The sequence below is a fragment of the Vicugna pacos genome, chromosome 20 (genome assembly GCF_048564905.1).
Source record: "Vicugna pacos chromosome 20, VicPac4, whole genome shotgun sequence".
Taxonomy (NCBI): Eukaryota; Metazoa; Chordata; class Mammalia; order Artiodactyla; family Camelidae; genus Vicugna; species Vicugna pacos.
Window position 1 is genome coordinate 2,453,269 of NC_133006.1, and position 72,089 is coordinate 2,525,357.

General features: G+C 42.4%; 1 protein-coding gene across 1 annotated transcript; it reads left to right on the top strand.

Annotated features, from left to right (window-relative positions):
- Positions 1 to 10,642: 10,642 nt before the first annotated feature.
- Positions 10,643 to 38,810, top strand: LOC140687536 (uncharacterized). Its single transcript, XM_072944652.1, has 8 exons — positions 10,643 to 10,703; positions 12,979 to 13,299; positions 13,774 to 14,054; positions 14,581 to 14,659; positions 14,900 to 14,968; positions 37,434 to 37,492; positions 38,379 to 38,502; positions 38,763 to 38,810. Exons 2-7 carry the CDS (start codon positions 13,107 to 13,109, stop codon positions 38,394 to 38,396), a joined length of 699 nt encoding a protein of 232 aa, XP_072800753.1. The 5' UTR covers positions 10,643 to 10,703; positions 12,979 to 13,106; the 3' UTR covers positions 38,397 to 38,502; positions 38,763 to 38,810.
- The last annotated feature ends 33,279 nt before the right edge of the window (positions 38,811 to 72,089 follow it).

Below are 72,089 nucleotides of genomic sequence, written 5' to 3' on the forward strand. Positions count from 1 at the left end.
GGGGTAGGGGCTGCCTTGGGGAGCTGGTGGATTGGCTCCCGTCTCCCCGATGGCCTGGTGTGGGAGTGGCCTCTCCTGCCCCAGGTCACCAGACGCACCTGTCCCACTCAGCCTGCTGGGGGAGGGGCGCCCTGGGCGGTGCCTTTAAGGTGCGGGGGTGGCGATGGCGGGGGTAGAAGACCTGCAGCGCGGAGCCTGTCAATTTGCTCTCCTCTTCCCCGTGACCAATCCTGGGGGCGTCCTCTGCTGCCCAAGAAGCCGGATGCCCGTCTCCAGGTCAGCTTGCTCCTGGGAGACGGGCCCGATGTGGTCGAGGGGCAGAGGCAGTTGCGACGGCCGGCTGCCCCGCCTAATGGGGCCACTTCTTCTCCTCTCCCCTGACCTGGCCTGGGGACGTCCTCTCTGGCGCAAGATTCGCCTGACACCCCACACCTGGTCTGACTGCTCCTGGAAGGTGGGCGCGGTGAGATCAGGAGGTGGAGAGGACAGGGGCTGCCCCTGGAGAGCTGGAGGATAAGCTCCAATCTCTCTGCAGGCCTGACGTGGGGGCGGCCTCTGCTGCCCCTCGTTCCCAGGTCACACTTCTTCGGGTCATATTTCCCCGGGGTTGCGGTAGGGTGCGGGGGCGTCAGGGTGTTGGCGGGGGTATGGAGCCTGCCGCTCGGGAGCTGGGGGTTTAGCTCCCATCTTTTCCGCAGATTGGCCTGAGGGCAGCCTCTGTTGCTCCAGGTCGCAAAGCAATTTCTCTGACAGCTTAGCCACCGGAGGTGGGCAGGATGGGCTGAGAGGGCTGAGGCAGCCGCCAAGGCAGCGACGGAGGGGGCTGTCCCTGGCCAGCTGGTCAATTTGTTCCCATCTCAACCTTTGCTGCCGCAGTTTCGCAGAACGCCCTTCTCCAGTTTATTCTTCTCCAGGGAGGTGGGCGCAGTGCATGCAGCCCGAGGTCTGGGCTCTCCCTTGGGAGGGGCAGAACTCTCTTGTTCTCCTTTGTCTTTATTCTTCAGCGAAGTGGTTACTGGACGCAATTCTTAATTCTGAGAAAGTGTAGCCTGTGTTATGGAAGAGCTGCTGGACAGTGAGGTTTCTGGGTGGATTTTCACATCAGCTGATGCCCCAGGCAGGCAGGAAAGCTATTACTCAGAGCTTCTTAGTCTGGGGTTGGGGATGGCCCCGCCATCCTCACCATGCTTTTTAAAAATGTGTTACTCCCCTCTTTTTCCTAGGTGACATTTTAGGTTATTGGGTCTCAGATTGCTGACACACTCATCCCTGTTCTCAGACATCTTTTAAACTTGGGTGAAGTGATAAGTAGGGGAAGATAATTTACTGAAAGGTAAGAATACTTAAATTCGCATTAAAGCTACATTCTGTCAATCTTTCTAAAATGATTTTCCTCTGATTCTAAATCCACGACCTAGTGAATGTTGTACTCCTGTGTAAATTATTGATCTTCACATCACATTTGTTGAGTGGTCAACGAGATTTATTAATTAGATTATTCCTGAAAGGAAAAGTTCAGGCTTTTCAGAATTCCTTGTCTGATGTCACCCAGGCAGTCACAGTAGAAGACAGAGCTGATATAAAAATCCCTCAGCTGCCTGAACTGCAAAGCTTCTGGGATTACTGATCCCTGAAATGCAGGTGACTCTTGATGATAATCTGGGGGATGGTTTAAATGATCAGATTCTTCCAGTCCTATAAATGGGTTCCGTGGCCCCAGCCCCGGGAGAACTGGACTTAAGGGCCATATCGTGTGTGGTGGGATGGGAAGGCAAGGTGTAAGAGCTGGAATCACTGAGATTCCACACTCGCTAAACACAGTCTCCAGAGCCTAATTGTTGTCAGGTTCTGTTCTGGATTTGAGAGTGTGTTCATACATGATTCTTGCCCTTCTGGAGTCACTGCCTGGGTGGAAGTAACCTTTACATAGATCTGTGGAGGATGACATTTAAGTAGATGGGCTGTTATGGTTCTCAATGTGCCCAGGCTTGCTCTTCCAGGCACTCGTGGGACTAACGCGAGTCATGTTATTCACTCATTCACTGATTTATTACCCTTGAATTGATCACTCGTCCCACAGTAAGTGAAACAAGGTAACAGGAAGCTGAGTTTTGTCCCCTCTCCTATCACTGATTGTTTTTCAGTCGGGCGCCCTGCGTATGCATTGTGAAACGGTGGTATTTCGTGCCCAATGGGGCAGCACTGTCAGTTCTGAGAATCAGGGGAGACACATGGGTAGGACAGCACCCTGACACACATGGCACCCCCCATCCCGTGAGACAGAATTGTCGATGCTCAGGTGACCCGATGTAGACTGCGGTGCTAAACCTGAGCATGTTTAGTTATCCTGGTGGCTATGAAAATACAGACTACCAGTCGCTAACTCTGGAGACTCTGAGGGTGTGCACCCCAGGATTCTGCATTTTAAGAAGCACTTTAACGAATCCTGATGAAGAGATCTGAGTGTCCCACGGAGAAACACTGGTGTGCGAGGCACCAATATTGAGGATTCTCAGGGAACGATGTCTTTTTAGGATGGTCCATGGGCCCTCACTTTAGACTTTTGCCTTGGGTTTAATTGTATGTGTTCAGAAGTGATGTCTTTCAATTCCAGTGTATGTCAGCATGCTCTGTGCAGGGATTTACTCTCAGTAGATGGCAAAAACTATGATTCTTCAGGTCACCGAGCTACACTGTGAACGATATTTTATTTTGGTTTTCTTTGTAGCAATGCAGAGTCTCCCGAGAAGAGATTTAGACTCAACAGCTTTGTGTCAGACTTTGGAAGACCGCTGCTGCCCAAGGTGTTCTCTGGCAGTGCAATGACGAATCTAGGTCCCTCTTTCACTGCTACATCAATGAAGTGGACCACTTGGACAAGGCCAAAGCTGGTATCCCTACCATAGCCCTTTACAGTGTTATTCGGCTCCAGGAAGCCATCAGATGCAGCAGGTGTCCAGAGGAGGAGCCGAACAGACTCATGAAATGTGACATCCCCAACTTTATCAACACGGACCAGAACTCTGCCTTTGTGGAAGATGATTTCCTGATTTTGTAACTACCGATTGTTCTAGAAAATAAGCCAGTTGCCCAGAACTCACACAAAGACTTGAATTGAGAAACGTGCTTTCTCAGGTATCTTTCTGAAGATGTGAAGTCTGTCTTTGTATGGAAGGAAGTCCCCTTTCACAAAACTGAATGTGTTTGTGTCTGAGAGAGGGAAATGGAGACAGAAAGACGAAGAAGCAGAAGAGAGCCCCCTCAGAAGAGATCTAGTTAAGGTGAGTTTTTGTGCCTTTAAAAAACATTTGGGGTTTTAGGGGGAACAAAGTATTTACACTGTCTTATTCTCCTCATTGGAAACCTTGGCCCCGTCGTCAGAGTCAGCGGCCTTGAACAGGGGTTGCACGCTGCGTTTCATCTGGCACTGCCACTTCCACGCTCTGCCTTTAGCACGTTGCTTTGCCTGTCAGGGTTGCCACCCTTTTAACTGTAAGGTGAGGAGTCTGGAGTAGATGATCCACCCCAGCTCTGCTGTTTTGCAAATTTCTGATTTCGTATTCGGATGAGTCTGGGATACACCCAGAGCAGTATAAACCAGGCCCTACCTCCTGCCTATTGCTGGGGCATCCCTCAGGTCTGTGCCTTCTACTCAACCCTTTACTGAGCCCAGCTTTGGTCAGGAGCCCAAGTGCCTACCGGGATGGCAGGGGACTTGTCTTTCGTGGTCACGGTGGCCAAGAATTCTATTGGTGTGCTGAAACAACTCTTCTGAGATCCTCCACCCACCCCTGCTCAAACCTAATGACAGCACTACGGTTCCTTTCCTAGGAGGAGAATCAATCCATGATGCATTTTATGACAATCCTGTCCCCAGGGATGCACGGAAGTTTATCAGCTGAGTGAGGGGAGGTGCCTCTGTGTCCCTGTATCTCTGTCTGCTGACAGTTCGCTGCCACCGGCTACGGAACAAGAAAAGTGCTATTCACCATGTTGTGTGTTTTCCAAATGTGTAGGTGATGGTCTTGTGGCTCGTGCGTGGGCTTTGATTTGGGATGGTGAAGGGCTTATAAATACCTCATCAACATGTATTCGAGGTGGCCTGGTGCCACACAGATTTGATTCATGAAGGCATCAAGCCTGCACACTGGTTTGGAAACAACTTGGTTTTGATCATTCACACTGCGTGCATGACTCGCTGCTAATCTCTGGGTGGTTTTTTCATTTCAGATTTATTCACCCCATGTCTTGCTTAAGCTGAAAAATACATTTATTTCACCAGAATATTCTCTGATTCTTTGTTTACACACATCCAGTTTTTTTAATTCCTTTAAAAATGATTCTGTGTTTATAATGCCTCCTAATTTCTATCATCTCTATGTTGCCAGTGGCCTGAGACATGCACCAGATTTGATGCCGGAACAGTTCCACCAAAAGAAATCCCTTTGCCGTAATATCTTTTGAGGAAAATATTATTCTTTAAGGCTCTAACAGTAAATCGTAGAAGAAAGCATGGAACATTTCTTGTAGTTAATACATGTTCATGCGAAAAGAAATGATATTTTCATTAAACAATGTTGATTTTAATAACTTTTACAAATGTGAACATTATTATTCATAATTTAAGTAACCAGATAAAACCACAGTTATTTATTATGAAGATTGAAAACTATTTACATGGTCTCTTAATTAGAAGTAGCTTTATTAGAAGACTGCAGGGTATTTACAAGATGGAAAAATACCCATGATGACACCATCATTTTTATTAACTAAATATCAAGAACTGTGCAGGGATAAGATATAACCCTCTGCAAACTGCCAAGTTAGCATGAGGTAGTTTGTGGATGCTGCCAGAGGACAGGACACTCCCCCAGGATCAGAGACAAAGGACTTCCTGCCAGCACAGCAGGCAGCCTGTGGTTCAAGTTCATATTGGTTCCTGAGTTCCTTTCCTATTGCTGTTGTAACAAAGGACCACAGACTCAGTGGCTTAAAGCAATACACATTCATCTTCTCACTGTTCTAGGGTGCAGTAGTGCAAAGTCAATGTCAGTGGGCTAAAACCAACGAGTGGCCAAGGCTAAGTTCCACACCGAGGCTCTAGGGAGGCATTCGTCATCCTACCTTTCCCAGCTTGCAGAGGTGCTCACACTCCTTGGCCCAGGGCCCTGTGTCACTGTGACCTCTGCTGCCACTTTACATCTCTGTCTCTGACTATATAGATATAGAGGAAGAGTCTTCTACATCTGGTATGGACCCTTTTTCTTACATGGACATTGTATCCCTATTTATGTGCAGATGAAAACCCCTTCCCTCCAGGGTGCGGTGGCATCAGCTCACAAGATGACCACTCTGGGCTTTAAGTGTCCTCTTTGTATTGTCATCAGGGAACTTCTCTCTCCATAGTTAGCTCTGTGTTAATTTGTTGTTATATTTTACCCAGAATTACTGAAAGTTTTACTTAAAAGGGATCCTAATTAGCTCTGTTTACCTGTTTCCAGAGCTGAAAGCTTCAGTTCTAGAGTATCAGTTTGACTTTTCCTAAAAATACATTCCAGTATATTTCTCTGGTGAAAGTCTCTACCCTGTTATCTATTGTCCCATCATTTCCTTATTTTCTTGAATATATTAAAAGTATTTTATAGCCTTTATTGGTAACTCTGATGCCTACATCACCTGGGGTTTGCATCCTTTGTCTAATGCTCCTTATTCTCATGTTATCTGTCATATAGTCTGGACATGTTGCATGTCTAGAAATTCTTTATTACATGGCAGACATTGCAAATGAAAAATCCATGTTATCTTCCATGAGAGCTTTTCTACCTTCCCGTTAGGCAGACAGTGTGAGGGACTGATCATGTCACTCCAATCAGGCGCTGAGGTGGATCAGGACTAAAGTGCCTTTTTTCTTAAAACAGCTTTGAGGTATACTTGGCAAAATAATTTTCACACGTTTAAAGTGTACAGCTTAATACGTTTTGACGTAAGTATATCCCCAAGGAACCATGACCACACTCAAGACAGTGAACATACCCATCACCCACAAAGCTTCTCTCCTGACTTTTGTTGTCCCTCCCTCCCTCCCCGTCTCTTCCCCTGGGAACCATTGATCTGCTTTCTATCACAACATAGTGGTTTGCATTTTCAAGATCCTTATATGAATGGATTCATGCAGTATCTACTCTATGTTGTCTGACTTCTTTCATTCAGTGTAATTATTTTGAGAATCATCTGTGTTGCTGTATTAATAGCTTGTTTGTCTTATAGTAGAGTATTGTTTAGTGCTGAGTTTTTACTGAAGAGTTTATTGTGAGCAGTGTTTGTATAGACCATCATTTCTTTCTGCATTTACTTCTTGATGGATGCATGGGTTATTTACAACTTGTGCTATTATAAATAAAATAGCAGTGAATGTTTGGTTACAAGTCTTTGTATGGACATATGCTTTTCCTTTCTAAAGCACAAGATGAGGAATGTCTGGATTATATGGTACACAGGTGTTTACCTTTTTAAAAGAATCTGTTAAAGACTTTTCCAAAATGGTTGTACTATTGTAAATTCCTCGTGGTGTGTATCAGTTCTGGTTGCTCTACTTCCTTGCCAGCACCTTGTAAGGTCAGTCTTTCTAACTGTATTCATTCTAGTATGTATGTGAACTAGTATCTCACTGTGGTTTTTAAAAGCATTTCTCTAATGACTAATGACACCTTTAATCAGCATCTTTTCATATGCTTATTATCCATCTGGATATCTTTACTGAAGTGTGTTTTCTGGCCTCATTCATTCAGGTGTTTGAATTATTATTGAATTTTGAGACCTCTTTATTCTGGATCAGATACAAAGAGAGACCTTTATCAGATATATGATCTGCAAATAGCTTCTGTCTATGGCTTGTCTTTTCATTTGCTTAGCAGTGTTTAGAAGAGCATTGAAGAGTCTTCATGTTCATAAAGTTCACTCTATCAGTTTCTTTTTAAAATAGATGATACTTTTGGTGTCATAGCAAAGAAAAATTTGCCAAACCCAAGGCCATAAACCTTAAGCCTATGCTTGTTCTCCTAGCTGTTTTATAGTTTTAGATTTCCTATTAAGATCTATGATCCATTTTGAGGTAAATTTTGTATATTTTGTGAGGTGTGGATCAAAGTTCATTTTTTTTTTTTGCGTATCACGATCTAATTGTTCCAGCACTACATGCTGAAAAGATCCTTTCTCCACAGCATCCTTTTTGAGAATCAATTGTCTGTATAAGTCTTGGTTTAGTTCTGAACATTCTATTGTGTTCCATTATTCTATTTTCCTGTTTTACACCAACACCCTAATTTCTGATTACTGTAGCTTTATAAAAAAAGTTTGAAAATCAGATAGTGCAAGTCTTCCAACTTTGTTTTTCTTGTTCAAAGTTGTTTTGGATTTTTGGGATCCTTTGAATTTGTATATGAATTATAGAATAAGCTTTTAAATTCCTTACATCCTGTTCTGCCAAAATTCCACCCATGTCTTTGGCCGTCTCCAAAGCCACATTTTCTGAAGAAGTCTCTCTAGATCCCAGGTGAAAGGAATTTCTCTTTCGTCTGTGCTCAAATCACATTTGATATTATTTGATTACATTTAATCATATTTGCCTGTATGTACTTGTCTGACCTTTCCAGCCATTTAGTAAATCTCAAAAGATTAGGAATCTTGACTTGGTTCCCTCTGTGTGCTGAGAAACTAGTTCTATGCTTTGCAGGAGTGAGCCCTGCAGTAAGAGGTATCTGCAGCACACATCTAGCTCATTGCTTGAATATTGTCAAGGAATTCTGCAGATTTAGAATTGTTTATTGATTGTTGTCTCCAAGACGGCTCAGTCTTTTTTATTTCTATTGCTACTGCTGCAGTTTCAAAGAACAATGGGCTAGTTATTTTCCAAATATCAAATCATACTCTAATTGTGTTGTCACGCAAATTATGTGCTGCTGTGTCTTAACAACCTGCTTAGTGTTCACAGGCTCCTTCACTCATGGAAAATTTGGGAGAATGTCATATCCTTAGAGATAGCAATGCTGTCTTTGGCGACCTGAGCAGCAGTATCTGAATTCACTCCTGCTGTTTTTCCAGTGTCCCCTCTAGACCTCCTCCAGCCCTCCATGGGGGGCCCTGCAGTTCTGCCCTAGAAAAGCCTGTTGCTTCTCAGGAAGTCTTCCCTATGAAACATAACCATGTCCTTCTTGTGGGGACATTCAGTCCAGAGACCTGAAAGCAGGGGAAAATATTTAGCCTGCTTTTGGTAGAACCTAAATTCTTCCATACTTGTTAGAAGCAATTTCAATGAGGAAACTGTTTTGGCATCTAACAAATCAGCATAAATGACTGATGAGGAAGATCAGCTTCCCCATCCCACTCAGTCGTCATGTTGATGTGACACAAACATTGGCAAACATTTTCTCCTGTGAGCAACATAAAGTTCAAGACGTTATGAATGGCTTTTTGTTTTTATTTCTTAGTCTTTCCACATTCACTGTGTCTCGTGAGATTATATGAATCCTGCTTATTTTCAGCCCAGCACTAAACTTTTTAAAAGGATCACGTGTTTAAAAGGCTAGTGGACAATTTTTTAGAAGACAGAAATCCTTAGATTTTGGTCCCAGAGTTGAATCTTGGTTAGTGGTGAATGAAAATTCCCGTTAAAATTTTAAATTCAGTGATATAAAGTCTTAAAAATAGTTAAATATTAGTCAATTTCATTAAACACTATAAGAGTTATTTACCTTTAAGCCTGTTTCTGGGGCAATTTTGCAATGATTCCCTCCCTTTATCGATTCCCTCTTTATCAGAATCCTTGAGAGGCCCCTGTCATCATTGTCAGTATCATCATCATCATCATGGAACTGAATCTTCTGGAAGATTCTAGGAAAATAAAGAGATGGACGGGATTATGTGTAGGTCAGTGTGTGCATATACAATAAGAACAGCTGTCAGACATTAGATGCAAGATACCCATTTCATTTAGGGGAGAATGTGGTCATGAAATCCTGATGTGGTGAATGAAGGAAGCGGTGGGAACAGGATAGTCAATGGAAAGGAGGAGGAAGTGAGTGAATTGGAGAGCATAGATCCTTGGTTAGTTGATCAGCACATTGGTGAGAATGAGGGGAGTGTGATGGCAGAATCATGTCCCTCCCCGGCCACAGGGTAGCCACCTGTGACATGTTACTGTACATGGCAAAAGGGATGACAGATATTTTAGGATTAAAAATCTTAGAGGATTTCTGTCTCCTAAATTGTCTATTAGTTAGCCTTTAAACCCATGATACATTATTATAGATTAGTGCAGGGGCACAAATAAAATGGATTCATATAATCTCACCAGACAAACTGAATGTAGAAAGGATAAGGAAGAAAAACAAAAAGTCACTTATAAGTGCCTTGAACCATAAATTGCTCATGAGGAAATGTTACACAAGGTGAATGTCACAGCCACATACATACTGCCTGAGTGGGATGGGACAAGGGGATCCTGAGATGAGACAATAGGGTGAGTAGTCTGGATTGTCCAGGTGGGCTGAATGTAATCACAGGGGTCCTTAAATTGGAGGATATTTCCCAGCTGAGTTTAAAATCAGAGGGAGGTGTAGCGATGGAGCAATGTTCAGAAAGGCTGCTGACCATGAAAATGGAGGAAGTTGAGGGGCACAAGCTAAGGAAGGTGGGTGACCTCTGTAAACTGGAAAAAAAAAGGAAACATTCTCTTCTAGACCCTCTAGAAGGAAGGAACCCTGCTGGTATCTTGAATTTATCCCAATGAGAACTGTGTTGGATCTCTGACATCCACAGCCATAAGCTAATAAGTCTGTGCTGGTTTAAGCTATTAAGCTTATGGGAATTTGTTACAGTGGTAATAGGAAAATAACATAGTGAGTGGTAGTGTAGGGGATTAAAGGTCTAGGGTGGGGTGTGGAGAGAATTCTGATATTTACACCTAAAAAACAACCAGGTGAAGTGGGAAGGTGTTTTAAGGAAGACCTACCTGGCAGGGCTGTCAAGCAGACTGGAGTGAGCGAATCCTTGGAGTTAGAGGAATCAATTAAACCTCACAAGGAAAATAAGAAATAAAATGTAGCAGGGCTTCAGTGTTAGTAGATGTAGGAATGGAAATGGGCAGAGAGATATAAACATTATTTTGAAATTACCTACAGGTTTGATGACTGCATGTTTGGGAGAGTTAGCCGATGTGTGGACTGAATGCATCCCCTCAAAATCCATATGTCGAAACCTCATTTCCCAGGGTGATGATATAGGGATGCGGGGCCTTTGGGAGGTGATTAGTAGGATAAAATGAGGTCATGAGAGTAGAGCCCTCATGAATGGTATTAGTGTTCTTATACAGGGCCCCAAAGTGCTTGCTTCTCTCTCCTCTCTGGGCCATGAAGATAGTGGGAAGACAGCCATCTTCGAGCTGGCAATCCTCTCCCAGATACATTGACCTTGAAAGCCTCAGCCTCCAAACCATAAGGAATATGCTGGTTGTTTAAGCCACCCGACACACGGTAATTTGTTACAGAATCCCAGACTGACGAAGACAGTGGAGAATGCCACTGCGTTTGGCAATGATTGCCTGGAGAATGCTGAAACCCAGGGAAGTGGGCAGCACAGACGTTTACTCATTTAATCCTGCCAACACTGTAGGGGATAGAGTCTACATTTTCCTCGCTATTTAAAAGGTAAGGAAAAAGAGGCACAAACAATAACAATGACAACGACAACAACAACAACAACAGCAACAATAATTTGTCCAAGATTCACACAGAACTCCCTGGAGGGAGAGTGAGAATTAATACTTATGCAGGCTGGCCCCAGAGCCCCTGCTCATAACTACTAAGTCAGATCACCTTGCTTATTTAATCAGTTTTTTTCAACTGTGATATGAGTGTACTGTGTCCAGTAACATAATTTCAAAATACCTCACTGTAAGGGAAACATTAGTCGCAGGCATTACAACCCACAGAAAGCTAGACATACAAAAATAACTTGTTAAGGCAAGATAACCAATAATGTTTTTAAATATTATACCTGCTGACCATTTGCAATAAAGTGTTTATTTATAATTCTGTCTGGCTACAGAATAACATCATAATCCTGCATGTGGCTGGTGGCTCCCGTGTTGGACAGCACGGGTCTAGAGAATTTAAATGACTTGCCCAGCCTTGCCCAGGAAGCTCGTGGTGGGATCAGAGCTATAGTCTGGGACTGTTCCTTCCTATCCAAGTCCCTCATGGAAGTTTAGAAGCTTCTCCTTTGGTGCCCAGCTGTCTATCCGTACTTATGACATCTTGTCAGGTGCCCCGGCCTGCTCCTGAACATCAGCCAGAACCCACTTCTGCTCTTTTTTGGCCAGGTAATACCTTCTAGCAACTTCCATTGCCTTCTTGGCATCAGTTTTTACATGGAAGGGTAGTGGCTAGAGAAGGAAATGTGTCCACATGACAGGTTTTTCATAAATATAGTAGGAGTGGTCAAGAGAAGAAAACCTCAGGAATACGAGTGGAAGCAGGTCATTTAATATACCAAATGCGTACTTTCAATGTATGTTTGTGTTTCCGAGTCCACGCTTGTTCTACTCGTGCATTATAGGCCAACACATCAGGAGACAAGGATTTGGGGCAAGAAATAGCGGCTTTAATTTGTAAAGCCAGTGGAGAAGATGGTAGACCAATGTCCTGGAGAACCATCATCCCAAGTCAGAATTCAGGCTCTTCTTATATTAAAAAGGGGAAGCGGGAATGCTTGGTTGATGCAAACTTGGTGTATGAATTCTTTGTTTTTAGAATCCTTTGTTCTTGCAGCTCTTCACCTGGGTCAGATCCGTGTAAACCTCCAACAAGCAAATGTTATTTTCTATTCTGTATCTTGTTATCTTTATACGAATGGAAAAGTGATAATATCCTTCAAAGTCAGAGCCTTGAGAATAGGGTCTCCTGTATATTTCAGGATCTAGGCAACATTGTTTCACAAAAGGTGCAGAAACAGCAAGACTAAGCCTAGGAAACAGGGCACAGGTTTAAAGTCAAAGGAACAGATCTAATATGGAGTCAGATTTGTTCTTTCCTATTTCAGTAGTGCCATGGAGAAGGCACTGTGGGCAGCTTTCTGTAGGGTCCTGGAGGCTTTCTCTCTCAGCCTCTGTGCGCCTCTATTGAAAACCCGTCATCGCTATCTGGCCTGCTGGAAAACCAGTCCGCCTGTTTTGCCCTGAAGTTGTGTTCTGTTTATAACTCATCTCTACTCCTTGGGAAACAACTCAATAAAAACTCAGTTGGTTTCCCACCAGCCCTGAGCAGGGGTGAGGGATAGCATGTTATTATTTTATAAAAAAAATATATAAAAATGTTTTAAAACAGCACTGGGCACATAGGAGAGAGACAATCAATGCTTCCTGGCTTAAATCGAAAATGATGACTCAGTGAGTCTATGGCTGCTGTATTTGCTGAACTAGTTACTCCTTTGCTCCATTACACATTTATTTTAACTGAAAAAGAAATATATGCATATGGTTAAAAAAATTCAAACAGAGCAAAAAATACTCAAGTGAAAGAAGTTTTCCCTCATCCTCTGTTCTTACACGCCTCCCTGGAGATGCCAATATTTACAATCCTTTGTGTGCTTTTCCAGATATGCTATGCAAATTCCCACCAATGTATGTAAATTCCTTTAAAGTTTTACTTATTTTTAACTTTAAGGGATTTAAATCCTCAAGTGGCTTCTGCCACAGTAATAGAAAAGAAGAAATCTGACTCCATATTAGATCTGTTCCTTTGACTTTAACCCTGTGCTCTGTCTCCTAGGCTTCTTCTTGCTTGTAAAACAATGTTGCCTAGAGCCTAAAATATACAGGAGAGCCTATTCTGAAGGCTCTGACCTTTAAGGGTATTTAACACTTTTCCAATCATATAAAGATAACACGTTGCAGAATAGAAAATAACGTTTGTTTTGTTGGAGGTTTACAGGGATCTGACCCAGGGAGATAGCTGCAAGAACAAAGGATTCTAACAAGAAGGAATTCCTACACCAAGAAGTTTGCAAAAACCAAGCACATAGGAAAGCAGCCTGAATTCTGACTTGGGGAGATGGTTTTCCAGGACATTAGTTTGCCATCTAGGTCTACAGAAACTTGCTATTCCATGCCCCAACACTTGGTCTCCCAACTTACTGGCCTGTCCTGCACTGAGGAGAATGAATTTGGACTCAATAACACTTCTACCTACCTAGCAAGTTGGACACTGGGACTGAGGGCAGCTCTCCCACACACAGGGGCCTACGGTGAGCCCTTGATTATTCCCCGAGGTTGGGGTGTGGTTTACCCAGGAGGGATGGGGACTCTACACCAACACTCAGGCAGTCTGCTCCTTCTGGGGCTCTGACATTTTACCTCCCGCTCCCTGCCAGCCCAACATTTGGGACAGTGGAGCTAAGGCAGAGATCGTGCCTGCCTGTTTCCCAGCGTGTAAAAGGGGAATATGTACTCTTCCCAAGGTAGTTCTGAGAAACAACACCTGCGGGTGCTTGGTTCCCTGAGCAACAGTAAACCTAGCTCCTTGTGGGGGCAACGGGTATGATACCCGTAGGGTTTCTGCAGAGACCTTAGCTGGAGGGCTGGGCCAGGGACGTAAAAGATGAGCTGTGGGCAATGACGGGTAAGAGAAGGGTGTATAGGCAGGACTGCTGCCTCCTTCGGGGTGCCACAAGAGGTAAAACGCTTTCTCCCCATCTCTGTTACTCCCCTCCCAATTCCAGATAACTGCCTTCCCTCTGCTCCTCCTGTCCATGTGTCTCCCTCCACTTTTCCCCGCCTCCCCTCCTGCTCCCCTATTCTCCCTCCCTCGGTTCCCCTTCTCTCTCAGGACCCAGAGCGGATCGCTGGCCCTCCTGCGCATGCGCAGTTGCTGCCAGCTGGACCGCGGGTTGGAAGCTCCAGCTCCGAGCCGGGGATCGGCCCCAATGGCTTCTCAGCTCTGTCGCCCTGTAGGCCTTTGGCTACTGCCTGGGGCCGGGGCCTCTGGCTGTGGAAGTGCAAGGTGAGGGGATATCGGGAAAGGGGTGAGGCGGCTGCGGGAGGGCGGTCGGCGTGTCACAGCCCCCCAGGGCGCCAGTCAGCGTGTGTTCAGCTGGATTGCTCGGGCCAGACCCCTCTGCCCGCGCCACCTGCCCCGGCGCACCGGCCACAGCTGCCCAGGGCCAGGTGTGCCCCTGCCGCCTCTTGACCCAGCCGGGCTCCCCTCAGTCCGCGGCTGGCATCCGCTTCCCCTCTCCCGCCGGCGAGTCCTCCCCTCCCGGTCTTCCTCTCCTTGGCCGCCGACCCGTCCCCACCACTGGGCGGGCTGTGTCCCGGGCGGGCGGGGTCTGCACACCCGGACGGGGCGGGCGGCTTGGGCTGGGGCTGGGGCTGGCCTCCGAGCGGGGCTGCAGCCCGCGTCCCCCACCCCGCTCTCCCTGCCCCGCGACCCCGGGGCTGCCTTCCTCTCCCTTTCCCGATCCCTGAGGTCCAGATTAGCGGCGTGGGCGCTGCTCCCCAGGCTGAGAGCCCGCGGCTGTAACTCCCAGCTTCTCCTGGTGGAGTCGGGAAAAGGGAGCGGCAGTGCTGAGGGAGCTTCTGTCTCCTTGATCAGGATTTCTGCCCCAGGTAAGTACCTTGAACACTTTCAGGTGTTATGATGGCGGTGCTTGTTGATGTCACATGTTTTTATACTGAGAGGGATTACAGTGGTGAAAGCAGGGCTTGGTTCAGTTAAAAATGAGCTGAAGGCATGAGGCTGTCTCATCCTCCATCATTCACTCTCCCAGGGTGAAACGTGAGACCGTCGATCTTAAAAAGATACTTATAGTCCGTAACTAGTCCAGCCCAGCTACTGTGTGTTAACAGGAACAGCACAACCTGAGGCGTTGGAGACCCAGGGACATTGCACTCCTAAAGAGCTCCTGGCAAAATCTGGTTTGTTTTGTTTTTTTTTGTTTGTTTGTTTTAATTAAATTGTGGGACAGACTAGTAGTATAGAGGGAAAAATAATTGGCAAGAAGGATTTTTTCATATAACAGCTTTATTGTGATATTGTTCACACACCATGAAGTCCACCCACTTGAATGTTACAATTCAGCAGCTTTTAGCATATTCACATTTGTGCAACCATTATTATTCCAGAACGTTTTCATCACATCAGAAAGACCAGTTGAAATGCATGACCTATCCACCCCTTCCCAGTGGTGGTTCTAAAGAAGTTTCTTGGCTGTTCCTGACCATAAATTAACTTGTTACATTCCATGAAATATCTGGGAGGAATTCTAATCAGAATTGCAATGAATCTGTCTATCAAAGCAGGAAGAATTAATGTCTTTATGGCATAAACTTCTTCTACACATGAATATATCTGGGACCGTATCTTTTCATCTGTCCAGAGCCAGGCCTATGGGAAATCTTGGGTTTGTGAATGATGAGATTCAATACATCATTAGATGCAACTGTAGCCTTTCACTGAAGAGAAAAGTAACCTCGTAGAAGCCAAGTGATTCTCTGATGGTTAGAATGAGTGACCGCCAGTGCTGGAGTATTCGAGTGGACTTGGTGCTTGCAGAGTTCTCCACCACCTACAGCTAAGGGGATTACCGTGTTCTTTTACTTTTTTTTTTTATGGCGTTGCTTTTATTTTTACTTATTATATAAAATTATTTTTTATTGAAGTGTTGTAAATTTACCATGTTAGCTTCAGATGTACAGCAGAGATTCAGTTATAAGCTTATGCATATGTATATAAATGTTTTTCAGATTGTTTTTAGTACAACTCATTACAAGAAATTGAAAATAGTACCCTGTGCTATATAGTAGGTCCTTGTCATTTATTTTATATTTATTAATGTGTATCTGTTAATCCTCCCTTTCCTGCCTGCTAACAACAGTTTGCTTTCTATGTCCATGAGTCTATTTCTAGCAGCACCGTTTTTGCTAGCAATATATGCTGGTTGGCTCTTTTCTGTTTCAGTAGTTCCATCTTATGTGTGGGCGTTTTTCTTCTGGTGGGCCTGTGTGTGGTTTGCACACGTGATAATAGAGATCTGTATTTGGGAGAACTCCAGGCCTCGTGTAGTCCCTCGTATGGAGCGCCCACTGAACTGATGCTTGAACTTGGAAAAAAACAGTAAATGTTGGAATTTCCACTATGGTTGAGACTTCCAGGTTTCTATAACCTCTTTAGCCCACCTAAATTTTGGCTGCACCCAATACTGGATAATTTGGTGGAACTTCATGGTATGGTGGTGTAGAGACAGGGCCTTGTATGCTTCTTCTCTTTCCTTTTTCTAACAATCATTTTCCTGGGCCTTCCAGGTACTCCCCCAGAAGGGCCCAGGGCTGGCTTGGTGTTGCACTGAGGCAATATTTGTTAATAAGTCCCTTTCCTCATCTCTTCTGAGCCTCCATTTCCTTCTCTGCACAATGAGGGCTTAGACTAGATAAGTGCTTTTCAGTTTCTTTTAAAGCCATGTTTCCTTTGAGAAACAGAAAATTCAAATCTCTCCTCCCATCACAACCCTTTAGATTTTGACACGTCCTCCAAGGAGTCACATAGCTCTTTGTGGTAAATTGACGTGATTGTGATTCCACGTGGCACAGAAAAGACTCTTCAGAGATTTATTGCAGGGAGAGGGCAGGAAAGGGGCAGTATGTCACACTTCCTTGTGTGAGCACTGGAGCAAAGGCTTGGGTTTAAATACAGTGTCTGATGTGGCATCTCTCTAATCTTGCACAATGTGATAAACCTCTATCCCTAGTTTCTTAATGTGTCAAGTTGGGGTGGTAATGTTTTAAGGCTTTTGTGAAACATTATACACATAAGCCATTTGTGTCTCGGTAGATACAAGACCTGCTAGAGAGTCGGAATTTCTTTAAAAATACATATATATTGTCCACATCACTCTGTCTGTGTGTATTTTGAAGTTCCTGGAGGGTGAGGGTTGAGTGTAATGTCCATCGTGGGACAGGTGGCCCATGGGTCTGTGTGCCTCAGATTGCCCCCTCCTCCCCAGTCCTCTTCCTCTCAGTCCAGGATGAAGTTCCCTAGTAGATTTACACACAGGTCTTGTGGAAATGGCTTTTCATTTTATTGTTTCACCAAGGAGGGTTGCCATCATGATCTCTGTGGTCAGGTTTTGGTGACCTGAAGGCTATGCAATTGGGGATTTCTATTTTATAAAAAGAAAAAAAATTACAAATACAAAATTAGACCTAGGTTGGTGGCAGGGGCTTTTGAAAGTGGGGACCATTAGCTTTTTTAGCTTCAGGTGCAGTGGCCTCTGGCCACGAGGACACATCCTCATGCTCTGAATTTGGAGGGACCAGTGGGTTCAGTGGGAATATTTACTGAGTGCATCTCATGGGCTGCGCATTCTCTTATTTGTACTGTGTGTTCCTTATTTGAGATGGTGAGCTGATTTAAACTCAATAGCCTCTTTAAAATAATAGACTTTTTATTTTTAGATGTAATGTAGATTCCCATGTAGTTGTAAGAGATAATATGGAGAGGGCCTATGGACTCTTTGCCCAATTTTCTTTAATAGTTCCATCTTGCAAAGTTGGGGTACTATTCATTCGTGACTCACTAACCCTTTTAGGTTTGTGTTATTGCCCTCATTTCTATTTATGAATAAACTGGTGTTGAGAGAAGCACACAGGTCTGCCCAGGTCACCCACGTGGTTACTGAAGATTTGGGTGGAACGTGGGCTTGGCATTTCCAAGCAGTACCATTATGATGGTCTGTGGCAGGGAGCAGCATTCACTTTGCTTGTTTATTCATTCATTCAACAAACATTTATTGAATAAACTCTGTGGGTCAGATGCTTTCATAGGGTTATCTGATTCTTCAGCAGTATGGAGAATCAGGTAATGTTTTCTTTATTTTTTTTTTAATATGAGAAAAATATCTCTGAGAGGTTATAATCTCCCCAAAGGAAAAATAGCTCATAAATGAGGGATAGTACATTTGTACAGTTCCTTCTTCTTATGCAGGTGGTACCCTAGGCATTTTACATTTGCAAACTTCCATAATCCAGATATATTCTTGTAAGGCAAGAAGTTTTTTTTTTAATTGAAGTATAGTCAAGTTTACAATGTTGTGTCAATTGCAAGGTGGTTTTTTTTTGAATTTTGAATGGAGAAAATATTTTTTGAGGGGGTTAATTAAGTTTATTTATTTGTTTCATTTTTCTAAAATGAGGTACTGAGGATTGAGCCTAGGTCCTTGAACATGCTAAGCACGTGCTCTACCACTGAACTGTACCCTCCTCCCCAAAGCAAGTTTTCTTACCCATTATTCTGCACCTTAGGAGTTCAAATAAATTGGCGTTGAAATCCAGATATTTTGATCCTACTATGGTTCTTTGCATTATATCCTGCTGAGGGGTGGGGAAGCAGTTCCTTTATTCATTCATTTATTCAGCAGTTTTGAGCACCGACTTTGCATCAGGGCCTGCCTAGGTGCTTGGAAACAGAAAACAAGAAATGATCCTTTTCTGCAGGGGATGGAAGCCTAGACCAAAAGCTGGGTAATGTGATCTGAGCTTCAGTAGCCATGTGCAGATGCTGAGGACAAAATTATCCCCGATTTGCTTGGACTTCCCTTGCCTTCTGGCTGGTGCACACCAGGTCGCCGCATCCCAGTGAGGCCCGCAGCCCACAGCACAGTATGTACATCGATTTACCCTCCCTTCTCGGCAGGGCCTGCAACATGAACACCCCTGACTACGTGCAGTGCGCTGAGGACCACCAGACTCTCCCGATTGTGGTCCAACCTGTGGGGATCATCTTAGAGAATTTCTTTTGCATCTATAATGGAATCTCCTTGGTGAGCCAGATCAGACCGTGCGGCTCCCAGTGGGCACTCTGTATCTACTATAGGTATCTCTATGCGCCCGAGAATGGATGGAGTGACTTCCAGACCCACCGCAATGTCATGGGCCTTGTCACCATTACTGACTGCCTCTTGGCCAAGACCTTCTAGAAGCTCCACGCACAGAGGAGCTGTATGGCACCACGCTCTACGACTCTCAGCTCTTTGTCTTTATGCTGTATGGGGAGGTGGCCGAGCAGCCGCACACCGACGTGGCCTTCAATCTACGAGGACTGCGGGTGGTGGAGAAGAGGATCGAAGACTTCACTGAGTCACTCTTCATCTTGCCCAAGTCCAAGTGGCTGGATGGGGACCCCGAAAATTCTGGGGAGAAGACCCCCCTCCTCTACATCCTATTTGAGAAGGAGGACTTCGTGGGACTGGACACAGACAGCAGGCAAGTCAACCTGAAGGCCGGGCCACCCTGGCTGTGTGACAGATTGCTTCCTTACATCCAGAATGGGATCATCAAGGAGGAGGGCTTTCTTGTAGCCAAGGCGGGAAGGAGGTGTAGCCCGCCGGTTTTCAGACGTTTAAAACTAAATCCGCCTTTGTTTCAGAGAGATCCTTTTAGGGTTAGTGTGGACACTTACTCCCCCTTTTCAGCCAGGACACTTGGGGGGACCCCTGGAGTTGCTGTCCAATAGAGTAGCCACAGCTACTGATGTTAGTAGTGCTGGGGAGGAGGCCGGTCTGAGCTGAGATGTGCTGTAAGTTAAATGCACATCAGACGCTGAAACTTGTCTAGTAAAAAGAATATAAACTATCTTGTTACTTTCTATATTGATTACACGTCAAAATGATAGTATTTTACATACAGTAGAATAAGTAAGGTCTGTTCTTAAAATCAGTTGCTTGGTTTTTTTTTTGTTACATTTTAAACGTGGCAACTGGGAAACGTTATTTACATGACTCTCATTTCATTCCTGTTGGACAGCCTGTCCTGGGACAGTTTCATCCCTTTGCTTATAAATGAGACTCTGAATCCCGAGACGCAGAATGAGGTGCTGGTTGAGCTCAGGGTGGAGCCGATGTCTCCTGCCTCCCAGGCCCAGCACCAGCACGGCTCAGGCCCTCTCCCCTGCCTGACAGCCACCATGCCAAGTTAGGACATCAGAAACACTGCCAGGGGCTTCCGAATTAGCTCCTTACGCAGGGAAAGGCGTGTCACGGTGTATGGGACACAGCAGGGAAAAATTCGTCCTCACTTTGTCCCTGTGATTAGGTCAAAGGCCCCACTCTGCCTTGGAAGTGCAGACGATCACTTCTGGGCTGCCTAACCCCTCACCCTCTACTATGTTTCCCTGTGTATCTTTCAAGCTGTCCCTCGGGCAGAAGAGGGTGAGACGTCTTTGCCGAGAGGTGGTCCCCCTTTACTGGGGAGAGTGAGGTGAGCTGTGTCCCCCCGGCCTACGGCCTCGGGCCTTGAGTCTGGAGAGCGCTCATGGCGGTCCCACAGGTGACGGTCGGAGGACATGGTACGTGCTGCCGGGCCCGCTGTGCAGGAGGGGCTCTGTGATTCTCTGTGATTCTAAGGTCAGATTCTACTTTCTTGTTGTTGGTAAGATGGAGGAGAAGATGCCAGAGAATTGATAAAAAGAAAATCCACACCAGTCCTGTGAATGACAGACACAGGGGATCCGTGTCCCACCTGCGTGTGGTGCCTGGCAGGCTCTGGAATAATTTTCACTTCCTCCCCGGACATTCCTCTATGGCTTAAGGAAGGGGAGAGGCATGTCGTGGCCATGATCTGTACTTGTGCTCACAGGGCCCTGTGATCTACATGCCCACACTACACTTCTGCTCCTTGGAGATGAGGTGTCAGGTTTAGGAAACTGGGCACTGCTGAGGGCATAGCTGACAGAACCGTGCTACACCAAGGCTGGCTCCGTTCACCTCACCTGTCACCTCCTGTTGAGTCCTAAGGCGTCATTCAAGGTAGGTGCATCGGTGCAATGAAAGCAGGAACCTCCTTCACCCCCTGGACAGACTGGTGGGTGATCAGTGGAAGCCTGGAGCCCTGCCCCAGCCCCACGCCAGTGCCTCCTATTTTGTCATAGGAGGCACTGGTGACATTTTTGCTCAGCAACTGCTTGGCTCTGATTCTGCAGAGCCAACAGAGAATGCCAGCTTGTTTTTGCCTTTTGAAGTCTGCCCTTGGGATTTGGCGGAGTAGCTGGATGTGTGCTTAGCCCATAGTGGTTGACACTGTCACCATTGTTTACCCAGAACCTTGTGTACCAGGCATGGCTGCCGGCATCAAAATACAGCAGCGCATTAAACCTCCCTCCTGGTGGGTCTGTCTGTTCTGGTACCATAAGGGCTCAGCCAGCATCTGAACGTCAGTGAGATAACGTGGCCAATGAGCTCGGGTCAAGCACGTTCTCCGCCAGTGACTTTTACTCCATTGTTGCTTTTACTATTACACAGTCATTAATTTTTTAAACAATGCTTTGGTTCAGGAGCAGAACCTAATTCTCCCCTGTTCCTCTTGGTGGGAGTGAGTAAAGTTGTCCAGCTTGAAATGCGACCACATTTTGTAGCTCAAAAGCTGTCTACACGCATCTAGGTGAAGTTTTGGTTTGGGGCGCTGACCACGTTGGGGTCCCCCGGCAGCATCGCTCCCCTCAGGCCCCTGCCTTCCCTGGATCAGGAGGTGAGGGTGGGTCTCACCGTCCCTGCGTCCCTGTCCTCATAACACTGACGTAATTTCTTGTAAATGCTGTCAAAGTCATTTTTGTTCTCGTGTGTTTCTAATTTTGGCTGTTCCTCTATTCCTTTTTCTATTTTCCTTTTTCCCTTATACCACCCCGTGAGCATGTTGTTGGGTCTGAAAATGTGGGCTGTGCACACCCTGCATTGGAATAGCCAGATCGCCCTCTGTGCCGTCTCCATCGCTATAAAAAGCAAAAACTTAACAGTTGCCATGATTCATATATTATCCTAGTCATCTTATTTTCTACTTTTTTGGAATTTTTGCTATGTTAGCACATCACCCACTGGAGTTTGATATCTGTTAAAGTCCTTGCTTTGAGGAACCTGTTAGTTCGTCCTTATATTTGGTAACAAATGCTCTCTTACTAATTTTGTTTATTTGTTTTGAAGAAGTGAGATGCGAATTGATTTAGGCGGCTGCTGAGGGATTTTTTTCATGGAGTATTTAAACTTGGAAAGTCAAATTCTGCAGCACCTTGCTTGATTCTGGCTTTTACACAAACGTGCTCGGCACGAGGTTCCTGGCTGTCGCTGTGTGACGTGCGTGACGGCGCTTCCTGGCCGGCGGTCACTGGTGAGGAAGTGGCCGGCTCGGGGGTGAGCAGCTGCAGGGGACGCTGTTGGAGGAAGCAGTCACCGGTTTTTTGTTTTTTGGTTTTTTTTTGCATTCACCTTCCCAGTGCCATTTACTTTACTTTGCATTCATAGAGGGGCAGGAGCGGGCCTAAAACCATGCCACTCTTTTGTTCCCTTTATGAGGCTGGTTTTTCTAAGTATCAGGAAAACATTGCCTTGTCCTAAGTAACTGGTTCACTTGGATCTGGTGGACACAGGGACCGCTAAAGGGGACCGTAGCTTCCTCTCTGCTTCAGCCAGTGGGCATTCAGAGCCAGGTCTGTGGTTTGCCTCAGCAGCCGTGCAGGCCTCCCTGCACCGGCCTTTATTTTTACCCCTTTTTGGCAGTAAATAGCTGACTCTGTGTCTGTTGCAGCTGATGTCCACCACTGACGGCCGTGTGGTTATTTTGCGGTAGTGAGTCTCCAACACCCCTGTCAGCCGTGAAGGGACCTTGCATTCTCACCCCGACCCTGGTTCATCTCACCCAGGGAAAGGGCTTGGCCACCACCGTCATGCTGGACATGAGGCCTTGTTTCTCCTTTCATGCTCTGGTCCAAATGTGGACACTTCATCCTTCACTGACTTGGTCTCGCTTGAGACAGTCCAGACTTTCTGAAAGAGTCCATCACATTCTGGGGGGGAACAGAACAGAAGTAAGAGTCGCAAGTAGGAGTCTAGGCTGTCTGGGTTGGCAAATGCAGGCTGGGATCTGTGATGGCCGGTCTGTGCCCTGGAAACTGGCCTTTCCCGTGGCTCCCGAGAGAAAAGGGGTCGGAGCGAGAACAGACTTGCCTGGGTTCCTACCATCCTCATCTGCTCACTGACAGGAGTGTCAGCTAACTAGGAGCTCCCCCAGACCTCGGGCCCTTCAAACCTCAGATCACGGGAGATCCTTGAGTCCTTTTTCTGGTCCTTCTTTGTGAGAATCCAGTGCCTTCTGAGGTGACTGGCAGCAGGAGATGCCTCCCCCTCCAGGGAACTCCCTTCGGAGGACTGTGACTCAGTGCACCTTGCTGTGAGCTTGTGGGTTTCCATCTGGTTCCTGCAGAACCAGACTTGAGACTGGCTTAGCGACAGAAATAACAAGACTGATTCCAGGGCAGGGCCAGGTGGAGGGAACAGTGGAAATTGAATGTGACCTCAAACACCTAGGTGGGTGCTGGGGCTGTTACTAAAATGGGGAGCCTGGGAGGTACCTGCCAGGAATCGAAGTCTAGAGTAAATGGTGGACATAAGGCCTTTTTTTTTGACATATGGCATTTTTAAGATGCCATTTGTCATCCAAGTTAGGACTTCCAAGAGGCACTCGTGTCTATGAGCCTGGGGCTCAGGTGAAGGAGCCGGACTAGAGATACACATTGGGATTCGTCATTCTTAGCTGGTGTTCACAGCCGTGCAAGTGGATCAGCTCATCTCAAGAGGTGCAGACTGTGTCTGAGGGGGGGCAGGGCTGTGCCTGGTTTGGAGGAAAGCCCGGACCATGCAGCTTTGGTGTGTCAGTCAGCGGCGTTTGTGATTTTCAGAGCAATGGCATTTATCCTTAAGGTTCTGGGGGGTGGGCAGGGCCACACAGGAAGAAATCTGAAGAGAGGGTTTTGGCCACGTGTGCGCGTCTTGGGACGATCCAGAAGCTGCAGGGTCCAGAAGGGGAAACTCCTCAGAAGCTGGAGTCGGAGTGGGGAGTTGGGAGAATGTAGTCACACTCTCCTGTGATGAAGGGAGGGAGGCCTAGGGAGTCCGCACCCTAGCGGACTCTCTTTCCCACGAACAAAAGGCAATCAGACAGAAGATTTGAGGTAAGAAGGGATGGGCGTTGGGAGAGGAGCCAACCTGGAGAACGGTGGTTGAACAATTCTTGAATAGTCTCCCTGAAACATAGAGTTAAAAAAACCCAGACTCTTAAGAATATTGATAGTGACTGGGGAGGAGGCAGTTGTTTTTCTGACCTCCTAAGGGTAAGGTATGTATCCGGGGATATACAGAAGAATCGGGCAGTCTGTTCCTGGGGCTTCACCCTTACCAGGGTGAACAGTGCAAGTTTAAAGGGGGAGAAGGGCAGCGGAGGGAAACTAGCCAGGCCCCGTGTCACGTACCAGTCGGCCGCCCTACTTGCGTGTTGCATTCACATCCATGCCTCCCAAGTGGGCGGTGGCAGCCCCGTTTTGAAGATTGGGAAGCCTCCTCAGAGGTTTAAGGAATTGGTTCATTTAGCAGCTAGTAAATGCTGTAGCAGGATTCCAGCAGGGCCTTGTCAGACTTCAAGGGCATGTTCTCTCTACTAATTCCGGTTGTACCTGAAATGGTGAAGTGAGTCAGTTTCGGAGCCTTTCAGAGAAAGTACGCTTTAAGTGCCTCAGGACTGTTGCACAAAGCTCAGTGTTCTTTCATGGTTCGGAACCACCGCAGTGCTTTTTGCCCCACAGATGTAAGGTCTTACTCCTTTGACGATGGCGTGGTTGTAAATGACATACAGGTGCAAAACCACACTTAGCAGCTTCTGAAGGGAAACTCTCCTGTTCTCCCTTGATCGGCTTTCTTCCACGGGATGTAACTGTGCTGCAGCTAAGGCCTGAGCTTTCCGTATGGAGTGAGGGTTTGATATCCAAATTTAGCATAAAACAGTCAGATGGAGAAAATCGAAGATGACAATATATTTTGGGGTTTCATTAGACAAGACATACTATCTGTTAATGGCTCATAAAGCTAATGAAATTGAGTACAGAACATTACATTTCTTACTTTCTACTGAGAGCTGTCTTCCAACATAAGGTTCTCTGCTTTGGAACTTCAGCTCAGCCACTAGGGCGCCTGTCATTGTGTTGGTGTGATTGCATTTACATAGTGCATGTAATCTGGGCTTCCTTAGCCCCAAACACTCCAGTGCAGAATCATAGGCTGTAGCCATCACTTAGTTATACAAATACTTCTAAAACTATATGATACCAAAAAAAAATAAATAAATAAAAATAAAGAGAGAGAGGGAGATTGCCTTTATCAAAGTTCCTTTGGATTTTAATTGCAAAGTGTTGTTGAGCAGCTCTGGTTTCCTTTGGATATGAATATATACATTTCTTTGCATGTAACTTGGATTTCAGGCTTGAACACCAAGCTCTTGTTTTCCATGAGCCACAAAAATCATAGCCAAATGACACATGTATGAAACAGTTTATTCTTTTTATCTGAGACAGAATCCTTGAATTTGGGACTTGAGCTGCGACTTTCCTGTTTGCTCTTCCCACCCCTCTTGTCACCTCACTCCTTTTTCCCACGTGGCCTCCAAGAGGTCATGGTCTCATAAGAGCAGGTGGACAAATACCAGTTGGTCGCCAAGCAGTGCTGCTGTAGATGGAGCCAGCCAAGAGCTAAAGGACATCATCAGGGAGGACTTCCTGGAAGAAATTGGCTCTACATTCAGTTCTGGGGACAGAGTAAGAGTCAGCCAGGGGAAGGAATCAAGAGGGTGACTCAGGTGGCAGGAGCAGCCCGGGTAGAGGCCTGGAGGCTTGTGGGGTGGGGACTCGGGGAGACTGCCCTGTGTGGTCCAGGGTGGTGGGTGACCCTGCTTTGAAGGACACTGGAGAGGGCCTAGGGGTGGAGGGCTTTGGAGGAGCTTGGTTTTTACTAGAACTGACACAGAAGAGGCAGTGAAGGGTGTCAGCAGGAAGTGACCCTTAGGAGAGCAGCTCTGCCTGTCCTTTTGAGTCCCACCCCTTCATTCTTTTATTCACAAAACACGCAATTCTGAGTGTCTAGGGGAGAGGGGGTGGACCCACAGTAGTAAGCAAAATCTACTTGCTTCTTGAGAGCTTAGCAGTGTCAGAAGTTGACTTAGATTAAAATGTTTTATTAACACAGCAGGGCACCTAATCCAAAGTGCGGAGGTTGGAGGGAAGGAAGACTTCCTTGACAAACAGTTAAAATGAGCCTGGAGGCTAGTGGGAAGTAGCAGCAGGTCACGGGGCCCCTGAGGTCACTGGGGACCTGGTACTGAGGTGAGGATGGACAAGCAGGGTCGGGGGTGGGGCTAGAACTCTACCAGGGAGCCTCTGATGGGTTTGAAGTGGGGGAGATGTAATCAAATTTGTGCTTTGGGAAGGCTGCCTTGGCTGTGTGTGTGTGTGTGTGTGTGTGTGTGTGTGTAGCGGGGAAGAGGGGGAGGGTGTCACCAACTGGGAGGGTCATTAGAAGACCATTCACAGGCTCGGAGGCCACCAGTGGGAGAGGGGCGTCGGGACTGCTTGGGGACCGCAGGGGCAGAGTGGATGCCGGGTTTCCTTGTGTGGAGGGCTTGTTAGCGGGGTCGCTCTAGCGACACCTTGTGGCTGGAAGTAAACAGATGGAGGCCGCCAGGTGGACTTACCTCTTCTCTCCTTCCCTGCCTTGTGTGATGATCTTAGCTCTGCCAACATATGGAACAGAAGAGCTAAGTTCCAGAGTAGCCCAGGACTTTGCTGGGCTCGTTCAAGTGAGAGCAGATAGGATTTAGGCTTGTGTTGAGATCTGTAAGTTAACTTAGCTAGAAACGTCCTGTCTTTTGGATTTTCATAGGGGTAGTAATTCTTGATAAAGATTGCTTTCTTGGTGAGAGGAAATTTAATACAACTGATGTCTTTCTCAAAAAATATCTTATCTTTTAAGAAATTTAATATTCAAAATAATAGGAATATTTTAAAATGATAAACTAAGGCTTTCGTGTAGTTTCTTTGGTTTCTGAGTTGATGTGTAGGTAGACCCTTTGCATTACATAATAGCACATCTTTGACAGTATTTAAAGAGCTGTTAGTGAGCGCCCCCAATTTGAAAGCATCATTAAAGCTTGCTCTGAAATAGTGAAGTCATATAGGTCTTGTTTGCAGAAGCCAGATATTTGGTTTATAATCTGCAGCATAGCTCCCTTTATAAAATAATAATAGATTCAAAATTAACAAAGTGGAAAATAATTGATTTTTTTTAAAAAATGAAACATAAACTTTCTTGTGCTATTGTTGCAACTGGAAATTTTGAAAAGAAAAATCCTATTGTAATATCATCTAAGTGAAATACATATATGTCTGTCACATTTGAATAGTAACTGCACAGTGGTTTTTGAAGTCAGGATCATTCCAGCTCAGATACTGGCAGTGATGGTGGCTGGTTTTCAATGGAAGAGCCTAAATTTGCTTTCTTAGCTTTATTCTTTTCTTTTCTTATATTTTCTTTTCTTTTCTTTTCTTCTGTTTTCTTTTCTTTTCTCTCTCTCTCTTTTTTTTTTTTTTTTTGGGGGGGTAGTGCGAGGGTTGAGTAGTGCTGTGCCAGCATGATTTGGGGGCAATTTGTGGGCAGATGTCGTGCAGCAGCAGTGAGATATTTCCATGCATTTTACTTTCCGGACATCACCAGGGAACATGTGTGGTTTGTGCCTGCAGGATGGGATGCTGCAGGACTCCCTGGTCCATCAATGTTATGTCTTGGAGCTGCTCCGGTCAGTGAATGATTTTCTGTGGCTTGGAGCTAATGTGGTCTGATGCAGATGATCAGATGTGTAACTAAAGTACTGTTACTTGAAATAAGAGAAAAGCTAGCAAAAATGTCTCTAAAATACAGGATGAGGGAGGAGAATTGGCTGAGCTGCTTGCAGTGGGGAATATTCTCAGGTGACTCCCTCACTGTGTCTCCTGTCACTATCCCCCACAGCCCTGCATGGCAGTCCTACTGAAGCAACCATGCACTTTCTCAGAAACGCGCTGAATTTCCTTGTGCCTCTGATTGTTCACTTTTTTTTTTGAAAGCACATCTTGCCCTTTGCTTAAATGCCATCCCTGCTAGCCACCACTTACACTCATTCTTCTGGACCTCGTCCATATATAGCTGCTGAATGAAAGAACAAAATGTAGTATCTCCATTTAGTGGAATATTATTCAGACATAAGAGTGAATAAAAAAGAAAAAATAAATAAAGGGGAATATGAAAAAAGCCATCTGCTCTGGGTAGTCCACCCTGACTGCTCAACCCGGCCTTTTCCCTTTGAAACCCCACCCCTTATACCCCACTCTACTATTTTTGATAGTATTTACCACCTTCTAATAAAGTTTAACATTTTCAAAAAAAAAGAGACATGCTGATACCACTTCAACATGGGAAAGCCTTGATAACAGCACGTTAACTGAAAGGAACCAGACACAAACAGCCACATATTGTTGATTTCAGTGATCTTAGAAATGCCCAGAATTGGCTCATGCAGTGGCAGAGAGCAGATGATGGTTGCAAGGGGCTGGGTGGAGGGGGGTTGTGGAGTGACTGCTAGTGACAGGGGTGTTCTATTGGGGTGATGAAGTGTTCTGGAAATAGATGGTGGTGAGGGCTGCACAACCGTGAGTGTGCAGAAGACTGCTGAGCGCTGTCTCTGGGAGTGCTTGTTGTTGGGGCGGCTTTATTTTGTTCTCATCCTGTAATGTGAAGGGTCATCTTGTGCTGAGACCATTCAACTCCTGTGAGTGGTAAGGCTAAGAGACTTTGCAGAGTCATGTTTCTTTTTTCCCCCTTGCTGAGTGTAGGCAAAAATGGTTTAAGCCTGAGAAAGTGCTCCATATGCAGAAATGTCTTTCAGTTTTGGCTGGTGTAAAAATCTTGTGAGCTTTTTAATCATTTAGGACAGTCTGTAGGGGGAAACAGCCTGTGAAGCCTGGGTGAGACTTGGAAGAGCCGCGCTACCCTCCCAGACACGGGTGGGGATTTCACCCCCATTCAGGCAGTGAAGGGCCAAGACCCGTGAGAGGAGTTGACAGTCATGAATATTTATGTGTATCCGCTGCTTCATCTTGGATATTAATTTCTAGCTGAGTCATTTTGTGGCAGCAGCCTCATCCTACATCAGGAATTTATAGTATCTGCTCTTTGAGGTGAAGAGCTGACAGACTTGATTATTTAACAGTCTATCTTGTATTGATATCTCAGATTCCTTTGTCAACCGCAAAACAGCAGAAATACAGACGTCCTTTAATGCCGATGTGACCTGGAGCAGGTTTAGTTTCTGTACCTCAGTGACCTTATCTGCATGTGGGGAAGATGATAACAGTGCTTCCCTCAGAGGGGCTGGTGAGAGGAGACTGAGAAGCACAAGTGGAAGACTTACACGAGATGCTCATGAATGACAAAATTTAGTGCTCTCAGGCTGGTGAGGCCTCAGGGGCAGAGATGTCAGAACAGAGCAGTCCTAGCCGGAGTTCGATCCGCATTGGCAGGTTTTATGATCACTATCACCACTGTGGGTTATCAGGTAGTTTTAAGACTTGGTAATATGAATTCATGAATAATGTTAAAGACTAGACAACTCAGATCCGGTTTACATAGTTCTCAAGATTTCCTGTGAGAAATGGATATTTTTTCCCCATCTTAAATCTGAGTGGATTCTCTAAAAAAATTCTGTAGTCCTCCATCTTTTTCCTTTAATTCTCCTTTTTTTTAAATAAAAGTTTTTAAATGGAGTTACTGGGGACTGAACTGAGGGCCTCATGCGTGCTGAGCACATACTCTCTCAACTGAGGTATACTCTCCCCCATAATTTTTTTAAACTTTACTTTCTTAGTATTCAGAGGTTAGAGGCCTCTAATTCTTTTTTTGGAGACTTGTCCATAAACCGGTAAATCTAAAATTAATGGACAAAATTTGGTTTATTAAAAAAATCATTAGAACTTTTATCAATCCATTCAAAAGGAAATGCTTATTGAGTTAAAATGTTTCTCCTTTATGGTGATTTCTAATTTTTGGTCTAGCTTAACTTATTAAAAGTAATCCTCATCATCATAATGACCAAGCTTGCTGTGAGTGGACACCTACCAAAGGCTAAACTGCTTTTCTCATGTTTTACTTCAAAGCAGGTGTTTGACGGTAGGTATCAATGTCTCCTTTTTGCAGCTGAGGGATTGAGAGGTGGGCAGCTTGTCCCAAATCAAACGCAGCTGGCGGTGCCTAGCTCGGTGCTGGAATCCAGGCTGCACAGGATGCATTCTCAATTTCTCCTCTGATCAGCCTCCCGTTGAGTGGTTTCCCGAACTCCTGTGAGTCCATAAATGACCGATTTTGGCGATCTCAGCCTGATGAGGCCTTCAAAGGAGAGACACCAGTGAGAATGTGAGACAGAGCGGCATAAATTAAAATTGTACATTTTCACAAATGTTGCATTCTCAGGTAATGACTTAAATAGTTTATGTTTTCTTTATATTAGTGCTATGTAAGCACTAAAAACAAAACATTAAAAATGATTATAGTGCAAAATAGGAGTGGGCTTTGAAAGTCCAATCATTGCTAATGATGTTGCTTGTTTTTCTCTAGTGGTGCTTATTGACAGAATAATTTACAATGACTGAATTTGTTTTATGTATGTAGTCTTAGTATGGAGGAAAAGTTTGTCAGTGCATATTGAAAGTAAAATCTTTACTCTTTTCTTTCCTGATGATAAATATGTACGTTGTTTCCATGGCTTAAGTATATTTCCTCATTTGTGAAATTTGAGTGATGCCGTTTACCATGTCTGACTGTGAGAGGTAGACGCCTTGTATACAAAGCATCCAAGAGCTGCTTAGTAAAAATGTGCTGTCACAATGACAGATAGTTTAGAAGGATCAACTGTGAATACTAAAGAGGGTGGCTTGTTTCTGATGCATATTCAATATGGATATATATGAATATGGCTTAAAGTAACAAGGATTCAGGGTTTTGTGTGTGTGTGTGCGTGCAGTATGAAGTTTTAATGAAATCTGTATCATTCTATTGAGACAGGGACTAGTTAAATTGACTTAAGCAGACGACCTTGAAGATTATTTACACGGAATGTGTATTGTTACAACTCAGTGTTCATGCTGCCGTGTAACTATACACTCAGACATTTAAATTCGTAGGACTCTGACCAGAAGCATTAAGTTTAGAAAAATCCACATTGATCATTTTCAGGGAATAAGCTTCTCTCTTTTGTGATTAAAGAAAATTTTGATTTATTTTTCTGCACTCTTAATAGGTTTTAAAATATCAAAACATTGATTTGACATGTCAGCTTTTTTAATAGAAAAAAGCTCATGCTGTTTTAATATGTAAATAAATGTTTTTGTATTTCAATACACTTCTATGATTTCCTGGCTCTTTGAGAAGTATTTTGCAAGATACTTAGATTACCTCCTGTTGGAAAAATACAGACATGACTTTTATGAATATAGGCCTAGTACAGGTCTGTTGGTTTTTGCTACAGTGCAAGACATGAGGACTAGGAGAGCAGTATGTGCTACATAAGCTTTTAGTTATCTGATTCTTGTTTCTGATCCACAGGCAATTTTTGTGTTGCACCTTTCCAGGCAACCAGGAAGGCCTTTTAAGCCATAGGTGGCGCTGTTACACCTTCTTACAGTCTTAACTTTCCTGTTTGTAAAGGAAGTCTTAAACAACGTTTTTTTTTTTTTTTTTTGATTCCTTTGCTTAATGCTTCAGGGTAGCACAATGTCCATTATGTCTGACTACCTGGAACTATTATTCTGCTTATGTCTTAGTTTTATTCTATCATCTCGCTGTGAACATTTCAGACTTCCTGTGCAAACAGTTGCAACATCGGACTTTTCTTGCAGTGTTAGAAACCAGTGAGCCGGGATTTTATAAAAGAGCTAGAAGCGGCCTCTGGAGCACCTTAAAGCTGAAAAGTGTACTGAGTTCCCTAAGTATTATCCCCACCGCTGTGTGTCAATGGGTGGTAGGAGATTTGGTACATATACAAAGGGGTGTGATGTTTTGACTTGGGTTTGCGTGCACGCGCTGCCACTGAGCTACGTGATCCTGAGTCAGTTCTTTCTGAGTTTTTCCCTCGTCTGTGAGATGGGGACACTCATTTCTGCTTTGTAGAATTGTGAGAATTAGAAATTATGTAAAGTGTTTAGCACAGTGTGTATGACAAGAGGGCTCATAATCTTAACTGCTGTTTGGTGTGAAGCCATCATTTGATAGTCTTTGGCAATTACTGAGAAACAGGAAAATAAGAAAAGCTGGTTTTATGATGAAAGATATTTGAGGAGGTTCCATAGTTCCTATACACATAATTTAGCATCAGCAGAGTTAGGACAGTTACACAGTCGCCCTGAACCAATGTTAAGCCACAGAATTTTTGTTACTTCATATATGTTGGGGCTTAAGGGGACCCAATACTTATACACATGTTGTGTCCAGCAGCCAACTGAGAGATGACAAAGAAGAACAGGCAGGCGATAAATGTCTCCTTTATTACTGATGAAGCCACGTTCTCCATGAAATTCAGGGCTGTGGGAGAGTGAGTGTCATGACACTATGTCCCAGAATTAGAGACTTACGCAGTCCCAGGTAACTCTGGTCCACAGCGAGCATTCCCTTGAGAGATTCTGACCCATAATGCACAGGACTGTCTTGCCATGGAACTGAGCATCCCGGCTGCTTCCTAAGGGTGGCCAACACTGGAGGGGAAGGAAAGCTTTCATATGCCCTGCTTGTCTCCCCGGACTCACACCTCAATCTGTTAGTGTGAGGAGGGCTAGCCGTGGGCAAGTGGTCAGGGGTGTGAAGGGAGAAGCAGTCTCCCATGGACCAGAGGAGTGGGGAGGAGGGAATCCCCCCTCAGATTAAACAGGTGGTGGCTTGAAACAGAAGGGTGCTCCTCAAGAGTTTATAAGAGGGGAAATAAGGATTTCCTTTGGGACTCAGAATAGTCATGAAACACAGAAGATGATTAGATGGGAGACTTGTAAATCACTTTCTTATTAAATTGAAATTTGTTGGGCACCAAAAATGTGCTACATTCTTTTCTGAGAGTTTTACAGAAATGAATCCTCCAATTTTCACAACAAGTGAGTAAGAAAGATTTGATTGTTATCCCAGGTTTACAGTGTGGAAATTGAGGCACACAGAGGGTAAGTAATTTGGCCAAGGTAACAGAGCTAGTAAGTGGCAGAGCTGGGATTTAAATCCTGGCTATCTGGTTTCCAGGCTCCCAGGGATGGGCTTTGGGTGTTTACAGGTATCTGCATCCCTGGATCTCTGTACCTCTGCATCAGTTAGACCAGAAAGGACAGGGAAAGTGGAGTTATACAGGTGCTCACAGTCGTGTCTCAGCCACTGTCCATGGAGTGTGCCCCGTGATTGGCATTAATTGTTTTCCAGGCAGTAGATCTGTTCTTATAACAGAAATTTAGTCCATTGAGTTAATCTAGAAACCCTTCCTGCTCTGCTTCTGTCCACGCTTGCCATGTGACTGCCTGCCCGAGATTGGGCCGTGGAGGAGAATCTGTACTCATGGTTGAACTCTGATATTTCAATCTGGTTTGTAGTTTCACATCTCCTGTTACATTAATAAATTAAATTTCTGGTTTTCTTGCATCAGTGTGTCATAAGTTTGCTTAATGTGAAACCAGTCCATGGGAGCCGAGGGGTGCTGACGGAATAATTTCTGAGCATGTGGCATTTCTACCCGTGCAGAAATGGCTGGAGGATGTCCACCTTCCTCACTGATTTCTCCCAGCAGCAGGGTCCTCTCCCACCCCCGGAAGTGAGGATGGGATCTCTCTGAGTAGGCCATTCAGAGGCCGAGTCCACCAATCAGATGAAGTACCTGGAAGTGGGTTTAATAGAAGAAAAGGGCTTCCAGGTAATCCGATGGGCTGTTTGAGTCCGTTTGGTGAAAAGATGTCCACTGTCTGTGGTTGAGCTGCTTCTTTGCTGTTTAAAAGTCTGTATTACATGAAGGGATTTTAAAAAGCAGAAAGGTGTGATTTCAGGTGGTACATCCGCACCGGTGAGTAGTGCTGGATGACCGCCTGTGTGAGGAATAGACAGAGTCTTACAAACTTCATAAAACAGCTTTTAAAGCTCTTCCATCTGAGTGCACTTCGTATGGGGTCCAGTTCATGACTGGTCGCGCTGAGAGGGCACGTAACTGATGATGGCAGAAAGGACACGGAGGCATCAAAAAGGTCCCAGACATGTTCTGTGTTTAGAGGATGGGGCACAGAGTAACATATTTGAGCTGGTTTTTCATTGAACACTTTTGAGTATTTTCTAGGACTCCCCAATCCCCCATGGTTCCATGCAGCTGGGTGTCCCCTCAGTGCAGCTCTGTCAGCGCTTGCCCTGGGCTGACGCGGTGTCACGGGGAGCAGGACGGTCAGTGTCCCCGGCTCCTCCGAGCTCCGTCTCCTCATCCGCAGAGCCGGGTTTCTCATCCGTGTCTACTTAGTAGGATTGCTGAGAATCACACGTGATGGTTGTCAGGTGTGACTTTTGGTTGTCTCTGTGATTGGCGTATAGTCAATATTTGATAGAAACACTTGTTTTTTATTATAATTGTGGCTCCTAGATTGCAGTGGTTTTTAGTCTGCATTTATTTTTTTATATAAATTTATTCTTATTTTTAAGTAAGCACTTGTATTTATTTATTTTCATGAAGGTACAGGGGATTGAAGCCAGGAACATGTGCGTGCACAAAAGGTGCTCTACAATGGAGTAATACCCACCCTCCTTGTCTGCACTTAAAAATAAATATTTCAATACACAAAATATTTCTTAAACACCATCATGGGTCCTATTTTCTGCATAGACAATTGAATACATATGCCATCTCAATAAGAATAAATGTCATGGGGACATACCTTTCTAAATCTGTTTACGTGTTTTAAAACGATCATAGCTAGTGAAAAACACGAGTCTTGGATCCACTACTTCTTAGGGTCTGCTTTGCCATCATGGGGAATTACATTCTACAGAGAAGGCTTATTGGATCTCATTGATATTTGGATGATTTTGCAATGTTCAAGGCTTTCAAAAGCTGACCGTTTTGTATTTTAAACTAACTACAAAGTTATCTTCTAGAAGTTGTAAGTCCTTAGCTTGTGAAGTGCCCAGTAATTCAGTTTGTATATGTCTGCGTCTCTGTGAACGTGTATGTGTGTGATTTCAGGAATATAGCAATAAGTTCCATATAGCCTTCTGAAATCTTTCTCCTCCAGTTCAAGGTGTAGGTATATATTTACACAAATAAATTGATACTCTTTTGTGATTTGGCATATTGGTGGGAATAAGAGGTTCTCATAATTGTTTCAGAAGGGTTGGGGAGCATGAGCTTAGAAAATGGGAGGAGATAGAGGCAGGGAGGTTCTTTAAACTTTGTGCAAGATGAGAAACAGTAGCTTTTCTTTTTTCTTCTAAAGCAAACTGGCACTGAATTGTAACATACTAATACTCAGAATTGCTTTTCTGATCAGAGACAAGTGCCTCAGATTTTTCAAGGCAACATGAATGATGAAATGTGTTTTAGCAGTTATCTTTAAAAGTAGTTTTATTTTTCAAGTATAAGTCTATAGACTGTTCTTTTTTTCCCAGCTGCACAAGAATTTCTCATTGACCCAGGTACGTGATCAATGTGTTTAGTTTCTTTGGGTTATTTATTTTTTTTAAGTGCTTGATTCATTCTGGTGTGAATGAATGTTTAAAATTTCTGGATTTTGATCTTTAAAACTTGCTGATTTATCAGAACTGCAAAAAACCTGATGTTTGTTCCTTGTTTGGTGGGGCAACCTATTGATTTATGTTGTCTGTTATAGAGGGAAATTCTTCCTCTAGCCTGTAGATAATTAAGTGAATGGTTTGCAGTGTGCCTTAAAAATTATTTGAATGCATTGAGCATGTTTGTCCAGTGAATTTTGGATTGAGTCATAATAATGACTTTGCTTTGATTCTGTGGCTTTTGTCCTCTCCACAAGAATTTGAATTCTGTTGCATTTTGTATTCGTGTTCTTAACAGGGGAAGGAATTTTGCATTTTTTACAGAGGTGGGTTTTCCTATCCCCTCTGAATTCCTTCTGTAATTGATACAGCGAAAATCTGTTATTGCAGTGCTTAATTATTTCATAAAAAATTTTTTGGCTTAATCAGAAACAATGACAAAGAATGATAATAAAAAATACGAAAACCTTCCTTCCTTTGAAGAATAGAAATGAGGTGGTCAGGCTCACGCATGCTTTGTACCTGACACACTTACTCTCATGTCATTGTGTATCATGAGTCGGAGATGGAGTTGCTTCAGGTTTATAGATTTTTGTTTTAACATTTGTGTTGAATTCATTCTCTAGGCCTGATGATTCCTGTTGCCTTTGTGGAAAGTGTAGATGAAGGGAAACAAATGCTTTGTTTTGTTTTCAGGAGGCCTGAGATGCTGATGAGAAAAGAGTAGAGGGTGGGCTGAGGAAAATAGTGATAGACCCTAACCTCCAGGCTGAAATTGATGAACAAAGAAATCAATTAAGTGTATCGGTATTTGACTAATAGAAGTCAGACAGCCCAGACTGTCTAGTTATGCCCAAAGGAAAGTACTGAATTCACCTGCAGAATTAGGTGCTTTACCATGTAGAAGCAGCTTAGAGCAATCAGAAAAATCAGTGATGAGATATAAAAAGAATATAATATCTTTTATTTCTGAAACTTTTCTACATTAAGTTGTGTAGAGCTAAAATTAAGTTTCAAGCACCAGGAGTTAAGAGTTTAGGTGGTTCTGTGGGATCGTTATTCAGGGATGTGTCTAGACCCTGCTGGAGTGGCCGAAGCTGGCAGGAAAAGATCCAGAGCCAGGATTTGTCATCCTAGGATGTCCTCCATAATGGTTCCATGTGGGAGCCCATGATTGAGTTAACAAGTTGTAACACATCCCAGCCGCCTGTCAACTTTAAGAAAAAAAATGTGCTTATTAACTGCTTTAAAGCAAACACCTGTGCATCCTCACTCCTGTCTCCTTGCCATAAAAAGCAGAGACAATGCCTTGCTTGCATATTTGAGGTTATAGATAGCACACTGCTTATTGCAGAGCAATGACCCAGGCCCTCAGCTATAAACGCCAGGCCTGCGTGGTGTTAGATAGTCTATTATCCCCAAAACAGGGACCAGGCTGGTCTGGTGGTCTGCTTTGTAATGAACATGTCTAAAAAATGTATCTTGTTCCCCTCAGCCCATGACTTCCCTAAAGGTAAACTAAGCCTTAGTACTCATGGTGGAATCTACAATCTCTGTCTCATCCCTTCTTTCCCCAAGTTCCTGCCTACTATCTCACAACTGTTATTGACTTTTTACTTTGATTATACACAATAAATATGGGAGCATTTGAGAGACTCGTGGATTTGGCTCCCTAATCCCTCTCGCTTTCTTTCCTTTTTCCGCAGTCTTGAGAAATTCATTCCGTGTCGGTAAGACTTCCGCCAGCCAGAACCCACAGTTCCAGGTGAGAAGGATGCAGGCTTTATCCCTCCTACCCGAGGGAGAGAGAGGAGATAATTGAGATATGCTCCCCTGTGGTCCCTTCCTGCCCCAGGGCCACTCCAGTTCACCTGCAGCCTTCTGGCCTCTGCTCACAGGGCCTCTGTCCCAGGATTGACCGCAGCCTTTTATTCCCTTGTCAACATTCCCTGTGCCTTTCAGAGGTTGCTCTCTTCTCTGCAATTCAACCCTGGCAGATGTGATGGTGGTCAGCGTGCTGATGGGCAGTTACTTGGGGACTCCCAGGAGCCATGCTGATTCTCCTGAGTCATTCGGGGTTACAGAACTGTCAAGCACTGCAGGAAGCCCATTCACGTGAGTTCAACACAGCATTACATCACTTTCATTTTATTTTTGAATTTTCAGTGGAGAAATTATTTGTAGCACACTGTTCCAGATTTTAGGCCGCCTGCTTTCCTCACCACCATTTCCTTGTTGGCTCTGGTGCTTGTTTTAAGAACCAGGTTTCTTCTCTGGTCATTTGTAGCAGCTGGGCTTGCCGAATCCTTGATTTGCATTTGAAGCAGAATGCTTCTTCGTGATGTCAAACTGATTTTCCTTGTCATGTCTGAATATTTCTTGTACACTCAGCAACAGTTTCAAGTGAAATGCTCTTGTCCAATTTCGGTTAACTAATATTTGCTGATCTCCTGCTTTCATGCTGAGGGCAGTTTCTTCTTCCTGTAATAAATGTTAGCAATTTGCATTTACTATGGAAGGTACTAATCCGAGGTGCTTTTGTTCTTAACAGTTTTAATACAAATCACCCATTAAAATGTACAGCGGATTTTACTCTATGCCCAGAAATGTGCACCCCAGTCAATCTTAGAATATTTTCTTCCCCCCAACAGGAAACCCAGTACGCATAAGCAGACATTATCAACTTCCCCATCCTCCCCAAGCCCCAGGGAGCCACTCTTCTGTCTCTGTGGATTTGCCTGTGCTGAACATTTCATGCAAATCGAGTCACTTCATGTAAGTGGAACCGTCTATTTTGACTGACTTCTTTCACACTGAGTAACGTTTTCAATGTTTGTCCACGTTGTGGCCTGGGTCAGTACTCTATGCTTTGCTATTGCTGAATAATATTTCACTGTATGGCTGGGCCCCTTTGTTTACCCATTCATCACGTGATAGACATTTGGGTTGTTTCTGTTTTTTGGCTCTGAAAATTAATGGTGAAAAGTAATGGTGAATATTCCTGTAGGAGTTTTTATGTTAACATTTGTTTTCAGTTCTCTTACTTGTGTGCCCAGGAAGCAGAATTGCTGGATCATTCAGAAGCCAAATGTTCAACTCTCTGAGGACGTGCCAGGATGTTTTCCAAAGTGGTCACGCTGTGTTACATCCTCACCAGCAATGGCTGCGGGCTCCGCTTCCTCTGTGTCCTCATTAGTGCTTGTTAATCTTTTTTTGATTTTAACCTATTGTAGTGAATGTGAAGTGGTTTCTCCTAGTTGTTTTGACTTGATTTCCTTTAGAGCTAATGTTATTGAACACCGTTTCATTGTGCTTATTGGCCATTTGTATATTTTCCTTGAAAAATATCTTTTCAGATTTTTTTTTCATTTTTTAATTGAGTTGCCTTTTTATTGTTGAGCTGTGGAATTTTTTTTTTGATACACAAATTCCTTATCAGATAAATGATTTGAAAAAATTTTCTCCTGAGTGTTGTTTTTTCACTTTCTGGATGGTGTTTTTTGAAGCAAAGTTTTAAAGTTTAATGAACTCCAATTAATCTCTGTTTTCATTTTTCCTTGTGCTTTTGGGGTAATATTTAATATCTGATGTATTTTATTAAAACTTGTATATATAAAATAACTTAATTCTTAGGACCGTTCTAGGAGATGGGTGCGGTTGTTGTCCCCAGTCTATGCATCGGAGACTGAGGTGCAGAGAATTTGACTGACATATTAGTGTCAAAGCTACCCAGTGCTGTGGGAATTCAGACCCTCATGTTTTTCCCTAGCATCTGAGCTCAACACCACCATGCTCCAATCTTTCCAGGAAACGTTAATGAAAAAATCTTTACTTTTTTGATTTCTTGTTAGATTTTTTTCTTATTGGGGACCTCAAATTCTCATTTTCTTTTCGGATATCAGTGTCGATTTATTTTAGGTCTCATGTAGGGAGAAGCATTGCTATCAGTTAACTTCTTTATTACTCACTCTCCAGTGATGATTGTTGCTAGTTGATCTAATCAAGTCATGCTTAAGTCTTTCCTGCTCATGACACTAACAGCAGAGTCATGACTTATAGAATGCTCAAAGAAGAAAGTACTTGATTGATTTTATTTTGCCAACCAATCAAACCAATCAAATAAAACCCTGGTGTTGACACAGACTATAAGCCCTCCAAAATAGGGTCACTGTCTTCATTGTGTTTCATTTGTTGGGTCACAGTGTCTGGATAGTGCCTTGCTGTCCAGCAGTTTTGTGAGGATACGGTGCTCGTGAATCATTGTAAGGACAGAATTTTGACAACAGACTGTGTTGTTCATTTCACGACGGGAAAGGTAATATAGAATTACTGTTCAGATCTGTTTTAAAATTAAGCTTTGAATTTTGAGAATAGTTCAAGAAGCCATACAAAGCTCTTTATCACTAATTTTAGATCTATCTTAGACACATTATGTTTACATAGCAGAGTAACTTATCAAGTAGATTTGACAAAGGAGTGTTATATTGATTATTTGTTTTAGTTGAAATATTCTACCAGGGATAAAGTCATAAGTGCCCATAAATGAACAAATATATTTGTATTTAAATGCAACTTGGGAGCAGACTACATATGTTTCTATATAATATATATGACTGTGTGTTTTAATCTTTCTGTCAGTGTTTTAATAGTTTTTCAGCAATTTTGTAACTTTAGAATTCTTCTAAAAAATTCACCCCCAATTCTAGTGCAGTTTGTACTGTGTATCCTGTCTTATGCATGGGATTCCACTGTCCCCTCAGTGAGGAATTTCCTCTCCTATTGTGTTAGGAGCAGAGTTAAAGGAACTGTGATTTCTAGGCCTTTGCTCTCCATGTGTTTGCAGTTGGCTCTCAGTCACGATTTTCCCTTTCCAGAGTTTTCATTGTTAAATTAGAATTTCTGAAAATAACTATTAATATGTTGCATTGGTCTCCCTAGAAACTTGACGTCTTTGTGCTTTTCAGTTTTCAATTTATGAAAAATGCAAATGCACTCTTGTTTTTAAGTTGTCCTTTTTCAATAGATATTTATCTCTTAATTGATAGAATAATTTTTCCCAATGAATGAATTGGTGTGCATGTTTTAAAGGATAACTTACTTTTTATTTTTCTTATTGTAACAGTAATATTCATTGTAGAGAATTTAGTAAATAAGGATTAACACAGTAATAACTTCACAATGGCCTCTAATCTCACCTGGAGATACAGTTGTAAGGTTTGAAATTGAGAATTATAAGTCCTCTCAAATTTTTCTTTTTCAAGTACGTATTGGTTACTGAGATCCTCGAATTCCCATATGAATTGTAGCAGCAGATAGTCAGTTTCTGCAGAGGAGCCCGCTGGGATTGTGATCGAGACCACGTTGAATATACGGATCGCTCTGGGGAGCACTGCCATTCCAAGAGCACTTTCTTTTGATAGGGGAATGTGTGTGGAGTGTCTGTCCTGGTATTTAGGTTTTCTTTAACTTTTTTTTTCAACAATGCTTTGAGTTTACAGAGTATTATTTTACTTTAATTATCTTTGCCTTTATATTGAGGACAAGTGTGCAAGGTACTGGGATCAGAAGTGTATTTGAGCCCCGCAACTTGCTGCCACCATGGACGCTGCACTCTTGCTTCACCCGCTGTACAATCTTGCACAGAATACGACCTCAGTAACTCTCTCTTGAATGAATGATTATATGATTGTTGGATGATGCTTGAGAGTCCTTGTGATGATTTTTTCCCCCAGCCTTTCCCCAGTTCTTAACTATGCCCTTTCTCTTCCTAAACTCCAGCCTGGGTTTCAGCCTGCCTGTGGCATTGATTTTCCTTGTCTGTGGACTCTTCCTTTCACTGGTTCCCGATAATGTTACATGTGGGCTGTGGAAACTTGCTAGATGTCAAGAAAGAGCTAATCCATTGTAGGCCAGTATTTTTAGAGTTTGTTATTGTTTTATTGATTGAAATTAAATGAGGCTGCCCCCTGAGCCCTCCCGTGAGCACTTTTGACCTTCCTACAGCTGATACTGCTCTAGTTGCTGCATGTGCCCTTTCCCCAGCCTTGATTTTGTAATTGAATAAGTCACCATCACTGGAGCCCTCTCTTTAAAAGATAAAGAGAACATTTGCTCCTTTTCCCTGTTTGGGGACTTCAATGAGATGAGATCCCAGATAAAGAATGGAGCCCCACCTCTTTCTGACCCCCGCTGTTTCCGTTCCTTTCTTCAGGGGAAAAGAGTACAATTCAACAGTATAAAGATTGATTGTGAGCTAATGAGATAGACAAGACAACCGATCATTTATTAAATAACCTTTCATGATAGAAACAAATGTATTATACACACAAACAGCACACAAAGCACTGTAGTACCATGGTTACAATCGTGGGTACGAGTTCATGTCCTGCTCTGGATAGACCAGTCCTGTGAGATGGAGAACTGGTAAGTCGGCTTAGCCTCTCCAGAACTGGTTTTCTGTCCTGCAGAGACGGGGCTCGCTAGGCGTCTCCCCCGTAGAGGTGCTGTGGGGTGTAAATGATGCGCATGGGCAGCCTGAGCACAGCTGCTCATTCCTCGTAAGTGCAGGGTAGCATAGCTTTTGCGGTGATGGCTTTATGACCGCCCCATGTAGACTGTCAGTGCTCTGAAGGGATGCCTTGTGGTTTGGAGATGGGATTCTCACTTCTGTAAATACCCAAGTGTAGTGTTATTGGGCCCTGCTGATTTCAGTCTATTCTTTAGAAAGTACATATTGTAGATATATTTTTCAAGCATGCGTGCTTTTTTTCTTTTACTATTAAAGTTCTACCCTCTCATCTCTTGGTGTTACTTTTCATGGAATCCAGGAAACAGTCCTAAGCTACCTGCCTCTTCACACTTTTCCGTGGTGGTTTCCTTCCCTGATTAGAAGAGGGTTTTGCATAGGAAATTTTATTTGTTCCCCTTTTCTTGGAGTCTCTCTCTCTGTCTGCCCATCTCTCACCTCTCAATCTGTCCATTTCTCAACCCACTGCTTCTTCTGACATGTTCCAAAACGCATTTCAGGTAGCTTACAGAAGAACAGATACCAAATAAACAGGTGAGAAAATGGGGCCCAGTTCAGACAGTGAGGCTAGGAGGCGAGCCTGTGTGAGGGTTGCAGGCGTGAGACACATGCCTCTGCCATGTGACTTATAAGATCGACAGCAGCAGTGTGTTTCAAGCTCCCAGCAGACACAGGGAAGCAGGATTTGAGGGAGATGCTTACTGGCTGTGAAATAAATAAGTGACTTAGGAGAAGCCCAGCCTTTCCAGCTACTAAGGCTTAGGAGAATATTTTGAGTGTCTTCCAAAATCAGAGTATGGCATCTTTTCTTTTTTCAGAGTTCTATGTATAGTTGGTTACATTCTATACCTGGAAATTTCTCCAAAACTGCTTCCCACGTGAGTCCCATGGCTCGGGGATTGGGTGGTTCTGCTCATTGATGGGGGTTGGCCAGAAACAGAAAATGAGAGCCTCAAAGCGGCCTGGGATTTGTCAGTTATGTTTTGTCAGTGCTGTAGGGTTCAAGAAATGCTTTCACCGTTTCTCTCCATCTGAGGCGGCAGCGTAATCTCTTACCAGCATCAGGAGCTCAGGGCCACGGGATGGTGGGGGCTGACTGCACTGCCGTCAAGACAGCTGAGCTAGTCACTGCAGGTGTGGTTCTTTTACATACTGCAGTTCATGCTCTTTACTAGAATGTTTCAACAGGGAGTTAATTAACTGAGTTAATTAACATTTAATAAATATGATCTTTGTTGAAAAGACAGTTATAGGCAGAATATAAGCTGTGAAGTCTTTAAAAACGGTTTCATTACTGAAATTTCATTTGGGGAGATACACGGTTTATCTTATATATGGCTCTCTTTTAAAGTAACAAAGAAACAAGACAGAAAAGGCAGAGGATGATTTCTGTTCTTCCTCTCGGCTTGCAGGTGCCTTCACCTCCAGTGGCATCCATCCAGACACCAGCACTGACACTGGCCGTGCTCAGAACTGCCTCAGCCCTGAAGACACTGCTGACAAATAGAAGGGGGCCACGCCCTGTTACAGCAGGTGCTCTCACTTTGTGGGTCCTTATGTAACTGCGTGGTGTTAATCAGGATCGCCCGTCCTACATTGTGTGACGCTGCTGCTTTGTCTCCTAGTTACTTGTTTCTCTAAGTATTCTTGTATTATTCTCCAATGCATAGTACTACACACCTAAAAATGCTTTTTTTCAGATGAAAAAGAATGTGCATTTAAAATAATAACTCTGAAAAAGGGGGCAAAAAAGGCTATCCTTGTCCCGCTATTCAAAGATAATAATTAACACGTTAACGTATATTTTCATCAGTGTGGATCACCTCTGTCATAAAAAACCAGAGAGCACTCTGTGACTGTTTACTGTGTGGACACCTCCATTTTCCATTCGGCTTTTTATATGTTTTTCTACAATATTCTATCTCCTCTGGCATGATTTTTGATGACCAGTATAGCATTCTGTCTTGTGGAGGCATTGTCCATTTTACTTCGGACTTAAATAAACTTTTAAATTCCAAGTATACTTAACTGAAATACTGAAAAGAGAACTGTGGTGGTAGAGGAAGGCCCTACCTCCCTTCCCCTTATTTCCGAAGAGTAAAAACTGTTGAAAATTTGATATATAAGTTTCATGACCTTTATGCCTATGACATACATATATACACACATATGAGAATTCCATGTATACGTGTGTGTATATATGCTTTATTTAAAAATGAGACCATACTATATGTTTTTCTGCAGCTCGCTTTAATCACTCAGGTGTATATCATAGACGTCCTCCCACTCCAGACTCACACGGTCCTTTCAGATAGAGTGGAGGGGTCTCCTGATTTGCGGGTGTGGTCTCTTTCCCACGCACACCTTTGGTGAGAGAATGCTGTGGACAAGGCCCTGGACCACGGCGAAATGCCGGCTCCCTCATTGCTCGCAGCTCGTCGTGATTTAACGCATCATTGTCTTGATGGTGGACAGTTAAGTTTTCTCCATTTTCCACTGTCAGAAAGGATATTTGACTGGCATCCTTCTTGTACAGACATTCCTGTGATCTTTTATGAGTATTCCTTTAGTTAAGGCTTCTGGAAATTTAGTCCCTGGATGTGACATTTACATTCATCACAGACTCCATTCAAGTAACTCTAGAAATTCCTTCCATAGGGGAATGAAAAGATGCACAATTACTTATGTAACCAATTCTCTATTGCTGGATATGATTTCACTTCAGTTTTTCTTCCCACCATTGTAAACAGTGCTGTGTAAATGCCCTGATGGGTACATCTTTTTGGACTAAATTTGTTTTTTCCTAGAGGAAACGATTCGTAGAAGTGGTGTTGAGTCAGTGTGTACGTACGTTTTTCAGAGTTTACATATCCATTGACATGTCGTCCTCTGAAAATGTCGCTCATGGTTTCTTCTCCCACAGATGGACACTAGATAGAATATCTTTTAAAAATATTTGCCAATATGATGAGCAAAAGTGCTTTTTCATTGTTTTAGTTTGCATTTGATGACCAGTGAGGTATTGAGCATTTTTCACTCATTAGCCATTTGACTTTTTTAAAATGAATGATTCCTTTTATCCTTTGCACACATTTAAGTGGGGGAGCTTCTTGTTGGTTTGTGACAGCTCTTTGTATGTTATGAACATTAACTTCTTGTCTTCAACAACATGTATCACAGAGCTTTTTCTTGTCATTTCTTGCCTTTCATTTTGTTTAGGAGGATTTTAATTTTGGTAGTGTCTCAAAATATTCTTATGATAATAAATGTATTCCTTATGTGTTTTATCTTTGAAATTATTCTTAAAAATAATTTCTTATACTGGAATAAATCTCCTCTGTAGGTTTCTTTTAATCTCTAAGATGGAGATGATAATAGTACTTGTTAATGTAAGGGTAAGTTGAGTTAATAAGAACAAAGTGTTGTATTTGCTGTTATTAGTACTTTTTTATATTTACATCACTATCTGTAAATTATCTTGTGGTCCTTATGAGAGGAATAGTATTTATTCTTTCTAGGTGATTGTCTGATTGTCTCAGGACAATTACTGAAGTCATACTTTTCTCTTTGATTTGAAATCCCACCTTTACAAAATACTTATGTACACTAGAGTCTCTTTTTGAGCTCATGGTTCCCTTCTGTCAATCTGCCTTTCTTACTCCAGCACCATAACTTACATATTGTAAAAATTTATTTAATAATTGGCAGTCTGAATTTTTTTTCATTCTTTTCTTCCATCCCAAATTTTCTTGTCTAGTATTATGATTTTATTATTCCTGAAGAATTCCAAAATATTTTGTTCAAGTTAAAAAAAAATCAGATTGGAGTTGTCATGGGAGTTTTCAGTAAGTTTTGAATTATTCTGATGAGAACTTACATCTTTACAAAACTGTTTTCCTCCATGCAATTTGTTGATGTCTCTACATTCTCACCTCTTACTTTACCCCTCAGTACAGCCCTGAAGTTTCTCCATTTAGAACATGGGCATTATTTTTTAACTTATTCCAGATTATTGTTTATGTTTTTGTCAATTTTGTAAGTGAAAATTTTTTGCTATTATATTTTTAAACGCTTAAAACTGAAATTTAGAAAGGAAGATTCGGTTTGTAAATACTCACTTTGTAATTTGTCATTTAAAATTGTAAGTATTAAGTAGTTGTTCCAGAATCCTTTCTTTTTTGTTTTTAAAAATTTGTGTCGAAGATTCTCAAAATGTTCATAGCTAAGTAGTATAGGTGGGGAGACAGATGGAGAGAGGTAGTGTGGCTCATGTACAAACTGTGAGCAGTTTCATGGCTGCCTTTAGGCTGGAGAAACCACAGAAGAGCCCAGGTTAGACAAGGAATGGCTTTGTATGCACTTGAAAGCCAGCTTTCCTGCCTGTATGGTGAAGCCTGGTGGGCGTGGCAGGTAGATGATCAAGGTCTGATCAAGGTCATTTGCTGCACAGAGCGCTGTGTCTGTGAGAAATGGTGACCATTGCCATGGCAAATGCTTGGTGCCAGGAACAATGCAGGGGAGCTGGGGAGCCTGTGTTAAGGATTTTCCAGTCCTGGGAGTGGGAAGATCAGACTCTGCATTCAGATCTGAGTTTGAATTAATCCTCTTTAGTTTACTGGACCTCTGACTTTTGTCAAGTTATGCATCCTGTTTGAACTCCTGCTTTGTTGTCTCTCAAAACAGAAGAATTACAGCCTGCTGCTAGAGTGTTTGATCAGGGTAAATGATTTGTGTCTATAAGATGCCACGTACAGTCACAAGCTCAGTGAGCAATGAGCTGTCCCCTCTTCTCCTGCAAATCAGTGCTCGATAAGTCATCAGCAGAAAGCGAGTCCCTAATTTGTATGTGGTGCAAGGAAGAACAAAACTAACGTCTTGCCTTTCCCTGGCAGTATTCTTAGTTCTTTGCTTCATGTACCTCTTTCCTCCTTCACTCTCCCCTTTCACCTCCTCCACCAAGAGCCCGAGACTCTCTCAGAACACTAGATTCAAATTATTTAAATGGTGGCTCATTCCCATGAAATGACAGTGACTTAAAAAAACTGTACACATCCCAGAATTCATTGTATTTGATTTACACACACACACATGTGCACACACACACACACACACATCAGGCTACCTCCCATTTGCTGAGGGAGAAGGGCCACTTTTTCTGAGTTTTCATTTACTCAGCGTGAGAGCAGTCTCTTAAGCAGAATTTCACCTGGCTTCGTGCATGGTTTTTTAAATTGGATTTCTGCTTTTTGTCCATAAAAATATTCTCCTATTAGAAGACAGGAAGTGGAGACATAGATATTCTGCTGAGATATTGGTGTTATCATATTTGAGTTTTAATGGACATAAGGCGGCATAGAGTCATACATTATTATGGATGAGAATCCATGATGATGTAACTTGGACAAGAATCTGGGTCTCCTGCCATCGTGTCCATGCGGGTGAAGAGGCAACTGGGTGGGGGATGGCAGGGAACCTTCTTGCTTGAGTTCCAGGTTCTTGTTAGTTTTCATTGCTCAGCTGCCTTTAGTTTATGTCCATGAGGCCTCTCATGGGAAAGTCACTATGTCCTGAGAGACTGAGTTACTAATCAGCAGAAAGCTCTGGACCCACTCATATTTTCCAGAGTTTTTCTGCTGACCTGCTGACACTTTATATAAATGAGACCTAACAAACTACTGGATATAAAATACTTATTGTTATCATTTGCCCTCAAGTTCCATAGGAATGGGGTGCTGTCTCAGGCTGTCTAAGGCTAGATCTGAACAAAGATAGGGTGATAGGCTCCGCTGCTGGACCCTCCCCAGTCGAATGGGATTTCCACCTTAGTTTTTAGAATCAGGCAGATGAGTTCAAATCTTGTCTTTACCAGTTATTAGCTTTGTGACCTTGGGGAAATAACTACTTTTTTGGTTCCAATTTTCTTTATCTGTAAATAAGTTCAGTATTTATTTTAGGGATTTTGTTTTAGAATTGAATGTGCTAATTCCCTAATTTATTCCTAAAATACTGATCACATGGTTCTATGCTGGTGCCTTAGTAGTTGATTGCTAAGGGACTCAACAGTGAGAATGGGGATGGGGCCCCCTGGATCATACAGTTTATATTCCAGGATATGCTTGTAAAAGACAAGATTGCAGTGGATTTTTAGTAAATGTCCATTCCTTTCCTAATCCCCATTGATTGTGTATATATCTTTATACTAATATATGAACAATTTTTTTTGCAGTTTAAATCTCTTTGTAGTATTTAAAGAATGTAACTATAACAAAAATACGTGAAATAAAATGACTTGACTTTTATTTTCCTTTCAATAAGCAAAACAAAAGAAAATAGAAAAGAAAAGAAAAAGTATTGAAGGAGTAGAAATAATTTTATTTCCGTGGAATCAACTCCCTATGTTAGGTTTTTCCATTGTGTTGTTCAACATCATATAAAATTGACAGGTTGTGACTTCAGTGTTGATAGCTAGGTGAGTATAGTTTCTTTTTGTGGTTGTCTTTGATGAATTATTTGCACTAGATCATAAATGATGTGCATGTTACATATTGGAAACGAGGAAACTTTGGAGACATACTACCTCCAATGCAGTCATTTTGTTACCGAGTCCAAACTCGTTCTGCTCGCCGCATGACAGGCCAATAAACCGGGAGATGAGGTGTTGGAGCAAGGAATAGTGACTTCACTTGCAATGCTGGCAGACCCAGAAGACGGCAGACTGATGTCCTGGAGAACTATCTTCCCCAAGTAAGAATTCAGTCTCCTTTTATACTAAAAAGGGGGGGGTTGTGGTTGGTTGTTGCATACTTCTTGCTTTATGAATTGTTTGTCCTTTGAATCCGCTGTTCTTGCAGCTGTCCATGTGGATCAAATCATGGTACCCCTGTAAAACCTCCAAAAAAACAAAGGCTATTCTCTATTATGCAACTTGCCATCTCTACAGAAGTGCAGATGAGCTAACATTTTTAAAGATCAGGGCCAGGAGAATAGGCTTTCCTGCAGATTTCAGGCTAAAGGCAACTTTCTTTTTCAAATGGTGCAGAGCTACCAAGTCTGAGCCTAGGAAACAGGGCACAGGTTTAAACTCAAAGGAACAGATTTAACATAGGGTAAAAACTGTACATTTTATTACAATTCCGTTTCCAGCTTCATAGATAATATTAGTAAGAAATACGAGCAATTTTGTATTTTTGCTTCTTAATAACCGATAAGTGTACCAACTATATTTTGTGAGCAGGGATGCTGTGCAGGCATTGGGGTGACAGCAAACTCTTGTAGGGGGTGGCCGACCCTGCAACATCTCTGATGCCCCGTGAGTGTTGGTGAGGGTCCCCGTAGCCAGGGGCTCTCTTCAGGAACCAGCATATGGGCATTGACCTCTGGAGACCTCTTTTTCGGCTGCAGGAATTTTTTCAGATATTGAGATTGAAAAATCACTCCAGCTGGGAATAATTAGGGAAAAAAAAGAAAAGGAAAAGGGTTTGGAGTAGAGTAGAAGAGTAGGACTTAAGATCACGGAGCCTGAGTGCTTGGCAGCGGGGCCTCGGGAGAGAGGGGAGCAGAGGTGGGGAGGGGCCTGGCTCCGGAACCAGCTCCTGTAATTGTCCCTGCACGCAAGCCACATAGCTTTAAATTGGCCTGGGCCACCTCTCTGGGCTGGATATCACCCTGGGCAGAACCGTGGTATCTGTAAAGTAAAATGACTTCACAACTATTGCACAGAGCTGCAGGTGTAAGAGAGCCTAAGCCTGTCTCAGAGTGCAGGGGACAAGCGGAAAGGAATGGCAAAATTTCCACTGACAATTGAAATTTTGTTAAATAGCCTGCTACAGTTGTTTGCATCACTTGAATGAATGCAGGCATATTTCTGTGGGCATTTATAGGTTCACTGAACCCCACCAGCCCCTCTTGCCCCCATCGGAGATGGGCTTTCTCAAGCACAGTGCCCCTCCTGCTTGGGTGGAAAACGCTGCTGGTCCTTGCCTGGGGCCGGGCTGCTGCAGGGCACTGAATCCCCGAGGCACGGCCTGTGAGACACGACAGGAACATCTCTGCTCTTGACTGGGTGCCTCCGTTTCCCCTGCAGTGTAAAAATGCCGATGACTGAGTTAGAAGCATGCTTCCAAGCTGTCCATGTCCTTGGCATCCAGAAGCGGAGCCTGGAAGCTTTCGAATTTATCCAGAATGCGGTTTACATTCACCTTCAGCAGGTGAGTGTATGTCCTTACACAAGTGGAGGAATTACTGCAGTTTTCCTGGAACTTTCTCACTACAAGTCCATTTGATTTTTCTGTGCTAGGATTCAGTATGGCCTGCTAAAAACTCTGGAGTGAGATCTTGAAACCCTGATGAAGAGCATTATTTATTTCATTTCTCTATATGATACTCTTTTACTTTTAAAATTCAGAATTTTTGGTTGTTTCAAAAATTTTTTGGGGGGGTTGGAGAATCATGTTTACTCTTACCATCTTTGCAACCTGTTGCTTTGTGCCTCTCACCTGTCTTCTGTCACTTGTGAGGCGGTTCCATTTGTGACCCTGTCCGGGTTGTTCATGTTATAAAACATAAAGCCTGTAAAAGTACAGTCCCTTTTCCTCCGAAGACATTCCACAAATACTCCTTTAACCTGGGTGTGGTTTTAAGAAGACAGAATCTTTAGAACATGTCCTTGCAGGTTGCTAGTGCAAAATCCCAAAATCAATAGTCTAGCTCAACATCTAAAATCTTTCTAATTTACCTTGGAATTGTATGGATAAGTGAAGCAGTTTGCTAAGAACTCAGACCAGGTTTAGAATACAGGTTGGTGTAGCTCAGCAGGTCCTCCCAAGCTGATGCTCTGCCAGAGGGCGGGGCCGAGGGGAGAGGGCGGGTCCTGCCCTCCCTGAGGTGACAATTTCATGGCAAAGACTTTCACCTGGTGAAGAACTTGGAGTTTCTTCTAAGAAGAGTGGGTCTGAAAAGAGTCCAAAAAGCGCGGGAGTGGCACAGTCCCATTTGTCTCAAGTAGGGGAGAGCGGCTGTGGGGCCACTTAGGAGACTCGTGAGTCCAGGTGGGCAGTGTTGGTGGCTTCCACTTGAGCGGTGGGACGGTCAGTGTTTAAAAGCGAACATATTGAAGGCATGTTTAGATGGTAAAAAGGAAAGGATGAAGGCTGGCTGTGAATGCAGGATGGAGTAAGGCCCAGGTTTCTGGGTGGATTAATGAGGTAAATGATGGTCCTTCTGTGCTCTGAGGAGGGAAAGCTGCAGAGGGAGTTCTGCGGAAAACTGATGAGTTCAGCTGTGGGTAAAGTGAAAGGTTGTTAGATGTGTGGTCTGGGAGCTCAGGTGAGAGCCAGTAGTGAGTAGGGGGAGGTGAGAGGGACTTTCAAATAATTTTGTATTGTGAACATACAAATAAGTATGAGTAATGACACATTTAACACCTCTATATTCTGGATTTAAAGCCCAGTAACATTTTGCTATACTGACTGGAGAGGTTCTTAATATTTTTTAATAGAAATTAGTAGAAACAAAATAGTGGAGTTAGTGAGCATCTTAGAGTAGATGTGTGTCCTTGTATGTATTTTTATACCTCATCTGTTTATAATCATAATCTACAAAAAGTTATCTTGCTTAGCATAAGAGTTAAACACAGGGACGTGACACACATTGTTGGGGGTTGAAGCTGATCTTCTCGGGCAAATTATGGACCCTCTCTTTGCCTTAGTTGCATCGTCTGTGACTGCCCCAGGGCCCCTCATCACAGCTGATTTCCTAGAGTAGATGTTGGGAGGGAGGCTGCTGAAGGGAGTAAGAGGTGGCAACTGCTAGGGATATTGAAGAGAGACAAAAACAGATTAAAGCCGATAAACTGAGTACAAATACCCTCTAAATAGAAGGAATCCCGCAGTGTTTTGAGCCGCTTATCATAAGGGAAAGAAAATCACTTGGATCCAAAGCTCTTGAGCATATGAGTATTGTGGGTGGGAGGGTGTCATTATAAAAGTGTTGAGAAAAGGCCTCTTTGTTTTCCTTGACATTACCAGTAAGGATGGGGAGCAGAAGCGAAACCCTCTGCTTCACAGTTGAAGGTGCTGTTTTGTGCGAAACTGACCAAAGTTTGGAAACCAGTCATCAGCGATGCTGGCAAATGAAGAGGCTTCTGGATTGGGTGGGGCACTTGCTGTGACTTCCAGGTGACCTGCTGGCTTGGGGCTGTGTGGCGGGCAGTAGTTTTGCAGGGTAGCCCGGGCATAATCCCTAGCTCTGATGCTGCTGGTCTGATTAACAGACCTGGGCGCAAACTGTCCTAATGAGGCAGCTCGGGATGTGGCCCTGCCGTGCTGAGAGCGAGAAGAGGGCTCCCCTGAGGAGGTGTCCCTGCAGAGACTGGAAACGTCCTCCTGCAGGGGAGGAAGAGCCTCTGAGCAGCGGGCCGGATGCACAGGCAAGACCAGCATGAGCACTGATGTTTCCGGGAGCCGGAAGTCATACAGTGGCCCAAACGGCCTTGTTCCTCAGAGACTGGAGGAAATAGATGCTGAAAAGGCAGGCTAGGGTCAGACCCTCTGGTGGGCTATGAGTGACAGGAGAGGATTGTTCAGGCAGGCATGAGACAACCCTGTGGGCGTCCCAGCTGGGGCGTCACGCCGAAGGGAAGAGCAGAGTTATAGACTTTGCCACTTATTAGCTGTGTGACTTTGAGCAATATCACCCCACCTCTCTCTCTATATATCTTCATCTGTAAAGTGACACAGTGACAAGGTCGTGTCATCAGAAGTATTAGCTTAGCTCTGATCCTCTTTGTCGACTCCTGTCAGTGCTTCCCTGCAAGGTTCTGCAACGGCTGCTTTTACCCTGAGACGGGAGGGCATAGAGGGACACTGTAATACCCGAGGGAAGAAAGGGGTTGCTTTAAAAGCAGACATGTAACATCCTGCAGCTGCAGACCTGCAGGCAGTTTGGTTGACTGTCCTTGAGAGGACTTTGGAGGCCTTAGCGTCGTCTTAAGTCTTGTTTCCTCTTGGGGACCGGATTTGCCTTTGGGGATTGATGTTGAAGATTTGAGCTTCTGCAAAGTTGTTTTCAGAGATGTGTATATACGTAAAATATCATATAAAATTAAATGATTTATTTAACGTGTGCGAATTTGTAGCTGTTAGGAACAGCTCTGTTGGACTGGTCTCCACGGAGGACACCAAGGGTCAGCAGAGCGTACAGGAGGGCAGGCAGCCTGCAGTGCTTCTGCGGGGTGTTCTCCCCAGCAGGGTGCTCTGCTGAGTTGAGTCTTCTACGAGTTTTGTTGCCAGAGGAGCAGACAGCAAATTAATGAGTTCTAGAGGGATTGTATAATGACAGGAAGAAATAGGAACCCGGAGATTTTCTGGACTAAAACACGCTTTGGTTCCTGATTCAGTGTGTTCCATTACAGAATTGATGAGTTGTGTCTATTCTGGAACGTCATTGAAATAAACGTTCAGCCTATATGTTAAGTGCTTTGTTTAATTTGGATGGAGGACTCGAGCCGGGATGACAGCCTCTCAGATCACTCTGAGGGACTGCTCCCAAGAGGTAGGGGAGGAGCTAGGATATATAGAAGCTTACAACAAAGACCAGGTAATTGGAACAATAAAATATTGCTTGTTATCTAAAGAAAACCAGATATCTCAAGTTCAAGTATTTACTGCTTTTCTATGTATGGTGAGAAGCAAACATTTGAGTCATTGAATTCATTCCTTTGGCAAGCCCCTGGCTATCTAGGGCCAGTATCCTGTCCTTTCTTACTCTGAGTCTGCTCAGAGGGCACCACTGTGAGTGGCTGAGAGGCCGGGCTGTAGGCATGTACTCGCTGGGGGTTGGCAGCAGCCGCTGATGACTCGGATTCAGCATTCTTTGTTTACTGTCATGGTTGCAGTATTTTCATGCACATTGTAGTATTTTCATTCACAGTGCTCCCACTTGGTCCTAAATTTGACCAATATTTTGAGAGAAATTTCATGACCAATTTTGTCCCACGGTGCTAGGATGGCTCATTCCTAGTTCAGGTGAAGAATCTTCTAAGTTGCCATTCAAGGTGTAAGTTTTTTTTTTGTCAGACCCTGTTGATACTAAAAGTTCTCTGGATCACCTGTCTTACTAGTCTATTATGATACAGAAAGTGTTTACCCATCTTTGCTCATTCCCATAAATAGAATCACACTATTATATTTATTTTATTCAGGGTTATAAATTTTATCTGTTTCTTCAAGATGTTTAGCCATCATCAATCTTGTGGGCCTAGTTACACATTGGGAAATGTAACAGACAACAATTTTATAAAATAGACAGGATATAAGTAATACAGCTAGTAACGTTAATAAAGTCACGAGTAAGAATTTAATAGTCGAGAAGTTGTATTTTTGGGTTAAAATTTTGCTTGTGTTTCTGAGTTTGATCCTATGAGAAAGTTCATATTTATGGTCAGGGTCAGAGCAGGTATTAATTGGCCAGTTGAAATCTCCCACCTTGTAAGATCAACAGTGGCCTAAACAGAACTATAAATTCTTTTTAGAATAACATTTCTGAGGGCTATCTAATTAGAGCCTTGGAGTAGGGAAACCCACCAAGGTAACACAGAAGTACTAGACATAGGTAATTTATCATAAACTTAACAATTGGAGTAGATCATAATCAAAGGTTGGAGAAATTATCAAAGTAATTGGTATACAGTCCTGGTCCGGTGTCTTGGGTCAGCTGTCTAGCTCAGATGTCGTCTTCTTCTCATCCTGGTCTGGTAGCTTTTTCTCCATTTGGGCATTGTTTTAAGGTGAGCAGCACTCGATAGGCCAGTGCACTGCAGGGGATGTTTCAGATAGGAAATGAATCCGAGACTCCGTTTCCTTCAGCTTTGGTGTGTATGGTCTGGTAAAGAGTACCTGAAAAAGGGTCCTTCCATTCAGGTTGGAGACAGTTCTTTAAGTCATGCCTGTTGCAGTATGTATAATCCCCTGGCTGCAGGTCATGGGGCATTGGAACTTTACCCAAGGATAGATTTCTGAGCTTCAGAAACAAACCTAGAGTATCCTTTTCATAATTCAATTAAACCTTACAGTAATGTGACATGACAGCAAGGAATAATCTGGGAAGTGTCTTAGTAAATATGGACCTCAATTAACAAAACTAGAATTTAATATCCAGTAAAATATAATTTATTTTCTCTCTTAAGTTACCCTCAGCTTTCTCAAATATAGCCAAATCAAGATTAATTTTTTACAAGTTAAGTCTGATTATTTGATCATATAGGCTTTTTTAAATTGGCTGTGTTGGAAGTTTTAATACGGAGTCTCAGGGTAGAATGTTAAGGTTTGCTAAGGCCAAGAAAGACACGTCAAGGCTTTTCATGGGTTTCTGCCTTACAGATTTAGGTAAATTCTTTTCTCTTTAAAATCCTTAAAATATCTTTATACTCCTATATCTGTTAGGAGATGATCTCCCTAATTTGTTTGATAAAGCCACTGGGGACCTAAGTGTTTTTAGTCTCTTGAGGGATCAGATAGAGAGAAAAGATAAGTGTTCCAAGTGTGATTACATAGGTATAATTTATCAAATTGCTGTGAACCATAACTAGCTTAAGGAGAAGAGATTCTTTACGTCTGGGAAACAGGTTAAAAGCCAGTAGTATTTCAAACAATATCAAAAATTATAACCATATTCAGCAGGTTAATCAGTCCCTTGTAACTAATTCTTTTAATGAGAGTTTTCATTAGAACTTTGAAATGTCTTACCCAGTTTAGTTCAGTGCTATAGTGTGAAATTTATTAGGAATCAGTAAATCTCCTTGAAGAGAAAGCATTTTGCAAAACCATCAGAAGAAAACAATTAACTGTCTATAAATGACAAAAATTTAAAAGCATGGTTAAACACCGTTACACTATAATCAATAAAGAAATCTGTTCACTATACCCATAATTATCACTGGTAACATTTCAGATATACCAGAATTTTAGGGAGTCCATATAATTTCTACAATATCTATATTAATAATATTGTCTCATTCAATATAACCTTAGAAGATTTATGATTCATTTGACAATTCCATGTTATTTAAAATGCCAAATGAAACTTTATAGTTAAAAATCTCTCTTTGGGATGTTTCAGGGGCCTTCTGTAGCATCCCAAACTTAACTGGAGATTAAAAGAATTTTAATTAATTAAATTAATTTTTATTTAATTAATTAGAATTTTATATTTGGGGAGCTTTTTGAAAGATTTCAGAACACTTGATCAGATAAACATATAGATCACTGTAAAGTAGTACTAATTCATTAACAAGAAAATACGTCAAAAGTAAAGGCAGAACAGATCAGCTAAGTGGTATAAGAAGTTTTACAATCTGTTACTGAAGGAGGATTAACATTTTAAGAAAATTTTTTCCTCTTAACAGAGAGAAAAACAATTCTAATCTTGTACCAGCTTACTTCTAAGATTCATTTACGTTGCCCAATTTGTTTCTAAACTTAGCCAATTCTGACCATGTACAAAACTCTTCCCTCAGGGTTCCTTTTCCACAAGCCTTCCACAGCTTTCTATACTTATATTAGTGTGTCCCTTATTTTTCTTCTATTCAGAAGTAACCAGGTTCAGGAGAAAGTCACTATTTTTCATTAACAAAATATAATTCCATTCTTATATCTTCCTTTACGCATTTATATTACTTTCCTAGGATACTGAGATCATTCCCTTACTAATAGAGACTATTTCAGTGTGGCACCAACCATTTATTAATATTTCTATATACCTTTAGTTTCACTGTAAGAGGAAGTTAAATGTTAAGTAATTCGTATTTCAATGTTATTTTATCTGAAAATGGCATAGCTATTTAATAAAATCTTGTCATTTAACTTAATTTAGCACAACACTAGAATTTAAAGATACCAGACACTTAGAGATTATCTTAAACATACATTTTAAAAATATATTTTAAATATTTACCCAAAGCTCTCATCTCATTTGCATTTAATTTAATTAAAATTTTACCACAGCACATTACTTTTATTTTTTTTTGACAAATCTGCAACAGATATAACAGGATCTTATTTGACTTTCATTAAACCTAGGTACAGTAAAGGTATTATACATAATATTGATGACTTTAAAGATGTCTATATTAATTAGAACATACTTAAACTAAACAATATCAAATATTATCTTAATATTGCATATTTTCCATTTCACATGACGCTGAAAGCCAATTTGTTCAGTTGTTATTTTAAAAATACTTAATGTTTAAGCTCTTATATTTTTACGTCAATTAAGCAGAGCTCTATGACTTTGAATTTTTTTTCTTTAGCAGTAGAAATATCTCACTTCTATAATGTGTACACAGGCTTATAATCAGAAAAAAGCTAGAGATCTCATAGCTTCACTTTAAAACTTACTTATAAGATAGGTATAATAATAGTTGGAGTAAGCTGAATTTGCTTGCTCAAATCATTAAGGCTATTTATGAAACAGACAGTTAAAATTTCTTCACAAAGGCTGAAGGACCCTTCAGAGTTCTGAGTTCTAATATGCCAAAAATTTCTTGGCCTTAAGGTTTATTTCGTTGAGCTAATTAGACTCAGTCCTAGGTCACTGTTTGTTGTATTTATATTTCTGATGTGCAAGACAAAGACACTGTCTTCCAGGTCCCCAGAGAACTGCTCTCTCACCCAGGCCGTATTTTATCTCCTTAAATGGCATTTTTGTATCAGTGAGAAGAGCTGTAAACAAAGAATTCCATGTTTTAAAACTTTAAGGCTTACTTAAATATGTCTTCCAAAACTTGCATAAGGCATTTAGTAAGATCTCTTTTCCTTGTGTTATAAGTTAAACCCAGGGTAAACCTGTATTTTTTTATTAGCCACTCAAATTAGTTTTTAGTTTTACATTATATTGGACGGCTTATGTAACTATATTGGTTTATTTTAATTTGTTCAATTAATATTTTCAGAGGGACAGATATGTGCCTAGCCTTATAATACCAAGAAGGGGAAGTGTTTTTCCTCTTAAACATATGTATCCCACAACACAAGCAAAAGTTTTGTATAAAGACCACTTAAATATACCAATTTCACAAACTTTTATCTCAATTTTATTAAATCTTATACCTTTAATTTTTATATTTATTAAGTTTAATCAATAATTCTTATTTCTAGAAGGAGTGCCAGAAACCTTTTTTTGTGTGTGTGTGCATTGTATATAATTTTATAGAAGTCTCTAGGATGCCCAAGATTCAGCCAAAGAGCTTAGGCACTTCTCAGTTTTTAATTTCATTAATTGGTCTGTTATCCCAATTATTGATCAAGTATTTCAGTCTATATATACATATATTTCAAACTGTGGAAAGTAAAATGGGCTTGTTTGAACTTTAATCTTGGGGGGGAGTAGGTGAACTCTTTGGCCCTTTTTTTTTTAACTTTACGTTGTGTAGTATCAAAACCCTGTATGTAAATCCAAAAATGTCCATTTTATGTATTTGATTCAAAATAACCATATAAAAATATTTATCCTTTTGGGATAAGCCACTTATTTTTTTTTTCGACATTTTTACAATCATTTTTCCAGTTATTCAACCTAATTAACATTAAATATTCTAAGTTTTTATTAGCATATCTAGAAACATTTATCAGAAAGGAAAACACAAACGTAGCTTTTCAAACCAGTTTTATTTTTTTAACTAAGTTCTTAGGTTAACCATTAGATATATTTTTCTACATTTAAACTTGATTTTAATAGAAACCATAAAACAACTGTTTATAATGAGATCTCTTTAAACTTTCACCAATTAAAAAGTTTTTCCAAATTAAAAAATCCATCATATGGCCGTCAATTTATATACAAATATAATATATATATAGTGATTTTAAACCAATAAGATGCAGAGGCCCTTCCACATGAGAGTCGGGGTGTTGCCTAAATAAAATTCAAAGGTTTACTCTCCAAAAGCTAAAAGCCTTTGTGGTCCAGGCTGATGCAGCAAAGTTTAAGATGGCAAAATATCTGAAAATTGGTACTATCAAAGAATTGCTTAGAATCCCAATTTATTTGCGTGGCCACCATATGTACACAATACTTGAAACTTTTGTATGGTGGAGTCCAAGGTTTCCTTTAAAAAATAAACTAAACATACATATACATACATACACACACTTAAAACACCCAGAGAAAGATAAAACATTTACATTTCAAGGACACAGGAAGAGAAATCCAAGTTACCCCTAAAGGGGATTTTGTTTTTATAAGTTCAGAGTGCCAAAAAATGTTTTTATCAGGCCTGGTTAGTTATTTTCAGAGTGAGTTTTTTTTTTTCTTATTCCCAATTAATGTTGTAAATTTTGTATGTACATAAACCTGGCTGGGGTAATAGTTGGAGACTGGCAATCTGTCATTTCTTTTTCTTTTCTTTTCTGTTCTTTATTTTTTTTTTTTGAAAGTTCTATTCCCCATTGTAAGGTTGGGTTCTCAGAATAAATTTGCTAGTAAGATTTCCCACAGGGACAACTCTGTGTCATGAAGTCTTTGTGTCTACCACTCCTGGAAGATTCTCTGTCACCCGAGAAAGCTGTTACCAGCCAGGAGGATGGTCCGAATTTTGGAGTTGAAAGTTTCCTCATAAGAGTTTTACTTTTATCCTGAAAAATTCAATGGAGGTAACCAAATTGAGGAAAATATTAGACCAGACTCTTACCTAACCACTCAGTCCTGAACCCAGTGTCTTTCTACTTGGACTCACTCAGGATGTCTCCACTGGGTGAGTATTTTCCTCATATGTTTCCACCAGCCCCACTTTGGACATATTCTCAAGGTGGATATTTCCTGTTTTCTTTCAACCAGGCCCCACTCAATATGTCTCCACTGGGTGGGTAATTCACCTCAGTTTCTTTCAACTGGAGGGCCACGTACCTGGATACACCGCCAGATAAAACTTAGGATCATCAACCGATATGTGAGATCCGAGAACCTAGAGAGACTCACCCAAATTCATCTGGACTCCCCGAGGAGGTGGATGGGCACAAAGGGCCACTGCTGGTACCAAGGCTCCGGTTACTTGGAGAGTTCAGGTGGAGACAAATCTGCTGTGGTGCTTCATGGTGTCCAAAACTGTTGACTGAAATACATGTGCAGCCTAAAAGTTAAGAGTTATGTTTCATTTGGCGGGAGGACTCGAGCCAGGATGACAGCCTGTCAGAACTCTCTGAGGGACTGCTCCCAAGAGGTTGAGGCAGAGCTAGGATATATAGGAGCTTTACAACAAAGACCAGGTTGTTGGAACAATAAAAGATTGCTTGTTATCTAAAGAAAGCCAGGTATCTCAAGTTCAAGAATTTAGTACTTTTGTATGTGTGAGAGGAAGCAAATATTTGGACTCACTGAATTCATTTTTTAGACAAGCACCTAGCTATCTCGGGCCAGTAGCCTGTCCTTTCTTATTCTGAGTCTGCTCAGATGACACCATTGTGAGTTGCTGTAGCAGCTGAGCTGCAGGCCTGTCCTAGCTGGGGGGTGGCGGCAGCCTTTAATGACTTGGTTTCAGTATTCTTTGTTTACTGTCATGGTTGCAGTATTCTCATTCACATTGTAGTATTTTCGTTCACAGACTGATTATGGATAATCTGCAACCTTGGAAAGCAACCGAGATGGAATTACTGCAGGTACCTTCTGCTTTAATAAGCCGTGTGCAAACATAAACAGGGAGGAAGCATACACTTGGATTTGGAGGTGTAGGAAAGGGATCCTGCACATTGCAGGAGAACGCAATGCAGAATTCCTTAAGTCCACCTTTCTTTACTGTAGTGGTTTCTGAGAACAGTTTATGGTAATTAACCAACATTGACAAACTGCACAAATTGCATTTAAGAGCTGGCCGGCTGAAACTTGTGTATTGGAGAGGTGGAATTCAAAGGCAAGTGGTCAGGTGGATTGGAGAGAGATGGAGCCAAGGCCTGGGCCCAGATTCCGGTTTAAATTGCCATTTCTTCACCATAGGGCCTTGTAATAGAATTCAAAATCTCTTAACCTGTTGGTGAATCTGTGAAATGGGCATAATATTCGTTTCACCCTGGGATTGTTGTAAGATCTAAAGAGTATTATAGCACACATGAAGCACTTAACCCACTGGCACTTAGCAGTGTTCACTGTGTGGGGCCGCCCCGCTTAGCATGTGTCAGAGCCGTAAAGGCAGCATTTGTCTGTTGAGGATGCACTTGCAGCCCCTTGGCTAGGTTATGAATTTGGTGATTTCCTATAATCCTTGTAATTCTATGTGCCATGGACAGTTATTTTCATGGACAGATGAGGAATCTCATGGTAAAAAGACTGTATAATTTGCCCAAAATCAGACCATAATTTTGGGTGCAGAGGCCTCGGTTCAGCATGGGCCCCTGGGCCTTCTGCCCTCTCTGTTCAGCACCAGAGCCAGATATGGAGTCGGCTGTTTCCCTGCCCAGAATATCCGGCAGGCCGCAAGACACATCTGGCCCTGTGCTGCTTGAGCAAAAACTCCGAAGGAGAGACAGTTACAAAAGGGATAAACATAAAAACAGACGACAGCAAATTGTGATCAGCTCTGAGAAGGAAAGGAACACGTCTCGCCGTGCAGAGCTGGGAGCTTTCCCGTCTGGGCTGCTCTGGGGGTGTTCATCTCAGCTAAATAAGTTCTGCTGCTGCACCAAGGCAGGAAGGCAGGGCGCGTGTGGCCAGGTAGACAGGGCCTCGTTGATCATACTCATTCCCCATTAAGCGACAGTTGTCTCGGGCACTTAACTAATAAACAGATGTTGGCCATAATCATCACGCACTTTGCTTGGTAGTTTTCTTGGCCCCAGCATTGAGATGAGGTCATTGAAGCTGGGGAGTTTGCTGCATGCCCGTGATTACCTTGCAAATACCCCAACTGTTCTTTCAATCTAGACTGGTGTGGCTGTCATGTCCCAGCCCTGTGAATGGCATCGTGTAGCTTCTCCCAAGTGGCCCAAATGACTGACATTGATATGCTTAATTCGTTGGAAATAGTATGTGACAATAATAGAAAAAGGTAGTAAGAAATTGTTTGGAAAACTGGAAAAAACCTTTTCTTCCCCAGCTGGGGGAGCGTAACCTGTATCACTCACCCTACTCACTGCCTGTCACCTCCTCCCCGCCGACTCCGTGTTCATAAGCCACACTGAGTCTTGGGAGAACATTTTGCCTCATGACACTTTTGACTAGGACCTGCAAATTCTTTGTCCCTGGTTAACTCTCTCTTCAAAGCCATTCAACTTTTTTGCAGGCTCCTCCACTCAGATGTAAGAATAGCCTCTTTAAACTTCTTGATGCAGCTCCTTAATGAAGATCTTGTGATGGAAACCTAGCCAAAACTGGGATGTATGCATATAGTGACTGCAAACTCAGCACTTTGTTAGTTCAGAATCAGAGGGGTGAGTGACTCAGGAAATGCTTTTTTAAGGTAACAAGGGGAAAGTGAAAGGACGCAGGCTGTGTGAGAAAGAAACATCTCAATCACAGCCAGTAAGGCACCTGTGTTCAGGATGGGGTGTGGCGAGTGCAGAGTTCTCACAAAGAAAATAGTGGTGTGATGGGAGCGAGCACAGTTGGGTACTTTATTGGGGAGGAAAAAAAGTGGGCTGAACATTTCCTTGTTGAAAAAGAGGATTGTGACATGATGTGCTTGTATTTTGGAGAGAAGGGTTTTGTGGGGAGAAGCCTAGGAGTACGCTGTATGTCTGGGGAGTCAGCACAACAGAGAAACACAGAGAACCGGGCAGACCCCAAGACCCATGCTGGGGGAGAGACTGCCCACCAATTGGAGCCCTGGAGGCTGCTTCTGTCCCTTAGCTGTGGCCTCAGACCTCCCTTCACAGCCCAGTCCTGTTGATACAAGAATAAAAAACGTTGGGCATGAGAAGGGCTGTGTCCCAGGCTTTCATTGAGCCCCTGGGATGTGCCCCACCAGATTTTGTTCCTTAACTTCATGCAGTAAAGAATTCAAGAGCAAGCCAGTGTTGAGTAAAGGTAGATTTATTCAGAGAGATACATTGATAGGCAAGAGAAACTTCACGAGGTGTGGGGGTTTGATGCTCATATTAGAAGTAGGTACACACTCCACACATTGTGGGCCTTCCTCAAAGAGGGAGAGAGAGTGGTGACCGCGAGGTGGCACTGTGTTGCTTGTTTTCTTGGGCTTGGTGGTTTCATATGCTAATAAGTAGAAGGACCAGCCTTAGGGCAAGGGGCTAGGATTCCCAGGGAGTTGGCCATTCCCCACCCTTTGACCTTTTGTGGCTAGCATTGGGACTGCCATGTTGCCTGGGGCATGTTATTCACCAAGTTACTATTACAATGGATGTTTACTGAAGCTCAAGATCTGCTAGAAGTTAAATCTCTTCATCCTGAGCCTCAAGGCCTATTGGGGTTTGAATCCTTTAACATTTTGATGTTAATTGCTTTGGCCTTCCTTGAATGGCTGTGCTCTTCCCCCTTCCATCCTGTCTCACTGTGATGACACAGAGACAGCAAAGGTCGGGCCCTACCTGTACTCCTGCATTTAAAGGTGGGAGGTGTGAGGTGGGCTTATGATGACCCTGAATGGTAAGAAAAATGTTTCAGATTTTCCTACGTGAGACATGGGGACCTGACAGCAACCTCCGCAGATTTATCTCATGGGCATTATCGCTTGTGTTGTTATAGAAACAACAGGCAAGCCAAGAAACAAGTATAACTCACAAGGTTGTAGTACTGAGATTTATTTCGCTGGCACGCTCAGAGGGGCTTCATTTCCAAAGCTCTGAGCACCTCCAAGACGTGCACATGAGGTTTTATAGGGTTAATTACAAGTATGGGGCTATTAGCCAATATGGCTCAAACAACAAAAAGCAAGGAATCAGTACACTGAAGCTTATCAATTTGGAACAGATCCCTTTACTGACAATTGTTGTCCTTGGATTTACGTGTTAGCTTATTAGCCCATTAAACTGACACTAAACTTCAGGTTTACCAGGTAGCTCAGCAAAACTTAGATCAGTAAACCGACACTTATCACACTTAGATTTGTGACTTAGCTTGTTAGCCCAGCTGGGGTTTTCCTTCACAGTGTCACTTATCTTTTTTATTTTTCTTTTTATCTTTTTTTAAGTATTTAACCCAAATTTAATATCAGGGTTCTTTGGGAAAGAAATTTCTCTTTATCTTTTCTTTGGGGTTCTTTTGGGGGGGAGGTAATTAGATGTATTTATCTGTTAGTGGAGGCCCTGGGGCTTGAACCCAGGACCCCGTGCACGCTAAGCACATGCTCTACCACCGGCCCCTTCATCATTTTCTTTTTGCTTTAGCTGCCAAGAATCTTACAGCTGAATTTGTAGTCGGCCTTTAACACTTGCCCTGACTTCATGGAATCCATTTTTATGAGTTTATCTCCCCCTGGTTTCATTTAAGTATTGAATCTCCATTTTCTCTTCACTCTCCGTTTTGCATTTTTGTTGTTATGGTTGTTAAGCTGTGTTTAACAGAATTGTTTAAATTCTCTTTTAGCAAGAGGCTGAATGTAAATAAATATGTAAGCAAACAGCACAATTAAATGCTTTTATACATTCTGAGCTGTTTAGTAGTAACTTAAAAACCGAATTGAATATTAAAGTGATAGCATTTTAAAAATATGTTTTAATTTTTCATAAAAATATAGCTGATTTAAAATATGATATTAGTTTCAGGTGTACAATAGATGCTCCATTTATAGTTACTGTAAAACATTGTCTGTATTCCCTGTGTTGTAAGATACATCCCTCTAGCGTGTTTACATTACATGTTGCAGTTTGTATAAGAAAGTTGGGTAACGCAGAGTCTGGAACGTGGCTGTGTATGACTCAGGTTCACGCTCACCCTGCCTGTCAGAGCTCAGGCCTTCACTCCTTTCTGCAGGGGAGCGAGTGGAGGCAGCTCTCATCAGCGCTGGCACCACCCTCTGAGTGGCAGTGACAGCAGTGACTGTGTGTGGACGTGCAAATTGTTTTTCCAAGAGCTTTATATGCGTTTCTGCATTTAATAATCAAAGCCCTCCTGTGAGGAAGCGTTTTAAGTTTTTAATGCATAATACATTTTATTTTGATATTGATAGATTTCAAACCTCTGGAAAATTTACAGTAGTACAATAAACGCTTAGATACAGTTCACCTTATAGGGCACTATTTGGCTTTCTGTGTCTGGCTTATTTTAGCATAAAATTTCAAGGTTCTTCCATATTGTAGCCTGAATCAGTACTTTATTCTTTTTGTTTGATAATATCCTTTTCCATTTTTTTTGGTTTTAGTCTATTTAAAAATATTTTCATTGAAGTCTAGTCAGTTTATAATGTTGTGTCAGTTTCTTGTCTACAGCACAAGACTTCAGTTAAAAAGGAACATACCTGCATTCATTTTCATACTGTTTTTAAACATAAGTTACTATAAGATATTAAATATATTCTCCTGTGCTATACAGTATAAACTTGCTGTTTATTCTTTACATACTCAGTAACTGCAAATCTTGAACTCCCAATTTATTCCTTCCCCCACCCTCCCCCCTCTGGTAACCACAGTTTGTTTTCTGTGACTCTGTGTCTGTTTCTGTTCTGTAGATAAGTTTATTTTTTTGTTCCTTTCTTTTTTATTTTTTTAGATTCCACATGTCAGCAATCTCATGTGGTATTTTCCTTTCTCTTTCTGGCTTACTTCACTTAGAATGACATTCTCCATGTCCATTGATGTTGCTGCAAATGGCATTATTTTATTATTATTTTATGGCTGAATAGTAGTCTATTGGACAAATATGCTACAACCTCTTTATCCAGCCATCTGTCAGTGGACATTTCGGTTGTTTCCATGTCTTGCTATTGTAAATAGTGCTGCTGTGAACATTGGGGTGTAGGTGTCTTTTTTAATTAGGGTTCCTTCTGGATATATGCCCAGGAGTGGGATTGCTGGGTCATCTGGGAGGTCAAGGTTTTGTCTTTTGATGAACCTCTATACATTTTTCCACAATGGCTCCACCAAACTGCATTCCCACCACAGTGTAGGAGGGTTCCCAATTCTCCGCAGCCTCTCCAGTATTTATTGTCTGTGAACTTCTCAATGATGGCTATTCTGACTGGTGAGAGGTGATATTTGATTGCAGTTTTGATTTGCATTTCTCTGATAATGATATTGAACATTTTTTCATGTGCCTACTGGCCATTTGTGCGCCTTCATTGGAGAAATGTTTCTTTAGGACTTCTGCCATTTTTTGAATTGAATTGTTTGTTTTTCTTTCTTATTAAGTGTAAAAGCTGTTTACATATTCTGGGAATTAAGCCCCTAGCAGTTTCATTTATTGCAAATATTTTCTCCCATTCCATAGGTTGGTTGTCTTTTTGTTTTGCTTACTGTTTCCTTAGCTGTGCAAAAGTTTGTAAGTTTAATTAGATCCCTCTTGTATATTTTTGGTTGTTTTTCTATTGCTTGAGTAGACTGCTCTAGGAAAACATTGCTGAGATGTATGTCACATGTTTTGCCTTTGGTTGCTTCTAAGAGGTTTATAGTGTCTTGTCTATATGTTTAATTCTTTAACACATTTTGAATTCATTTTTGTGTATGCTGTGAGGGAGTAGTCTAACTTCATTGATTTACATGCAGCTGTGCAGTTTTCCCTGCACCATTTGCTGAAGAGGCTGTCTTTACTCCATTGTATGTTCTCACCTCCTTTGTCAAAGTTTCAATGACCAAAAGTTTGTGGGCCTATTCTTGGTAAATGTGTTTATCCGTTCATTGATGGATGGATATTGTTAGTAACTTTTGGCTACTCTGAATGATACTGCTATGAATATTGATGTGAAATTTTTATGAGAATATGTTTTCATTCTGTTGGCTGTACAGTTGGCCCTCCATATCTGTAGTTTCCACTACATGGATCCAGATGGCTGATTGTAAAGGGACTCGAACATCCTTGGATTATGGTATCCAGGGTGTGGGGTTCCTGAAACCAACCCCCCAAGGGTATTGAGGGATGACTCTACATATAGGAGTGGAATTGCTGAGCCGTATAACTCTAAGCTTTTGAGGAAATACCAGGCTTCTCCAAAGAAGTTGCACAATTGTCCCTTTCCCCTGGCCGCATATGAGGTTTCTCTGCCTCCTGAACGACATTTGTTATTGTCCGTGATTTGGTAATAACCATCCTAGTGGGTGTAAAATGAGATCTCATTTTGATTTTGATTTGTCTAGTGATGTTGAGCATCTTTTCATATGCTTATTGGCCATTTGTATATGTATCTAAATTCGTGGTAAATTTAAAAATTGGGTCTGTTTTATTGTATTGTTCTGTTGTAAGAATTCGTTATATATCCTGGATGCTACTCTCTTATTAGATACATGTTTTGCAAAATTGTTCTTCTATTCTGCACATTGTCTTTCACTATATTTTTTTAAACATTAAAACAATTTCTTTACAGGGGAGGTAGTTAGATGTACTGATTTATTTTATTTTTCTTGCTAAGCAAGCACTCTCTGACTTGAGATACCCATTTCCCCTGTCATTTCACTTTCTTGATGATGTCCTTTGTAAGAAAAGGGTTTTAATTTTGATGAAGTCCAGTTTATCTGCTTTTTTCTTCTATCACTTGTGCTCTTTGTATTGTATCCAGGAAACCAAAGCCTATCCTAGGACCACAAAGATTTATACTGTGTCTTCTTTTAGAAAGTTTATAGGTTTAATTTTTACATTTCTGTCTGTGATCTACTTTGTTTTAATTTTTATTTGTTATATAAAATATGGGTGTTCAGATTCCAGATTGATTCTTTTGCCTGCAGACACCCAGCTGTCCCTGCACAATTTGTTGAATAGACTATTCTTTCAATGGGGTGTTTTTGGCCCCCTAGTGGAAAACTGTCTGTAAATGTAAGTTTTTCCCCGTGGGTTTTTATTGTGTCTCATAGATTTATTTATCCAAACTTATGCCAGCAACATACTGACTTATTACTGTAGCATTTTACTACCTTTTAAAGTGAGTCCTCCAACTTTACTCTTCTTTTGCAAGGTTGTTTTGGCTATCCTGGGCCCCTTGCACGTCCATATTAATTTTGGGATCAGTTTTTCAATTTTTGCAAAGAAGTCAGCTGGAATTTTGATAGGGATTCCACTGTATATGTAGATCATTTTGAGGAGTCTTAATATTTTTAATAATACTGTCTATCATTCCATGGAAATGGGATGTCTTCCATATATGTAGATCTTTTAAAATTTATTTTGGTGATACTTCAAAAAGTTCAATGTACAAATCTTGTAAATTTTTGTTAAATGTATCTCTCATTTTATTTTTAATGCTGCTGTAATTGGAAATGCTGAGTTTCTTATGGGTGGGACTATATATCAATCTTCTTATTTCTAGAATTCCTTAACAGCAATTACCCTAATTATATATTTGCTACTTAAATCTATCCACAACAATTCCCCACCCCGTGTTATAAGAAACCAAGACCCAAGTTAAGCTACCTGAACACCTATGTGGAAATGTGAAATGAGACCCTTGGGTGGGGCTTTGTGCAGATGATACTGGAGCTTATTCAGGATGGCTTCATCGTAATTTCTTTTAAACAACCCTTTCGGTGTATTTAGTCAGATACATTAAGAACATGCCCTTTTGATGTGCGGAGTAGCTAAGACTATGATTTTCAAATAATTTCTAATGAGAGTGTTGTTCTTGAAACCTAATTTGCATCAATCTTTGAAGATTTATGTTTCAGGGGCTTTGACTAAAGAACACCTGTCTTTAATCAATAACGACAACTAAATGCTCAAGCAACATGTAAGAGCTTGAGCAAACTGCCCCTACCCCATAGTGCTGGGTGCCTGCAGCTGCAACTGGAGTCAGCGCTTACCTATCCCAGTACGCTTGTGTTGATCTGCTCAAAGTGGTTCGTCCAACAGTTTGTCAGTAGTCTGTTGGACAAAGTCATTAAAAATTGATTGAAGGTTGCTGGAATGCAATATAATCTTATTAATATTAATTAAGCACATATTGAGTGCTTATTGTATGATGGAATTGTCCCTCAGCCTCACATGAATATTATTTCTCATAAAACCTCACATATTTCCTTGTTAATCTCACTTTACAGATAAGGAGACAGACAATTAGGTCTTCTCTCTTTTGGGGGAGCTCATTATCAATGATGGGAAGTTATAAGGAAAAAGATATTGATTCATCATGAGAAAACATTTTTCTGAGGGTCAGCAAAGAAGAAGATGAACACTGAAGAAGGTGATCATTGTTCAAGTGAGACAAGCCCTGGGTTGTGCGGAGTCAGCATCCCTGTCCTAGAGAAGGCACGTGTAGAGCTGCGTACTGGGTGAGGCGGCGCGGCCGCGCAGGGAACGCGGATGCTGGGCCGTTGGGCTGTGCTCAGGCCCGGTGGGGCTTTCTCCTAAGGGCAGTGGACCATCATTGACAGATTTTATGTTGGAGAGTGGGGTGCTCTCGTAGTTCACTTTTGTCTTGTAGAGTGCTTGGAAACATTTAGAAGGCTTGGCAGGAGGTGATGTGATGAGTCAGAGTAGGGTGGCTGCGAGGTGTAGCAGTGTTCAATTTTCAAGTTGTTTTCAGGCCCAGGCTTGTGGCTCAGTAGCCGTGTCAGTTTGAATGACGCACTCAAGGAAGTGAAACAATTTATCTAATCAATTGAAGCAGTGATGTACCCAATTCCCAGGACTGTTGTGGAGATCCAGTGAGATAACGTTTGCAGTGTGCAGCATGGTCCCAGCACAGAGTCAGTGCTGAGTGAGTGCCAGTGAGTATCTGGTAGGTCAGGTGTGGGTGGTGGGACTCGGTGTCTGAGGATATCTGGGCCCTGAAGGAGGGGTCCATTCACATCTGTGAGTGATGGGTCTGAGTTGGGAGAGGCACGGAGAACTTAGCCCCGGACCAGAGGCCCTGGGCAGGACGGCTATTGGAGGAGCACCGTGAAGTCAGCTCTTTGCAGGTGGAGTTGGAGGTGCCCTTGTGACATCTAAGTGCAGTGTCACGAGCTGAAAGAGGAGGTCTGGGCCAAGGCTGTGCATTTTCGAATAATGTCAACTCCTGAGGACACCGAAGTATTGATCACTGAACGGAAGTCATACTTTACAGGACAAATGAATAGTAGTATCACCTCTGTCATCAAAGCTCACGTCTATTTATTCATCACTCAGTTTGCTAATTGGGTACTTACAGAGCTCACTTCACCGTCCTCCCGTGGGCTCAGGCTCCACAGAAAAGAGCTGGTGTGTCTTCCTCTTTTCCAGAAGAAGACACATTTAGCTTGTAGCCTTTTGTACCTCGCCAGACTTAGGATATTAGTTTGTTGGTTTAATTGTATTTTCTGTTGGCCATGTCCTGACAGGAGAGAAATTTTACCTCATGGTCATGTTTCAATTAGCTGTTACTGAGAATTGCTGATCTGATACATAGTGTATGTATTATATTAACTTTGTAGAGTAGTTATCATTTTTCTGTCTTTGCCCTTTAATTTTGATTGCCCCTTCAGTGTTCTATCCTTTTTGGGGCCTTATTTTTTTTTAATTAAAAAATGTCTGTTAACAGTTAAGAAAACAAAAACAAAGAAAAAATGCACATGGGAGCTAAATTTAGAAAATGTCTAGTGTGTTTTCTATCTCGGCAATGGAGGGTTCTAGAAACTCGTGAAAACTTTCATTACACAAGTTCCTTAAAATGCTGATTAAGAAATAAAACCTTCCTTCCTCATCTTTCAAGCTGCACAACAAATTGTCAAGAAAGTGAGGGGAAATTCTCAGAAGCCAAGACAAATGAGAAAGCAGGGTTTCTGGGAGATATGTGAGCCTTAGAATCCCTGGGGTGCTGGTTCGATCCTGAACTGATTTTCAGTTGCCTTGACAGGAGGGCAGGATGTGAGCCCCAGGCCTCTGACACTAGGAGTTGGATGGGGGATCATATTATGGGCCAAGCCCATCCTGAGGATCTTGGTTTACTAAAGGGTGAAATAGGAAAAAAAAATTCCTCAAGGCAAGAAAATAAGGAAAGTCAATTTTGTTGGAAGAGGGGAAAAATAACAAATCCAAAGTAAGGATATAATTTAAAGTTGTTCTGGCATTAGAGTGACCACAAACACCTGGCAGAAAAGCACAGATACTCCTTGATTGATAAGTTGTGTTTTGAATGAATCAGTGAACAGCCATTCTGAAAAAGGCCTCCAGAGTCTTGTGGATCAAGATACTGGACAGCAAACACCTCCCTTCCAAGGTCTCATTCAAATAACCAGAAAGGTTTTAAAGGAAAGAAGCCATGATCATAGTTCTATTTATTAACATTTCTATATGCTACGAATTCAGAGGTGACTATGTAGTTGTCTCCTCTATTATGGACCTTACTTTCTCTTTGGGGAGACAAAATGACATAGTTGGTAATCTTGGTGGAGGGAGGTGTTAGTCTGTTGCACTTAGCCAGGAGAGGAGATTAAGAAAACAGTGAAGGGTGGGTGAAATTTTTAGCTGAGGACAGTCTTGTTCACTTGGCTTTTAATTGCAGGCTCAATGAGCTGTCACTGGAGGGACTAGATCTTACAGAGGATGGACTTAGCTCAGGCCTCATTGGAATGGACAAATGAACCTGGAGAAAGACAGTCAAATCTGTGCAGACATTAAAGTTCACTTGAACGTGCTGCATCCCTGAGCCAAAGATAGGACAAATATGCAGCAATTCTTGAGGACAGAAGAGTGGTTTTTAAGGTTCTCCAAGAATGAATCCCATGGAACCGAGATGGCCATTTGTCAAACTGAGACTTTGTTCTTTGGACGGTGTACCCAGCAAGGGTATTGGCCTTTT

Excerpts from the sequence above, each read along its gene's own strand:
- LOC140687536 (XM_072944652.1), top strand. The coding sequence starts at position 13,107 with ATGGTTTTCCAGGACATTAGTTTGCCATCTAGGTCTACAGAAACTTGC. Across the intron at positions 14,055-14,580 it reads TCTGGCTGTGGAAGTGCAAG|CTTCTCCTGGTGGAGTCGGG; the intron begins GTGAGGGGATAT and ends TGTAACTCCCAG. Across the intron at positions 14,969-37,433 it reads AGAGCTCCTGGCAAAATCTG|TCTTGAGAAATTCATTCCGT; the intron begins GTTTGTTTTGTT and ends CTTTTTCCGCAG.